The sequence below is a fragment of the Cryptomeria japonica genome, chromosome 3 (assembly GCF_030272615.1).
Source record: "Cryptomeria japonica chromosome 3, Sugi_1.0, whole genome shotgun sequence".
Lineage (NCBI taxonomy): Eukaryota > Viridiplantae > Streptophyta > Pinopsida > Cupressales > Cupressaceae > Cryptomeria > Cryptomeria japonica.
This window is the reverse complement of record NC_081407.1, coordinates 758,786,452-758,858,540: the sequence shown is the minus strand read 5'-3', so window position 1 is coordinate 758,858,540 and position 72,089 is coordinate 758,786,452. Positions and strand designations below refer to the sequence as shown.

Here is a 72,089-nt window from a genome sequence, read left to right as displayed (position 1 = left end):
GATATATAAAATTTTGGGGTGGTATAGGGGTTTGTCTCAATCAAAATCCTACTTTGGTGTTTACACCTCCATAGACAACCTGGTAGATAGATTAGGATAAAGGATAAATGATAGCATAATAGAAACAAACCTTGCTAAATGGAGGAAAAACCTATTATAAAAGATAATAGATAGAATAGAAACAAACCTCTCTTTATGGAGGAAAGCACCTATCCTTAAAGATAAATGATAAATGATACAAATTTACTTAGATAATATATACATTCAAAACTTAGAAATCCTGATCAGATAATGATATAATAGATAAGAAAGAGGAAGGAGTGTTACACAGCCAAGACCTCTCTCTTGAGATGAAAGCATGAGTATAATGAGAGAAGACCAAGTTGTTTCTACGATGAGTGTGTATTTTGATAGAGTTTTGTTTAGCGTGTGAGAGAAAGAGAGCCAAAGTAGAGAGATTTTTGTTTTTTTTTCAAATGAGGATGAATGGACAGCTTTTTTGGTTTGCATTGCTGGGAGTGACCACTTTGGACTCGCACAAGCCAAGGGACACGTGTTAGCAAAGGTCTGATGTGGAATATGTTGTTTTGAATCTAAGATATCCTTGGGATGTTAGTGTGTCATATAGATATATACGTTGATAGTTCCAATACTTAATGTTAAGTATAGATGCCAAGCTAACAAGATGAGAGGGGGGGGGGTGAATCATACAAACTTAATCTTCCATAAAAACAACAAATTCAACCTCGGTAACATATACTTCAGTAATATAACCAAAACTGTTAAACATGCAAACTCATAAGTATATAAACATCATAACACTCATAAAACTAGATTTAACGTGGAAACCCAAATAGGGAAAAGCCACTGTGGGATTTCGGACCCACTAAGAAATATACTCCTCTAGAGTATGCTCAGTTAAAAGAAAATCCTGTTAAAGATTACAAGCACATTGCTAGATGCGACCTGGTTAAGGGATTTCCCTCAGATCTATTAGGATCTTCACCTTGTTAGAAGTGACCTTGTTAAAGGATTTAAAACACTCAATTAGAATGTCACCTTGCTAGAGGGTTTTACAAATAAGACTGTTAAGTCCACTCAGTTAAGAGATTTTATGTTACTTTACAAAATAACAGTAATAAAAATCTATCTACAACTTCACATCTAAAATGCTAAAGAAGATTCTTATTTTCTCAATACAATTTAGTCATAGGACTTATCTTGTCCATCTGCTGGGCTCTATACTCTGTTAATCAAAATAGGTCTTCAAGCTTCTATGCTTGGTAATCACTATGTAGCATCCCTATGCATACACTTGCCCGCATACATTGTTTATCAACAGTTCCTTATTTATAAACAATTTGCCAACCACTTAATTTTCTTGATCACATTTCCCATGATCAATCATAGCCATTAGATCTTCAAACTTGACTAGGTTCAATGTATTCTTCGATCTGAAAATGTTTTACCCCACCTTGGAACTTGCATACATTTGTTGGAACTTGTGCTAGGGTATTGTTGTTCAATCTGAGTTGTAGATCTTCCTGCCGATTTTCCTTTGCCATAGATTCTTTAACAAACTTCATGCACGACATACCAATCATTTAATCATAACCAGCTCATCAGCTTCCTTCATTAAATAATGCTTTTATTCATTCAATGCATTCTGTTATTACTTGGTTGCAACTCGGTAAATACTAAACTTCACTTGGTAGACATTCCGCTTTCATTAACATATAGTGATAACCTTAGGGTTTACCGACTAGGTTCTTTTCTCGGTAACATAGTATAGTATTAACCTTACAATCAACAACATATGTAGGATATCAAAACAATCTAAACATCATGATCTCATCATTGTCTAACTCGGTAATAGTTGCCCATTGAATAACTTATTCCTCCCCTTATTCATCACATTCTTTCTGTGTCTTTTACCGACATCTTTATACTCACCAAATCATACTTCTTAAGATATGGCAACATCATACTGAATTAGAAAATCAATTTCTTGACATCAATGACAAAATAATAATATTAAGACAGTAAACATCCTTAATCTGTTATATCCATAATCATCAACAACCTTCTCAATATCCTTATTGAAATGCCAACAATCTCCCCCTTTGGAATTGATGGCAAAACCAATTGATATGACCTAATTGATTTAGATTGTTGTAAGATTCTGAAATGCTCTCCCCCTATCATCAATCTTCTCCCCCATACAATAGTCTTCTCCCCCTTTGACAACAATGCCAAAAAGTAAAGAACTAAAACATGATTTCTTCCGCTGAGAAGTGAATTCCTTGTTGTTATGTGTGTTTCCTTGGGATCTGCAGAGAATCTTGCAACTATGCCTATTGCATGTGCTATGTCTGGTCTACTATGAACAACATATTGCAACTTTCCAATCATGAATCAGTAAAGTGTCTCATCAACAGATGCGAATTCATCATTCTTTGATAGTTTACAATTGGTAGTCATAGGAGTACTTACTTGTTTTGAATCCTCCATTCCAAATTTCTTCAAGATTTCTTTTATGTACTTGGATTGATTAATGAAAATCTCATATTTCATTTGCAGTATTTGTAAACCTATAAAGTACTTTATCTCACCGATTAATGACATCTCAAATTCTTTGCTCATTTCATTTCCAAAGTTCTTGCATAAAGAGTCATTACCACAAAAGATAATATCATCAACAAATATGGCTGAGATCAATATTCCATTTTCATCATTCTTCATGTACATATTGTTGTTTTCACTTGTCCTTATAAAACCAATCTTGATGAGATAGGAGTGCAATCTTTCATACCATGCTCTAGGTGCTTGTTTCAAACCATATAAAGATTTGTTCAATTTACATACCTGATCTTTATTCTTGTCTTCAACAAATCCTTCAAGTTGCTCAATAAAAACTTCTTCTTCTAATATACCATTTAGAAATGCAGATTTGACATCCATTTGATATACCTTGAAATTCTTGTAAGCAGCATATGCCAACAATGTTCTTACTCCTTCAAGTCTTGCCATAGGTGCAAAAGTCTCACCATAATCAATTCCCTCTTCTTGGGCATAACCTTTGCAAACTAATCTTGCTTTATTTCGAATGACCTCACCTATTTCATTCAGCTTGTTTCTGAAAATCCACTTTGTACCGATTACATTTTTGTCCTTTGCTCTTGGGACCAGTGTCCATTTGTCATTCTTCTTTATTTGATCAATCTCTTTTGGCATAGAATTTATCCAATCTTCACTATTAAATGCCTCTTTCACTATCCTCGGTTCAAATTCAGATATCAGACATGTGTTCTATCTCAGTTTGTTCCTTGTCATCACTAGATCATTCTTATCTCCTATAATTTGACTTGATGCATGATGTCTTCTGACATAATTGGCTAATATAGGGTCGGTAGGCTTTGTATGATCTTCTTCATCACTTGGTAACTGGACATTCTCTTCATTTTCTCCAGTAACTCTCTCGGTAGGACTTGTCGGTTGAACATAGACAAAATCATCATAATCTTCTGGTTCCTTGGAATTTCCTTCATCATTTCTTTCTGCAAATTCATCAATTTTCACATTTGCACTTTCTACTATTTTGTTAGATGATTTGATCAGACATTTAAATGCTTTGCTTCTAGAAGAATAACCTAGAAATGTTCCTTCTTCACTTTTCTGATCAAACTTGCCATTTATATCATCTTTGTGAACATAGCATCTACTTCCAAAGATTTTGAGGTAACTTAAATTAGGTTTCTTGTCATACCAGATTTCATAAGGTGTCTTCAAAGTTCCTTTCTTCAATTGTACTCGATTCAAGGTGTAAACTGTTGTGCTTATTGCTTCTCTCTAAAATGTTTGTGGCACTTTCTTTTCAATCATCAGGGTTCTGGCACAATCCACAATAGATCTGTTTCTTCTCTCAACAATTCCATTTTGTTGTGGAGTTCTTGGTGCAGAGACTTGTCTTTTTATACCATGATCATTGCAGAATAAGTTGAACTCATCAGATGTGAACTCTCCTCCTCTATCTAATCTAAGACATTTCAGTTGTCTTCTTGTTTCATTTTAAACTCTTGCCTTGTACCATTTAAACATTTGAAAAGCTTCTGATTTTTCTTTTAAAAACATTACTGACATCATCCTTGAGTAATCATCCACAAATAATAGGAAATATTTATCACCATAATAACTTTGAACTTTCATAGGACCACAAAGATCAGTGTGCACAAGATCTAAAATTCCCTTAGAAGTGTAGGACTTACTTGTAAAGCTTGATCTTGTCATCTTACCCATCTGGCATCCTCGGCACATAGCATTCTCAGGTTTTTCAAGACTCGGTAGACCTCTTACTCGGTGCTTCTTGCTTATTTTGATCAGATTATCAAAATTTACATGACAAAACCTTTTACGCCATAACCAGGTATCATCTATCTTTGCATATAGACACTTATTCCGAGTTGAGTCAAGGTGAAATGTGTTACCTTTTGTTTGTGTCCCGGTAGCAGCTAACTTTCCATGCTTGTCATGAACTTTGACAATTCCTTTCTAAAATTCTATTCGGTAAACTATATTGTTTAGTTGTGCTACACTCAACAAATTGTATTTCAAACCTTCAACCCAATAAACATCATTACATTTAGCATTGTCAAGAAGTGTTATGGATCCTTTACCTTTTATCGGACATGGTGCATCATTACCAAATTTTACATAGCCTCCATCATAATCTTCTAACATAACAAACTTGTGTTTATCACCTATCATGTGATGTGAGCATCCACTATCTATGATCCACGAATCATTAGTATTTATGTGAGATATTAGGTCTTTTTCTTCATACCTTTCTTCATCTGATCCATCTTTGATAGCCACATAAACTACTTCCTCTGTATCAGTTTCATCTAATTTATCATCATTGGATTCATCATCAGCTATTAAGCATGACTTTTTGTCTCTTCTTCTAAAGTCTCGATGTCCTCTGTAATGATTATCTTTCTGTCTGTCATCCCGGTAATCTCTCTTTTCAATAGAATCTTTGTCAGGACAGTTAGAAGCCATATGTCATATCTTATCACAATTGAAACATTTCAAAGGTAGTTTTCCTTTATACTTACCTTTGCCTCTCGGTAACCTTTTGGCTAATAGTGCTTCAAACTCTTCTTGCTTTCTGATTTCGTCATATAGTTTGTGCACTTTTTCCATGTTCTTCCAAAATCTCTCACTTTCTCCACTGTGATCCCCTTCAGTGTACTTACTCATTCTATCATTGTAATCATTAGATTCACCAATATGAAAAGAACTAAATGCAGACTCAACTTTATTTACCGATGACCCACTATTATCAAAGTTACTTAACTCAAATGCATGTAGCTTACCAATAGTAGCATCTAAAGAAACTAACATATTGGGTACATACCTCAATTCATTGATTGCATAGACTCGGATTGCATAAGCTGGTAGAAGGGTTCTTAACAGCTTACTTGTTATATCCTTTTCTTCAATAGTTCCACTTGCTCCTTTGATTTGATTGACAATCTCTTTTAGTCTTGTACTATACTGGGTTATGTTCTCACCTCATTCATCCTCATAGATTCAAGTTGTCCTCTTAGACTATCCACTTTTCCTCTTTGAACATGTTCATCTCCACCATACAAAGCTATGAGCTTGTCCCACATTGCTTTTGCATCATTGTAGCTTTCTAGATCATTAAACTCTAAGTCGGTCAATGCAGATGTTATTTAAATCATTGCTTGAATATGTTCTTGCTTTGCCTTTATCTCTTCCATTGTCAATGGATAGGTTCTAGGTGTAATGAAATCATTCTCCAGATAATATACAGCATATTCTCTAACTCCTAATAGGTGCAGCTTCATCCTTTTCTGCCATGTAGAGAAACTTGACTTGTTCAGCTTCGGTGCATCCCTCTTATACATCTTTGGATCTTTGCCTCAAGTACCTTTAAACTTTTCTTCCAGAGTCCAAAGCTCTGATACCAATTGATAGTTCTAATACTTAATGTTAAGTAAAGATGCCAAGCTAACAAGATGAGAGGGGGGGGTGAATCATACAAACTTAATCTTCCATAAAAACAACAGATTCAACCTCGGTAACATACTTCAGTAATATAACCAAAACTGCTAAACATGCAAACTCATAAGCATATAAACATCATAACACTCATAACACCCAATTTAACGTGGAAACCCAAATAGGGAAAAACTACTGTGGGATTTCGGACCCACTAAGAACTATACTCTTCTAGAGTATGCTAGGTTAAAAGCAAATCCTGTTAAAGATTACAAGTACATTGCTAGATGTGACCCGGTTAAGGGATTTCCCTCATATCTATTAGGATCTTCACCTTGTTAGAAGTGACCTTGTTAAAGGATTTCAAACACTCAATCAGAATGTCACCTTGCTAAAGGGTTTTACAAATAAAACTGTTAAGGCCACTCGGTTAAAAGAATTTCTGTTACTTTACAAAATAACAGTAATAAAAATCTATCTTCAACTTCACATCTAAAATGCTAAAGAAGATTCTTATTTTCTCAATACAATTTAGTCATAGGACTTATCTTGTCCATCTGTTGGGCTCTATACTCTGTTATTCAAAACAGGTCTTCAAGCTTCTGTGCTCGGTAATCACTATGTAGCATCCCTGTGCATACACTTGCCCACATACATTATTTATCAACATTTCCTTATTTATAAACAATTTTCCAACCGCTTAATTTCCTTGGTCACATTTCCCATGATCAATCATAGCCATCATATCTTCAAACTTGAGCAGGTTCAATGTATCCTTCGATCTGAAAATGTTTTACCCCACCTTGGAACTTGCATACATTTCTTGGAACTTGTGCTAGGGTATTGCAGTTCAATCTGAGTTGTAGATCTTCCTGTCGATTTTCCTTTGCCATAGATTCTTTAACAAATTTCATGCACGACATACCAATCATTTAATCATAACCATCTCATCAGTTTCCTTCATTAAATAATGCTTTTATTCATTCAATGCATTCTGTTATTACTCGGTTGCAACTCGATAAATACTAAACTTCACTCGTAGACATTCTGCCTTCATTAACCGATAGCGATAACCTTAGGGATTACCGACTAGGTTCCTTAGGGTTTACCGACTAGGTTCTTTGCTCGATAACATAGTATAGTATTAACCTTACAATCAACAACATATGTAGGATATCAAAACAATCTAAACATCATGATCTCATCATTGTCTAACTCGATAATAGTTGCCCATTGAATAACTTATTCCTCCCCTTATTCATCACATTCTTTCTGTGTATTTTACCGACGTCTTTATACTCACCAAATCATACTGAATTAGAAAATCAATTTCTTGACATCAATGACAAAATAATAATAATATTAAGACAGTAAACATCATTAATCAGTTATATCCATAATCATCAACAACCTTCTCAATATCCTTATTGAAATGCCAACAGTATCTCATTGTAATTGGAATGCAAACAATCTCCCTTTGTCTGTTATAATGCCAACATACGTGCCATTCTTTTGTCCAACCAAGATAACCTTTAATCAAGCTCAAGGTTGGCTAGCATTGTTCCATTTTTAAAATCCATAATATCATAATGGTGAAATCCTAATCATAGATCATCATCATAAATACATTGGGTGTAATACAAAAGTGTAATAAATGCACTAGGTCCAATTTGTGACACTACAAAATGACTATCCCACTCTTTATTGTATCATCTAATGAATCCTCGTCCTCTTGGTCTTCAAATTTAGTCCTCCACTCAGGATATTTTTATTTATCTCTTGGCCTAATTAAATGAGATCTCATCTTATTCACTATAAAATCTAAAGTCTCAAATACTTGCTCAACATAGATACCAAGGGAAATTTTCAAGGCCTTGTATCCTCCACCATTGTAAGCATAAAAAATGAGCAATTTTTTTGAATATTAGCAGTTCTATGATACTTTAATTAGCCTTATATTATAATATCAAAATATTCTCATGTAAATCTACCCAATATCTACTATATGTGTTGAGGAAATTGAATGGTCTTATACTAGGTATTTGTAGATCCCTATTTACATAAAATTTTTCCTTCCTTTCACATAATGGTTGAGATCTCTTGGTGAGAAAAATCAAAACACCAAAGTGTAATGACCTATTTTAAGATATTATCTATCAAATTAGTCATGAAACACAAGATATAAGGTTACATTATATTTCGGTCCCCCTCACAAATAAAAAAACTTTATTGAATCTAGGAAAAATCTATCATATCTCTCAAAATTTATATTAGAGTTATTATATCATCTATTATATAACACTGCCAAAGTGTCACTACTAGGGCCCCTCCATGAGCACTTGAAATGTGAAAAAAGTAGAGGTGCCACTTCAATTCCTGAAAAACTTATATCAAATACCAAGTAAAACTACCACTCAACATCACACCTTTCTCACATTGATCTACATTATATCATTGTATCTGCATAGGCACAAAAATTTATATCATGCACTTATACCAATATAAGGAGAAAGGTGAATACATTATTTTATTTGATGAACAACAAAACACTTATAAAGGCATAAATAGATGATGACATTTAATAATTATATAATCACATGTAACACATAAGTATATGATAACTAAATAATGTAATACAATAACTTGCACTAACATCTTCATTAGTTGATTATGTGTTCTCATTGAGTTGTGATGTAGATGCATAGGTCATGCTACTAAGGATGATAAGTAATGTAGAAGCGGGAGAAATTTTATGTTCCTTTTTCTCCAAGAAAGTGAAAGTTATGAAATAACCCTTTAAGTTATAAGTAAGGTAGAAAAAATAGAGGATATTGTGATCCTTTGGTTAAAATGGATATTAAAAAAGAATATTTATATAAATTCTTTAAAATGTGAGGAATAATTATCTATTAAATAATTATATAAAATTAAAAGGAAACTCTTGTGAAAGGTTGTGATGGTTTAGAAAACACCCTTTAAAAGGTTATATAAAGCACTAATGTAAGAATGAAAATAGGGCATCAAGATCACTCAATAAATAATTAGGTGGTTTGGTAGGCTATGGGCATGGGAGAAGGGGCACATATAGTTTATGAAACTTAAGGTAAAAAGTACACCCAATATTATCTTTGCTAGGGATAATGCTTGAGAATCATATGTCATATTTATTTGGGCCAAGGCCATTTAATTATTCCTAGGGTGAGAATGACCACTCCAAGTGCATTTTTTCAAATAAGTTTTGTAGACCATGAATATTAAAGATATTGAAAAAATTATTTTGATGCATTTAGGAGCTAGATCTATAGACCAAACCTCTACGAGAATAGTGTGAAGCAATACAAGGAGTTATTTCACTAGTCAATGTAATAATTGTACAGTTGTGAATGAGATATAAAACTATACAAATAACCTTGTATATAAAGCAAAAATGAATGCAAGAGAAGAGACCATATTAACCTAACAAACATGGAAGTGGTGACTGAAAAAAAAAACATAAATGCAAGAGATGTAATTTTATAATTGAAAATGTAATATAAAATATGAGATGCATTATGAGTTCTCGAAACAACACCATAATAGGTACCCATGTACAACTACAATGCAATGAAATACAATCTCTCACAACTGGAGAAATGGAGAAAAACCTCATGGGAAAAAAATCCCCTACAAAAGAGATAAATATGAAAGGAAGGAACACTCCTCAACACACCCAAGGCCAAATTCCTTCACCCCTAAAATCAATCATAACTAAAGGTATTGAGGAGATGCAAAATGTGTAGTGAAGATGTCTACAACTTGTTGCTTGATAGGAAATTACACCAATTAAAGAAAACCATCCTGAATGAGCTATCAAATGAAGTTCATGTGGATCTCAATATGCTTATTAAATTGATGGTCTACTAGGCTACAAGAAATATATATGGCACTTTGATTATCACACCAAAGAGTAGTGGGATTATTAGTAGGAAAGCCAAACTTAGTCATCAATTGTTGAAGCCAAAGAACCTCTTGACTAACCAGGACTACTTCTCAATAATCAACCTCAGTTGATGATAATGCAATAGAAGTTTGCTTCTTGCACTTGACAAAGAAACTAGACCAAAACCAAGACAAAAGATAAAGCCAAAAGTGGACTTCCAATCATCAACATCACTAGCCTAATCTAATTGAGTGAAGCCCACAATCTCAATAGCCCCTGATGTGTAGTGAATACCAAACTATGTAGCTCCATGAATGTACCACAAGATATAATTGGCTACCTTCCAATGACTCATGAGGATATTGATATAATCATGAGACAAGACCAATTGTAAAGGAAATATTAGGATGACTATGTGTCAAGTACAAAAGGCTACAAACCCATTTTTGGTACAAGGTACCATCAACTAATGGAGTAGTGAAACTAGTAGAAACAAAACATCTAATTAAAAAGGAGTAGGGGTTGGGTTACAATTATCTATCATAAATATATGAAGAAAATTAAAAGAATACTTCTATTAAAATATATAAATACAAACAAAAGATTGATGAACCTAAATACCAAGAAAGAGATACAACAAACCAAGATCTATCATATCAAAATGCTTCATCAAATCTCATTGAGTATCCTCAATCATGGTAGGATAAATCCCTAGATATGAATAAAATTAAGAGCATACTTCTACTAAAAGATATAAATAAATAAAAAAGATTGATGAATCTAAAGACCAAGGAAGTAATGGAACAAACCAAGATCTGTCATATCAAAATGTTCCATCAAATCTCATTGAGTATTTTCAATCATGGTAGGAGAAATATCTATGAGAATAATATCATCCATATGGAGAACAATAATGAGAAGATCTCCCCATACCTCTAAATGTAAATTGTAGGATTAGAGTGACATCTAGTAAATTGAGAAGAAAGAAAAAACTATCCATCTTCTCATATGAATCTCTAGCAGCTTATTTGAGACCATACAATGAACGTCAAATCCTACAAACTAGTAGGGGGTCTTACACAAAGCCTAGTAGTTGCTCCATATATATGTCCTTCTAAAGATCACCCTGCAAGAAATAAATCTTCACATTCATCTGATACACTAACCAAACCTAAGATGTAGCCATAGAAATTACAAGATGAATGGAATCCATCTTGGCTACATGAGAAAAGGTCTCAAAATAGTCAATATCATCAACCTAAGAGAAGCACTTATCCACTAGATGATCCTTATACGTACAATAGAACCATGAATTGAAAACTTGGTATGATACACTCACTTTCACTAAACCAACTTTATGCTCTTAGAAAGAGAAACAATATCCCAAGTATGATTATACATCAAAGAATAATACTCCTCAAATATAACACTATCCCACTCTGGAATACCTAAAGTATTTGAAAACTTCTAAGGTTTAGTAGAAACTCCATGGCTCAAAGACTAATACCTAAAGTCTAAAAATGAGTGCATTGAGTAGCTGTGAGATCATCTACAAGAGAACCAGAATCCCCAAGAAGTGTGTGAGCCCATAAAGGTTGATTGGGTGCAGTTGGAGGAAAAGATGCAATAATTTCAACAACTAGATCAATAGCATCATTAGAAAGATCATTATCGGGAGAATCATCATTATCATCTTGTCAAAGAAAAACATTCTCTGAGGAAGGGTTAGAATCCTTCAAATTGAAAGACTCATCAACATAAAAATCACAACTAATATGTACCTCTCAAGTGATAGGATCAGACAACCAATAACCCTTCACATCCTCACAATAGCTAACAAATATGAGTTACTAACTTTTATTGTCCATTTCTTTGCACCTACCATCTAGAATGAATATCCATGTATCACTACCAAATAATTTGAAAAAGAAAACCTTGGGCTTGATATATGAGACCAAGTTTCCTTAAAAACTTAATATCATACACTATCTTATGATGCATATGGTTTTGAATATAGTTGCACATATGATAGCCTCTGCCCAAAATGTTAGAGTCATGGACCTAGATTGAATCATACAATTGGTCATCTCCTATAAGTTTCTATTCTTTTGCTCTGCCACACCATTGCGTTGAGGAGCATATGGTATTTTGTGTTGATGAAGAATACCTCTAGCATGATAAAAGACCCAAAATGCCTGATTGATGTATTCCCCTCATTATTTATGTGAATATGATTGACTATCCTTAATGCTTCTCTATAAATGTAAGGAAGCTCATAAAATGTCAAAAAAACTTGAATCCTTATACTTTAAAAAGTACACCCATGTGTGCCTAGAAAAGTCATCAATAAATTTGAGCACATACTTGGCCCCTAAAAATGAAGGAGTGGGGAATGACATGACTTCACTATGTACCAAATCAAGAGGAGTTGAAACTCATGTGGTCGAACCCTTGGGAACTAGATCCCTATGATGTTTTCCAAGAACAAATCCCTAAAAAAGTTTAATCTAAACAAGACATTTGAGGGAGAACAATCACAAAATTCTATGTACTCACCTAGTGAATATATTTATAATATAAGTGCCCAAACTATTTGTGCCAAGAAAGGGGTTAAGTTTGACAATTACCTTTTAGCTAAGAAATTTACAAGAAACAATGGCAGAGGAAGAAAATTGGAATGTGCAGCAGGTGGGAAAGTACAGTGAGGGTGGAAGTGGCAGAGGAAGCATAGGGAATGTCTTGGGGGAAGAGCATGTGGATGAAAAAGATGATGGGGGTGGCAGTGAGTCCTGGGATGGCGGTACTCTACACTTTGCAATGTGTCACAATGATGCTTCGTCTGGGAGTATCAATAGCTCATGTGTTTCTTAGGGTCCCAATGTTTCTTCCAGTTGTATGGACTCTTCTTCTGTAGTTGACTGTAATAAGAAATGGTCAACTTTGTTTGGTTCTTGTCCAAAAGGTAAGTCAATTTCTCTTGTTTCTCATAGTGTAGATCCTATTTTTGGTTTGTGTTCCATTTCCATTTTGGACTATATTGTGGACAAAAACTTGGCCAATATGGTATCTATCTTGGTTGGTAAATTTGTGGGGCCGAAGCCTAATAGAGAAACTATTCATGTCTAGGTTGCTCAAAAATAGAAAGGAAAGGGCCGAATAGAAGTTATTGCGATGGGAAATGGTTATGTTTTTTTTCCCTTTAACCTATGATGAGGATTTAAAATCTGTCTTAGCAGGAGGTCCTTGGATGTTGGGTAAATCCTCTTTGGCCCTCAAGAAGTGAGAACTCGGTTTCAATCCAAAGGACTAGCAATGCAATGAAGCCCCCATTTGGGTTCGCTTGTCAGGTTTTCCTTTGGAATATTGGGATGAGGAAATCTTTTGTGAGTTGGCTGCTTATTTTGGTGAGTTTCTATCTCTGGACCTAATGATGGCAACCAAATGAAGACTGGTATATGCTCGCATTTCTATGAATATTTAACAATTGGTAGACCTTCCCTAGGAAATCACTTTCAACTTGAAGCTTGGGAAATGGGTTCAAAAAGTGGAATATGAATTAGTTCCTTTTGCTTGCTTCCATTGTAAGAAGGTTGTTCATTGGGCCAAGGACTTCCCTATCAAGCTACAAAATAAAAAATATTGGAGGAAAAAATCCTTTGATTCAACTCCTTAAGTGGATACGCCCCCTGCACTTGAGATGTTGAGTTCACAGCCTCAATCGACGATCGCTCATGGTATTCAAAGCCAAGAATGTCATATTTCACAAGGAGAAATGATGGTTAAAGATTTGAAGGTTGTTCCTTCTAAGGTCCCTCCCCCAGAATGTCATGTCCTAGAGGAGATTTCCTACCCTTTGGAGGAGAATAACATGACTATGGCATCCCCTGCTCCCATTATATCTACAAAGAAAAGTTTGAATTTGATTGTGGACATGGGGTCATCTCAAGAAAAGATGGGTCAGTTGAATTCTTCCTCTTCTAAAGCTTCACACCCAAATTCCCCTTTGGATATTGGCCCAGTGGCTGAGGATCCTAATCCTTTTATTGAAGCTAGATCCAAGAATTGGCATTGTATCTCTCCCCCTTCAAATGCTAGGGTCGCATTGGGGTTTGTAGGTGTTAAGACCAGGAATAGATATAGAGTAGATTGTGGCTCAAGAACCAATAGGGGTAGGAAGACCCCCAAACCTCTTCAGTATAGATAAACAAAGTAAGGCAGATATTGTTGATGGATCGCAGAGGACTCTTAAGGACATGGGGATTGGCTCCCCTAATCATTCTAAATGAAGATTGTTTCGTGGAATATAAGGGGGCTGAACTGCCCCCATAAGCATGATCTCCAATCAAAATTCATTTGAGATTATAGACCGGGCATGTGAACCTTATTCAAGAAACAAAAAATGCTTTCTAAAAAAAATTTAAAGATGAAACTTGTTGTCTTGAAGGATTGCAGTATTCATTGTGTTGATGTGGATGGTGCATCTGGAGGAATTGCTACTTTTTATAATCCAAGGGTTATTCAAGGGTCAACAGTTGTTTCCAATCCGAATCATATTGCTACTAGGATCACTAACCTTCTGGATGAGTCATCGTGTATCATCTCCAATATCTATGCTCCTAATAGTAGGAATGCCAGGAAGATTCTTTGGAACTCTTTGGTTAGCTCAAGACAAATTTTGTGTAATTAAAAATGGATTTTGATGGGTGACTTTAATTGCCCTATTTCAAATCTGGAAGAAAAAGGTGGGGTTCTGATTTTTGAAGACAATGAGCAAGACCTTTTAGATCTTATTAATGCTTTGGGGTTGTAGGATTTGAAGCTAAGTGTATCTAAGTTCACATGGTCCAATAGGTGTAGTGGGTCAAATCTTATTCAAGTTATACTTGACAGGGGTCTCATTTCACCTGATTGGCTAATGAAATTCTCTTGTAATTTATCCTCATTGTCTAGAATTGGATTTGATCACTTCCCAATTGTGTTCAATATCTCTTCTCTTAGTAGGAGAAAGGATTTTTTGTTTATATTTGAAAAAATATGGACCCACAATCCTGATTTTGTTGATAGGATTGCGGAAAGGTGGGATATTGAGGTCCATGGAACTGCTACGTATAGAGTGGCCAAGAAATTGTCTAATGTTAAAGATAATATCCAGAAATGGAATAAGTCCTCATTTGGCAACATATTCTAGCTGAAAGATTCTTTGAAAATGGAGCTTGATGATATTGAACTTCAAATTTAATCCCAAGGGTATTTTCCTAATATTATGGACAAATAAGTGGAGCTCCTTTCCAAATCGCATAATATCATTTCTAAAGAGGAGTTTGGAAACAAAGATCCAAAGCCATTTGGCAGAAAAATGGTGATAAAAATACTATTTTTTTTCACATGACAACTCTTAACCATAGAGCTACAAATAGAATAAAGAGGATTTGTGTTAATAACCATTGAATTGACAAAGAAGAGGAGATGAGATCTGAAGTTGTTTGATGCTTTTATGATCTTTTGTCTATTGATGGTCCTCTTGACTTGGCGGCTCAGGAAGAGATCCTTAAAGAAATCCAAGTCTATATCTACCAAGATATGAATTGTGAGTTTTCTAGAATCCCCTCTATTGATGAGGTTAGGAAAATGTTTTTTTCCTTTGAGGGGAATAAAGTTTCAGGTCTTGATGGGTTTCCTATGTTTTTCTTCTATGTTTTTTGGTCTATTATGGGGGAAGATGTTGTGAATGCTGCTCAAGAATTATTTGGGTCATAGTCCCTTCTTAAAGAGCTAAATGCTACTTATTCCTAATAAAATTGCTGCTTGTTGTTTTCAGGAATTCAGGCCTATGAGTTTGAGCAATTCTATTTATAAGATCTTTTCTAAAATTTTGGTTCTTAGACAAAAAAAGTTTCTTTCCCTTTTCATCTCAAAGCAACATAATGGTTTTGTTTTGGGGTGACAAATTTTGGATTCCATTATTTCGGTTCATGAGAATATCCATTCCCTTTCAGTGAATAAAAAACCATGTTTTTTTCTTAAATTGGACCTACTAAAGGCATATGACAGGGTGGATTAGAGTTTTCTAATTAGGGTGCTTTGTGCATTTGGTTTTGGTGGTCGTGTGATTCAACTGATTAATCAATGCATCTCTACTCCTAAATTTTTGTTGATGAGATCTCCTTCTGGTTTATTTTCAGCCTCCAAAGGTCTCAGAAAGGGGGATCCCATCTCACCATTTTTGTTCATCATTATGGGAAAATCTCTCAACAAGATCATTCATAGGGAAGTCTTGACTGGTAGGCTTAAAGGTCTTTGACCTTCTTCAGAATCTCAAATATGTTCTCACCAACAGTTTGTGGATGATACTTTGCTAATGGGGGAAAGCTTCATCTCGAAGGCTAAATCGTTGAAGCGACTTCTTTTTCTTTATGAAAAAGGCTCTAGTCAGAGGATTAATCTCCCCAAAATTTCTAGTTTCTTTGTTGAATACCCCTAATCACAAATAGATTAAGATTTCTAAGACGTTGGGTTGTAAGATGGCCTCCTTCCCATATACTTATTTGGGGCTCCCTCTCTACTCAAGTCCTACTCTGGATGTTTTTTGGTCTAATCTGATTGATCGTTTCTAGAACAAACTTGTGGGCTAGAAGGGTTCTTTAGTGAGCCAAGCTGGTAAGATACAATTGATTAAAGCCTCTTTGCAGAATCTCTTGATTTATGCCACAAGTCTTTTTAAAATCCCTACCAAGTTTGTTGACCGAATGGAGAAAATCTAGAAGAATTTCTTATGGATAGATATTGAATCTAAAAATGGGATTAAGTCTACCTTCTGAAGAAACTTGGCAGTCTTGCCATCAGATATATATGTGATTGTAATGTGTCTTTGTTGGACAAAAAATTGTGGAGAGCACTTAAGGATTCTAATGAATGGACTTCAATTATCCACAAGAAGTACCTTCATCATGCCCTCTCTCCTCAAGATATTCTTGAAGGTCTTTGCCTGCCCCAGAATTCATCTAGCCTCTGGTCGAACATTCTCAATACAAGATCCCTAATCTCTAAAGGATCGATGTGTTCCCTTAGCAATGGTCAAAATATTTGATTTTGGGAAGATTGGTGGGTTGGAGACTATCCTTTAAAAGATTGTAGTTGGGCAGCCCTTGTGATGGAGAAGTGTAAAGATCAAATTAGCCACTGGGTTGCTGATTATATTTGGAATGGTAGATGGATTGACTTCTCTAGTTTTGATCTATTGCTCCTCCCTCTACATAAATGGCTCTTGAATATTCACATTTCTTTCTTTCTTGTTGAGGATACTCTAGTTTGGATGGGCTCTTCCTCTATAGGATTCTCTATCTCATAGGCCTTTTCTTTTCTCTTTAGATCCTTTGCGCTGGCCCCTTTCTGGTCTTGTCTCTAGAATAAATTCTTAATCCCTAAATTTAACATTTTCTTTTGGCTTTTTATGCAGAATAAAGTTCTCTCCTTTGATAATTTGTGCAGAAGAGGGATGTCTTTGCCTAACTAATGCTTTCTTTGTAAGGAAGTAGTTGAAGATGTTGCTCACTTGTTACTTCATTGCTCCTTTGTCCAGGAGATTTGGGCTCACTTGTTTGAACTCTAGGGTGTTAGTTGGTGTTTCCCCTTCATCTTGATGGATTGTTGATCTCAAAGGTCCTGCCCCTCGGATAACCAATCTCTTATGGTTTTATGGAATTTTATGCTTCCTCATATTGCCTTGAGCATTTGGACGAAAAAGAATTATCGTATCTTTAGAGACAAAGATTCTCTAGCTGTAGTGGTTGCTCAACGTCTTCAAACATCTATTAAGGAGAATTTAATCACTTCTTGCCCTTTCCGTAAGCTTGATCATGCCATTCATTCCTCCAAATTGGACTGCGACATTATCAATAGATGGCATATTGATTGGGATATTTCAAGACCTACTATTAAAACAAAGCACATCAGACCCAACATTTCTTGGATTGCTCCTCCGAGAGGATGGATCAAAATTAATATTGACAGGGCGGCCAAAGGAAATCCTAGGTCGGTAGGTTTTGGGGGAGTTGCTCATGATAACAATGGTAGGCTTGTCTTGGTAGTGGCACTCCCATTAGGCACCTAGACAAACCATTATGCTAAGGAAAATGCAACCTACATTGGGCTTAAAATGGCTATCTGTGGTGAATTCAAGAAACTCTGGTTGGAAAGTGATTTTCTAAATATAATCAACTGTTTGATTAAAAAGACTACCCCCAACTGGATGATTAATTATTTAATGCAGGAATGTTTTGATATGATTGCCAAATTTGAGGCAATTCAAATTTTGCACGTTTTGAGAGAGGGGAATAGGCCTTCAGACCACGTCGGAAATCTCAGTGTAGCTAGAGATGATGAAAAGTGGTGGTGGGAAGGTAAATCCTTTCTACTTCTTTTGTGTGAACTGGTGACGGAGGATCCAGAAAATCTCTCTTTGATTGAGCATTAATTATGGTAACTTTTCACATGTGTAAAGTTGTTCATAGAAAACTATGATGGCAACCTTCCAGGTTTTTCCTATGGGTCTAGTTTGTTTTCATCTATCTTAAGGTTGATTTTAGTGTTACCGATAAAAGTTACAGAGGCATCAATCTTATGGGGGGAGACAAGAACAAATTGGAGTTGTCTTCATGCGAGCTTTGGAAGAAAAATGAAGAGGTCTGGAGGGAAGTAGTGGATGGAGGTATGGAACCATTTGTCAGAAAACTCCATGGTCGGGACCACCAACTCGTGGATTTATTTGTTAGAAATTGGAATAATAGGGTTCTAAGCCTGTATGAGGCAGAGTTCAGGATTGATGAACCCTTCATTGCAGATATTACTAGGCTTAGCATGGAGGGTAGAAAATTCTACAAGGAGAGGAAAAAATCAGAAGAAGCCCTCTCGATCAATTTTCTACAACAAAAAGAGTGAAAGAAGTAGAGTCAAGAAGAACCTGGATGGAGGCTACAATCGAAATGACCTTCTAAAGCTCTGGGAAGAAATGGCAGAGTTTATTACGAGGTACATAACACTCGATGGCCGCTATGCTTGTATCTTTTCCTATCATTTTACTATTCTGAACCACTTTAGGCATGATAAAAGAATTTCAATCCCGTTTTATTTGTTGTATTCTCTTGAGAATTTCATTCAATAGTTTTTTGAGAATGAGGAAAACTCGATTCTGCATGAGGGGTTAATCCTTCTGGTTATAGAGTTTGCTAAGGCCCATGAGGTTAAACCCTCCCCTTCTCTGAGAAACCCTAAATCCTTAGCTAGCTAGGAGGTACATGATGTTTTAGATACCAAGTTTGGTGAGGTGGAAGGAAAAACTTCTATGTACTGGAATGACATCCATGTTTCGGATGATTCAGAATATAATCCCTCAAAGGATGAGGGTCCCCTGTAGAAGCCCACACCTGGCATAAATAGTAGCAAGAAAAATCCACCTAGATGGGTAGTGAAAAAGTTGAAATCCCCTGTGTCTCATCCCCAATATTTGGGCCCGCAAAATCCTAAAAAGAAGAAGACTAGAAAAAAGGTGGAGATTCAAGGAAAAGGGGAAAAAGAAATTAAACTTGATATTCCCCTTAATGTTGACCCCAATGAGATTAAATGTGATGAAATGGATGTTGACAAGATCATGGGCAATTCGTTTACTAATTAGGAGAAATGTTTTCGATGGGTTTTTGGTGAAATTAATTTCTTGAAACAAGGGATCAAGGATATTGTGGACCCTTTCATTGAGAACCCGACACCTAATAAAATTGATAAACTCCTGAAGTTGTCCCAAAAAATTATGGAAGATATTAAGGTCATGAAGATAGAACATGAAGCTAGGATTGACAAGTTGGAGGATGAAATCCAGGTATTAAATGGAAAACTTAAGGAATTGGTGGAGGTTAGTAAGGAGGCAATGTATAACAGTGTCGAAGGCCTTAAAAGAGTCAATGAGGAAATTGCCTTTCAAAAAGCTCAAATGACAAGATCCAAACTATCCTTAGACATGAACCTGGAAAAGAAAATCTAGGATATGTAGGCATCTACGAGGCCCTCTACTAGAACCAGGAGAAAAAACAAGAAAGAGGCAGTTCAAGGTTCATCATGGAAAAACTCCAGGAGATCAATAACAGTGGGATCCAGAAGAATGCTGAGCTTTTGAAAGCTCTTACTTAGTTGTTTTTGGCTAGTGTTTCTTGTTTTCATTGTTTTTTTTGTTGTTTGACTTGTTGGGGTGAGTCCCCTTTTTTTTGTTGTTGTTTAGTAGATGGTTAGTTTCTGGTTAACTCTATTTATTTTTTGGATGGATTTGGGTTTCGAGTCCCTATAAAACCTGTTTATCTTAATCAAAAACTATTTGTTCCAAATTTTGCTCATAGAACTTGTAGGAGTAATAATGTATGATCCTTTTAAAGACTTAAATCCATCAAAGCTATACAAATGAACTACATGATCAATTATTCCTACAGCAATGACCTTTTTAGGATCCTGCATCTCTTGAATAGTTACATTAGTACCTGAGAGAACTCACTGGGGCTTCACTGGCTAGGCAATATTATATCATGTGCATTCATATTGGGGGTTTAGTATCCCAAAAATTGACAACAATATATTGCCTATCTGGTGAAAATAGGGGGTTTGTAATTTGGGTTATGAAAAAATACAATATTTGGTGAAAATAGGGGGGTTTTAATTTGGGCTCTATATTGGGAGAGGGTGCAAAAAAAGCAGTTTAGAGCAATATTTTTTAAAAATAAGGGGAATCTTTAGTATGCCATGAATGCTTGTGCTATAACCTAGGTTCACTAAGTGAATCCCCCATGAGAGAACTCAACAATCCTTCCATCACCATGATTACAAATTTGATAGACAAAAAGCATATTTTGAGAAATATCAAGAACAAGAAGAACATCATTGATTCTACCATCCTACATATAAACTAAGATTGTCCCTAAAATTGGAATCTAATAAGAGTTCCCAACAACAATATGTGAATTAGGAGTATTAAAAAGAGAATCAAGAAGATCCACAGTATGAGTCATGTTATGTGACCCTCCATAATCAAGAGTCTAACTAAAAATTATATAGGATAAAACCATAGTTGAGAAGGATTTTCCTCTACCCAAGGAAGAAGACTTAGGCATGGTAAGATTATGTTTCCTTGTAGCTTCCTCCAATGTTGTTTGCCTTGCAAAACAATGTGCATCACTATGCCTAGATTTTCCACTAAAGGAACAATTTTTATTTTTCTTCTTAGACTTGAATATGACTCTCCTGAGTTAGAAGTATGAGGAGGAGGAGGATTGGCCTTTTGATAATTCCTCGCCTTAGGCTTGGAGGGAGGCTCACCACCTAAAGATGGATTTTTCTTGTTCTTCTTCTTATTCTTACCTTTCCCCTTGGAAGATTGAGTCATCAAATCATGAATCATAGGAAGATCATCTAAATAAATCCACTAGGCTTGCTCCCTAGTCAATCAATCAAATAAATACTCAAAAGAAGGCATCTAATGGTCTTCTCCCATATCATCCATAGTAGAATACAAGGTAGAGGCAAACACTTGGAAAGAAACTCTAAGCTTAGAAAGGATCAACAAAATACACTTCTTATCTTCTTTGGCATGACCACATCCTTTAAACTATGATAAAATCAACTTGAACTGTGTATGGAAATCTTGAATAGTAGGAAATACATCGAGAAAGAGAGAAGTGAGGTTGGCAAATGATTCCCTTTTGGACTATTTAATTATATTATATTATTGTGTAATATTCCATGTGACTTTTCCACATGATTCTTTCCTTCTCATATTTTAGAGAGCATTATTTAAATTTTTCTCTTTTGGAGAGGATTTTTTCCTATGGTTTTTCTCTTTTTCTTGATTTTCATTAGATCCACTTTTACATAGGTACGTCATTATGTCTTGTATCTAGTACCTATATTTGCATGTTTGATATTTTTTCCATAAGTTACACCTAAGGGGGATGTTTGTGTGAACAAGGTTATTTACCTAACTAGTTTCACTTCTAGGACATGTCCATACCTTATCATTAAAGTTTACTTAGGGCACATTTAGGTTATTTGCACTTTAAGTTTCATATCATGAGACTAAGACACTTTTCATTATCTTATGGTACCTAATGTCTTGTGTTGGCATGTATAACCAAGGGCTTCATACACATTATTTATATTAGGTTTTTACTCTCTAATAGAATTATAATTTATTCTTGTCATATTGATCTTTTGAGTTCTTTGTTCTTTCTATTTGCCTTCTATATTTTGAAATAAACAAATGAAATTGAAACAAATAAGATAATAAATAGATGCAAAGTCGGATGTCCTCTTTGATGAAAGCTTAATGTAAGGAACTATCATTCACATTCACATTTTTATGTATGCATTCACATTATTCTTAGTGCATGTGAATCACCTATATATTGTTCTATAATTTATCTAAATGTTTGAAGCTTGTTGTCTATCCAAGTAATTTAAAATAGAACCAACTTGACAGAAAAAGAAACTTGATAATGTGACAGCAACCATTATTGGCCATAAATGTATTTTATGAGATAGAATCCAATCATTATTAGAGATTGATTTCATAGATATGGATCAAGTTTACAAATGTGAACTATACCCAAAACAATGAGATCAACTCGAAATAGAGTATAAAGAAATATTCTAATATGGATCCACACACATGATTAATATCTAGGGTATCTCTAGATGCCCATGTGTAAAGATATTATTATCTTCATCAATTCACATGCATTCCTTAACCACAAAGTTAAACAAATTCTCTCTTCATTAATATCAATTTATAACATAATTACACTTTCTATTTTATTCTACTTAATATTACTGATTAGACTTCAACAACACATTTTAATCTAAAGTCGTCTGATTAATTTATTTTTAAAAATCAATTAATTCACCTGCATTAACCACTAAAGAAAGCCTTATTTTTCCTTTTCCAAGCTTTGGGGCTCATTGTATGTTTTTCTTAATGATGTCTATTGGCTTTTAGTTTTAATGTTATTGCTCATGATGGATGTTATTTCATAAATAATAATGATATTAGTTAAGGCATATCCCACTTCATATTCAAAATGGCTATCTAGTTGATAGGATGACTATTTTACTAGTGTTAAAAGTATTTGACTATTAAACAAAAGAGTCGTTGTGTCGATTGGATAGACACCGTCTATCTATTAATAAAAATATTAAATGAGGAGTCAAAATCCAAAGATCAATATAAGTAACGGTGAAGGGAAATATATTTGGAGATGTCGTGTGCAATTATAGTTTATATTTTCAAAATATATTGTTGTGTTGGTTTTATGGAATAGATCTCTATTATAACTTATTATTGAGTGGCAAGCAAGATAATAAACACCATTTTGATATGATCTCCACTACGCTTGTACTTTAATAGAAAGAAGACATATATATTCCAATATAATAGAAGACCGTAGTCTCAACAAACATAACTAAAATAACTAATAATTATAACCTTTAGTTATATATGATCATGCTGTCGGAGAAAGACAGATTCATCATTCAGCACGCTCATGCTCGCCAAGCACAGAATCGAGGGAATCCTAACAGTTTGTCTATAATGCAAGTATTTCGATCTAACAGCGGGAACCTTTTCTGCAGGTGAGAACACCTGAAGTTGCAGTGATAGAGCCCACAATAGAGGAAGGCCTTGCCGCCATACTCGAAGCTTTGGTATAGCTTGAGGATGCTCCAGCTCCTCATGCTCTGAAGAACGTCCCGTTTAACATCAGATCTCCCTCCGATCTCCAAATCCAGTTCCTCCACGTACTTTCTGGTGCATCTTCATGCTTTGTCACCTGCACGTCATCCATACCATAATTATTCTACATCCATTATATACTAAAGATATAAGACACATGATTTGTATGGGTCTTTTACGTCCTTGTGGGAGTCGGAGGCAAGGAATCTATTGCCTTGGCTGTTAATAGTGGGGTTCGCACTCCCACCGATTGCGTACATTTCCCAGTGGGTGTAATCATTGTTCACCACATGGAAGTATCCATGTCGGCATCTGCATCACAACATTAAACTTTTTTAAGGTTTATATAGCAAACAGAGGGATAAACGTTAGCTTTTGAGTAAGTAATACAGAGTTTTTTTTAATACCTAGGCATACGCTGAACAAGCCCTTCTCCAAAGTGGTTGAATGCAACTGTTACTTGCATTTTAACGTCTTGGGTATAGTCATCGCTGTGTCCCAGGAGCATCACCTTCAAAACACAAATAAATATTTAACTCGAGCAATAGCTTTTTTATTCATAACTTAATAGTTACCAACATCATTTCATAATTTGTCTGATAATAGGCTTTGAGTACCCTACTCTAAGATCGTGTCGTTGAAAAACAACATTCAATTTTAAAGAAAAATCAATTTATTACAGAGCAAATAAGCTGTTGAGCACCTTGTCATGGTGAGTGAAAAAACTGTTTGAAATAGTGATAGCAGTGGACCCTCTGGTGGCGTCGATCAGTCCATCTGTACAGCTTGACAATGAACAGTGGTCTACCCAAATTGCGCTTGATCCATGGATGGTAATCCCATCTCCATCACTTCTGGTTCTGTACCCATAATGGGTGGGTGAGCTCCTCACATTTGTATTTCCCGCAGGTTTACAGTCATGGATATGAATCCCATGAATGATGATGTTGTTCACATACTGTATTGTAATGCAAGCTCCATTTGCTATATGAACGTTGGCTCCTCTACCATCAATAGTCTTATAACTATTCATAATGAGCTCCTCCTTGAGCTGAATAACCATATCTCTTTGGAAAATAATCCAGAGAGGCTCGGTTTGAATAACAGCGTGGCGCAGAGTGCCGGGTCGAGGATTGACGGGGTCATCGTCATTGGGATCTGTAACTATATAAAATCTGCCATTCTGACCTCCAATGGCGTCTTTGCCAAATCCGATGGCACAGTCAGCCAGCCTCTTTCTGTTATTAACTCAGTTGGGATCACAACGCCAACAGTCGTCAACGGGGTTTCCTGTTCCGCAGGACATATAACTCAGCTGCCTTCTTGAAGTATTCAGACTCCTGCACAATACCTCTTGAAATTCTTTAATACTAGAACTACGAAGTTACATTAATTGAGCTGACTAACTTACGAAATCTTTTGCCAGTGCATTTTTCTTACATTGAATCTATCTCTAAAACAATTTATATAAACTTTCCAAGGGAATAACAATTGAATCTATCTCTATAACAACATATATAGACTATCCAAGGGAATGATAATATGGGCAAAAGAAATTTGGTCTACAACAGCTGATGGGCAAAAGAAATTTGGTCTACAGCAGCTGCGTATCAAGGACAGTTACAAGAATGATATTATAGAGAACACGATAAAGAAAGAAAAAAGCAACAGCACAAGAATAAGTAGAAGCATGTTTAACAAACCTTGCAATTTACCATCAGCCCACATTAGAACTAAGCCTTATTTTTCACACCATACTCCACGTTGTGATAAGATATTGGACTTCGTTTCTATCCTAAGTTCTTAAATGCTCTAAAATGTTTTAGGTACAAAGCCAGCATGCTTACCTTTCTACCATCTGAGCTACAAGCTCTGGCTTCTCAACATGATATTCAACCGCATTTTCTGCCTTCGTCATATTTACAGAAGTTCCAAATGACTTCGACATTACTAACTGGAAGACGAAGAAGAATATAGCAAGTAAATGAAGCAACGACTGTAAGGCTCCATTGCTGGCCATTTTGGATGAGGAAAGACCTGCAATGGTTATACGACGTGTTATGGCTCTAGCCCGCCTTATATAGAAATTCAGCCCTGGTAAAACCTGTACAAGACAACGAACTGTGAGCCCCACTGGTTGACAATATGGTTATATGCACGTTATTACATTGCTAATATTACGGTGGTAATCGACATGAATGGCATCTAGGATTATAGTATAGTGGTTGACCTTACCTATACTTAAAATTAATACCATAAATAATAGCCGATATTTGACTCGCCAAACGTGAAGTGATATAAAAATATCAATTCCTTTCCCATGAAAATTTAAGAGGTCAATCTCTAAACCATTACATTCCATTATAAAACATTCTGAAAAATTTCTTAGCTTGTTAGGCAAAAGTATTGCTGAAATAACATGAAAAAGGCTATATGAGCAACCATTTTTCAACTAATCTCTTTATAAAAAATATAGTATACAAAGTTTCAAGGATGTCTTGAGTGGACAGGGCATCTCTATTCTTGTCTACTTTCAATGGTGAGCTTATGTTTCGTGGTTCTGCACATGACCCGCATTTAGCAGACATATTCACAGATTGATATCTTAACTTCTGAGTGTTCGAAATTTCAACAAAAGTTTGAAAATGGCGCAGATTATTCCCTCCTCCTGAAAGAAGATTAGTTATTATCTCCGTTATTGAAGGAAGTTGGGTCGATTAATTTAGTCACTTAAAATCAGTTTTTGTTACGAACAGTCGGTTTCACATTATAACTGGGAAAATTTGACGCCCTAGGTGTTGGAGGTGGATGGAGCAGAATACAATAATTTACCAAATGCATACACACACAGAAAATTAACAATTGCATAAACAGAAAATAATATTTACACAGACAATTATGTGCTGCAGCACCAAATCATATTTTATTGATTGCCTTATATAAAACTCATTTTTCAAATGTTTTTAATAGAAGAATATAGAAAATTCTAGAAAGAACGAACTTAAGGAGATCTGGAAAAATCCTGCATGAAACGATTAGTTTTGCATGACCGATGAAAAGCAAACTCGGTGGTTGCATGGTGATGGTGACAGACTAAAGTTTATCGGTGCGACTGAGGCTGAAGGTGGCTAACTAACTGACTTTGCATATTAATCATTTTCATGCATACGCTACTGCATGGTCGGTGCATGATCTTTCTTGCATGGAGAGAAATTACCGATACTTCCAACACACTTCTTTAATTTCGATCACAAATGTTACTGCATGTACAATTCCCTGACTGCTCTTCTTGTGTCTCATTCCTTTTACTTGTCTCTAACGAAGTCTGCTGACTTCTTAAAATAGCTTCAAACCAACTTTAGATCTGTTGATCTTCATATCCAATTCTTAATAATAGTACCATACATTTCGCTTCTCCCACTGCTGCAGCAGTCTCTCAATATTCTGATTTTCAAATCTTCAAAACACCCATCTTGGTTTTTCTCCAACTTCACATTTTGTAGAAGCCTTGCTAGACATTCCTTTCTTTTGACTTGAAACATCGATTATGCCTTTAGAAAACTTTGCTTGATTTCTATCAACATATGAATATTTAAACTTGAACAACTTCTTGATCATACCTGTAAGAGTTTGCCAACTTGTCCCAGAGCTCCATCCACAATCTCATTTCATGCATTCATACTTTGACTCTTTCTTCCAATATGTCTTCTCACAATGATTTCTCAATCCACAAATATTGCATGGATGTAGATACCAAAATCTATCCTCTGTATGTCCTTTCCTGTTATAATACGAACACTACACACTCTTCATTCTTTCTATTGATTTATTTGAACCCGAAACTCCTGTATCATTACACACTCTTCATTCTTTCTATTGATTTACTTGAACCCGAAACACCTGTATCATTATTTTCTTTACCTACAACATACCTGAGACCTTCATATTTGGGCCTCATTATTGGTTCAATTGGATCCTTCATTCCTTGTTCATTCTTTCCCAATCCTTTACCTTTATAGCCCATTCTTTTCATAATTTTCAAACCAACATTCATTTGAATGCCAGTACATTTAATAACCTTATCATTTTCTTTTTCATATTCTTTATCACAAACTTCTTCAGCAAAAACACACTTATCATATGACAAACACAAATCTTCACATACTAATTTATTTGACTTCAAACTTTCATTTTCTTCTTTCAACTTTGATAGCTCATTTTTCACTAAACTTCTTTCCTCTTTCAATTTTGAAATTTCATTCATTTGTAAACTATTTGTTTCTTCTAGCCTTTCCAGCTTTTCTTCCAAATCATCAAACAATTTCATTCTTTGTTCCAGTTCTTCATTCATTTTCTTAATCACATCAAACAACTTTATCTTTTCTTCTAACTCTTTATTTTTCTAATCAACTTCCTTACTTTTCTTGAAAATTTCACTTTCTTTCTTCACTTTCATTAATTCTCCATTTAAAAAATCTACCTTAGAAATTAGACTTATATTTTCCTTCAACACTCTTTGCCTAATTTTCCTAGTGAAATTCACAATTTTTTTTTTTAAATCCTTAATGCCCTAGCCAATACCAAAACAGTAGTTACACTTCAATGAAATCTCTCCCTTTTATTCCAAACCCTAATAATAACAATTAATCAATTACCTCCAGTACCAAACTCTTATAGAATGTGGCGTCTTTCTTCAAAGACAGTGAAACTGGGGTCTTCAAACCCTCTGGTCTGATTTGCTACGATCTCCAAATGATCTCTTTCTCAATCTGGCTTTGCACAAATCCTTGATTTTTCTTAGCAACGATCTATCTTTCTTGAGTTTGGCAAATTCAACAATCTTCTTAAACATGCGTTCTCACATAGCCTCCTTATCTTATAGCCTCCTTCACAGCTACGGGTGTGTTCTTATGGAAATCTCACAATTTAACAGTGACTTTTTCCTTAATGTTTCCCTTGTTGATCTTATTCTGCAAACATTTTCAATTCACTTAGCAACAAATTTCTTGGAGTCTGTTTGACGTCAATGAATCTAGCAATTCTATTTCAGACTAGTATTACGGCATCCTCTTCAACAAATTGCTCTGGCTCTAATACCACTTGTTGGAGGTAGATGGAGCAGAATACAGTAATTTACCAAATGCATACACACACAGACAAAATTAACAATTGCATAAACAGAAATTATAGGTGCGACTAAGGCTGAAGGTGGCTAACTGACTGACTTTGCATATTAATCCTTTTCATGCATACGCTACTGCATGGTCGGTAATTACTGATACTTGCAACACTGGGGACTTGAAATCCTTATCAATGTTTCCAATTTGTTAGTTCGTTTGGACAAACTTCTAGTGCTGAATAGAAGACTAGAGAGGTGTGGCTATGTTTATAAATGTGAAAGAGAGACGACATAACATACCTACAACTTTTTCATCTGGCCATACATGACTTTCCACCATCAAAAGAAAACCTTTTAAATTTCTCATGGAATTGCCCATAAAATCTAGAATCCTACATCCATGTTCTTCCTAAATTTTCCTACCAATACCAAAGATATTTGAGGAGTCATTTTGCATTCACCTGCTTCCGTTAATGATATTTGTCACGAAATTTTAAGTTTCTTTCATGATAAAACTAGATTTAACAATATTTAAATTCAAAATTATGAAAAAAATTAGTCATGGAGTCCATTAAAAAACAAATATATTTTTTTTAGAGTATAAAAAAATAAAATAAGATCAAATTTAGTGAATGTAATAAATAATATGATTTATTTAATTTAGAATTGTGATATATCATGAAATAAATTAAATTATTTGTTCATTCATTAAAAATATAATTTTATATGTTGAGATAATATATTGGTGTTAAGATGGAATGGCTTAATATTTTTCATGTTCATGGGGTGATCAGATTAACGCACCACCAAAAGATTGAGGATGTTGGATTGCTCCATCAAAAGATTGAAGTAAACTCAATTTCAATGGTGCCTCAAGATGGAATCTTTGACACTCTAAAGCTAGATACATAAAAAGAAATCATGAAGAAATGGTGGTTGAAGCAACAACAAAGGGGATAATAGATGAAACAAATAATGAAGAAAAGGCTCAAGCATTGCTATCAAGAAGGTTGCATCTCTGAAATATTCAAGAAGCACATCATTTTTTGTAATATTATTCTTGTTGTTTGGACCATATTCATATGCTTTGATTTTGTATCTCCCTTATCTATTGGACTAATTTCTTTGATGTAGACCACCACCTATCTAATTAAATTCATATGTTGTGGTAGACTTCTCCATAGACTACAATTGATACTCATAATTTTATTAACTTTTTTATTATTCTTAATTCCTATGTGCACATAAGATAAGAGTGTACACATTTAATTTTATCACTTATACATCTTGGTTGTCTATAAAACTTCAAATACCATCATAGGGGATTGATCTAAAAAAAAGCTCTAAAATAGTGTGTAACAATTTTTCATAAATTGTATTTGTAGGTATTTTGATAGCACTCGATCGCATCTAGAGGTTTGCATGTTCTTTCATGTTCACTTTTTATATTTATTTTTTATTTAATATAATGTGCATATTATCATTTAGTAAATTTATTTATCAATTTCATTATTTAGTAGATTACCAGTGTGTTATCATGTCTAACGAAACAAATTGACTAAACTACTTCAGCTAAGTAACATATATTTTAGAAGTTATCTACCATTCAAAGACATACAAATGGGAATGTAAATGTGTTGGGATCTTACAAAATGAGATTTGGCATTTGCTTCTAGTTTCGTCTTCGCATTCTATTTTGTACATTCTTTAATTTATTTCTTTGAGTTTTATTTCTAATTTTAAATAAATAAGATTTTATGAATTTTTTATATGTCCACATAAAATGGATTCTCTTTATTTTTAAATTTAAATTAATTTTATAATTATCAATATTATTTGCTTTTACATTAAATAGTCACAAAATGTTTCTTTAAAAAACAATCTTAATCCTAGGATAAGTAAAGTTGGAATTATTTAGTTAGAAAGAAAATAAATTTTAGCTAAACTAAATTCTTGTTATTGCATTTTTGTGAATCCATTTGAATTTAGTTTAGCTAAAAATATAAATTTAAATAATAATAATAATAATCTACAAGAATATCTAAATATGTTACTTTGAAAATCAAAGTAGTAGATAGAGGAATTCTAAAGTGAGAGAATGATACAATGAAAATATATATTAGAAGGAAATAAGGGTGAATGTTTTCACCCTAAATTTTTTTCCTAATCTAGAGGAGGAAAAATAGGAAGGTTGATTCAAGATTATCATATTCAAAGAAAAAACACTCTCAAAAGGGTTATTTCAAAAAATAACATGACGAATAATATGTCACAATTAAGAGGGTAAATCTAGGTTATGCAAAGAGAAAATGGCACAAAAAATTGAGCTCACGAGGAGAAGTTATAAAGGATTTTGTATATTAGGTGCTTCAGAAATTTTTTTAAAAAAATTAATATTAAAAAAAAAAAATTGCTATTCATTTTAGTTGTTAATATATAGAAATTATGAGCACTCAAAGAGCCAAAATGTGATGTAGATGAGTCTTCTACTACCTTCAACTAGATGATCTTCAAAAGTGAGTGGAGTAATGATTCATCATATGAGAGGTGAGAAAAGGTTTTAATTTAGTATATATTTTATCATTTTTTATGTCTAGCAATGTGGCTCACACCACACATAGGAATCCTATGTAGGAATTAGCATCTAACTATCATACTATAATCTAAATATTAAACTATCCCATAAGGGTTTACTAGCATCTAGGGGTCACAATTATCATTACTGACCAACAATTTTTTTTTGAAATATAAAGAAATTTGGTATGATATGAGACTAATATGAAGCTTTTTAATGATTGTATCACCCATCAACCATGAAAGAGAACACCAAAGGGGGATGGTCTCTCATTACTATAGAGCTACCTTGGAGATCTATCCCATTAGGAGGTAACACTACTACATTGGGTGGGTATATATTACGTATGCAATTTCCCAATATGTGGTTTTGTGATCACATGTCTACTACACTAATAGAGAGATAAGATCTACACTCCTCCATCTATTATCCTCTATAGACATATGAGAGTGACACTTGAGGATACATACCAAATTCTTAGACAACCTATTAGCGTCATCATGTGTTAATTTCCAAGCAACAACTAGCATCGTATGTGCATGTAGGGAAGATGTACAATATAAATTGGACTCTAACCAAGGACACCTTGGGGCATATCTATATGAGGTTGTTAGATTATAAATTTATGCATGTCCCAATAATGAAAGAATTCATGTTAGTCACTATAAACACCATGCATTACACAAGATGGATAGGATATGCACAATCATGGTGACTTCTTCCATAGCATTCAAACAATGGAGGAAATTATGATTATCTCTACATGGGGATGAATCATGCTTTCCCACCCATACCATTAGGTATGCTACTACAAGTACCATGAGGGTATAGTCTTACGACTTTCCCTCTTCTTTAGGTATGGGACTTTAAGAACATTACCTACATGAAATTAGTTTCATATCCATCGATGACCATGTGGGATACACCTTAGTCTCATGAATGTCCATGATTATGTATAATTATGCACATCTTTAGAAAATCGATACTCTTGCGTTCTAAATTTTATCAAATATTAGTATCTTTAGAAAAGTGATATTAGTTTCTTCTTAATATATATTGGAAAATTATTAGCAAACTATTAGATGCTAATATTTTAGTATCAAGGTAAATATTGAGTAGTAAATGCCATGTCATTTTGTGTATATGGGTATATAAGATTTCTCTTAAACCCTTGCATCTCAAACTTTATTATTACTTAAGTATATATGACAAGAGACATATTCATAATAATGATGGTAAGTGCAAATGCCCAAATCTACTTGACTCATAAATTATGAAATTTAATCTCTTCTTTTATGATCTTTATGTTTAAATTAGTTCATTGTTTTTTTCTTTCGAAAAGTATAGGTATGCATAAGAAAATTGTTATGCATTCAATACTTCATTTCTTAATTTATTTACAATATTATTTTAATCAAGGAGCACACAGATTTGTAGTTGAGCATACTTTATTTAAGTCCCTAGTCTTAATATCTTTTTATCCGTTCTTAATATGAAGATTTCTTCTTTGTTTCATTCTCTTACACATGGAAAAACCAAGAGGTTGAAAAGTGAGGAAGAGAGAGTTCTCGAAAGAGTGTGTACTTACTTTTGAAAGTATGGGGCATATATAGGAACATATCCGCTCTTAATTAATTATTTATTTGTTTTTTTATTTATTTAATGACAAAATGATATTCCTCTAAAGATGTGATTTTCACATTTATCACCTAGGTTAATATGGTAAAGAAATTTATCTATTTATTTATTTAATATTTTTATCTCCTCTTTAAATTATTTCAATTTAGAACGTTGGTAAGTACAAACCTTACAATTGTTAGATAGAATCAAAATTAAGTATATATGTTAGTTTCCACAAATATCAATAATATTCTTAATAACACTATGATATCATTTCCATTAGTACAGTCTTAGATCTACATGTTTCCTATCATTGACAAGGGCACGAGTATCTTTCATAATAGATCATTTTCAAGTTAGAATATTGCCTTGGATTACATACCAATGTAAAATGACTTCTTCTAAAACAAACATGGCAGTTTACATAGCATTATCCTTTAGCACACAATGGTAATTTCAACCAAAATATGTGGAACAATTATCAACTACTATTCATAATATATTATATAAAATTTATTAGCATTTCTTAAAAGGGTAAAATAAATAATATTTATATTTCTCTTAACACAAAATGTATACTTTAAATAGCTTTCTCATAGCACAAAATGTAAATATTACACATTTCACTCTTTTATTACACAATATGCCAATGAGTAAAAACAAAATATAATACATTCTCTCCTCCCATCCATTATGGCATCATGAGGCCTCAAGAACCCTAACCATACACCCAAGAAATAAAATAAATTGTCCACCATTATGATTATTGGTGAGGACTTACTTTCCATATCACATTCACTCATATTACAACAATATTCCTAGCATTCTCTCTACACAAAATTCTTTGAGGAACAATACATGAACAAGAAATCTATGCAAAACTAAGTATAATAATGAAGGAATGAATTATATATCTACAAACTCTATCTTGACCTCCATCTCCATATGCAAGATCTCCCTTTTCTTAACTTCTCACTATCCCATCTACATCCACAAGAAAAATTTCAACAAAAGGGAGAAGTGGGTAATGGTCTTATCTTCCATCTGTACTAGACATATAGAAGGATCTTAACCCTACACACTTTCTCCAAAATCCATCTCGTCACAATTAAAAAAAGTGGAATTTGAAGGGTCTTGTCAAGCCTGAAGGACAAAATCACATGTGCTAGAGGTCCCAACCCCAATGTATTGACCCTAAGGACTTATTTTTGCACTCGAACCCATAGAATTGACCAAAAAAGACTTTTTTTGGACCCATACAAAGATCCATATGAGCTTTGACCCAACCCAAGGGTTTCCAAACCTTAGGCCCTCTTTCACCACATGGCTTAAAATTATATACCTTATTTTTTCCTTGTCTTTTATGAACCATCATACAATATAAGAAATGTTTATGATTATAATCTTGAAATAAACTTAATTATTATTTATACCTTGTTATCCTTTTTATAACATATTGTATTCCATTTTTGTTGGGAGAAACTATCTTGAGAGTTAGGGAGACACTACAATGCATGCACCCTATGGCCTACCAACCCAAATTTTAAGTGTCTACACTAGGCTCTTTGTACACAAATGCACCCTTGTAACAAAGTAGCCTTGTGTATCTTTCATATGCATATAATCCATGAATATTTTACATTTTCATACTATTATCAAATGTTACTTGACAAGTGTATTTTTTTGGGTAGCTGTTATAATTATTTCAACTTTCTTTTGTTCTTTGTTTACATTAGGATTTGAGATGCCCCATTTATGCCCCTTTCTCTAAGGAAATTGTTTGAACCATGTTAAGCAATATCTAGGTTGATAAAAATAGGTCATTATTAGAATCTTGTTATTTTTTTAATTTAAGTCTTCGGGTTAGTTCTTTGAACTATACAACTGCAAGACCCCTTGAGTTTCAAAAATTTGAGGTGAATCCAATTGTCAAAGAGTCGCTTTCAAACATAACAAAATTTTGGCTAATTTAGTTGCCACTAACTCAAGTATTTGTTCTTTGTAAACATGCTATTGCAAAAATGAGGCCTCATGTCCCCATTAGTTAATTTTTTGCATCACTACCCATTAATAAGAACAAGCATATCCAAACTTAGAATGATGGCCATCCCTACATTTGAATTCCTTGACCATTCTATTCTCTTTATAAAATTTAAATTCAAATAAATATAAGAAAATTATAGTTTCATTACAATACTTTTACCCCAATTTCATTCTTCTAAAAATATCTAACAAAAGTTTCCAGATTAATTTAATCCTCCTTTTGCACAAAATTCATATTCATGCCAACAAGAAAATTAATAAATAAAATTATGTTTTTGGTATTTTATTATTATTAGTAGTATATTACTATTCTCAAATGCCAAAATTTTATCTTTAGCATCACAAATAGTTTTCGTTAACTAGTAATTGTTAACCATAAAGCTTTATTTTTATAATTCCTTTTAACACCTTATTAACAATTTTTTATTCAAAATCTTTAAGGGTTAAGTCTTACAACAATTGCATTTTATATCTTTTTTCTTCACTTCAGCCTAAGATTTATGTTGGTTCTCTTACTCTCTTCCTCATGTATGATAGCATATCTAGATATTCCCAGGGAAAATTAATCATGGAGCAATATACTTAAAATTATTGGTAATTCAAAATTATTTTCAATTTCAAATTTTGACCAACTTGAAAAGAAATTACAAACTTAATAAATACTATTCAAAGTAATAACCACACACTTTCAATCAACTATAAAAGTAATTAGTCCACAACACAGCCATTAGCTTTATAAAAATGCAAATCATGTCTAAATAAAATCGACAATGGGAATAGCATCACTCACTTCTTATTTCATACAACTAGAATATCACACATACCTTTACCAAAGCCCGATGAATATTCTTGATCATAGTAAAAGTATTAAGTGCAAAAATTTTACATTGAACAACAAAATAGTGAAATATGAAAGTACAATTATTTTCACAACATCAATGAAACACTTGGATCCTATAAGGGAAGTAATTAAACTATGTTTTTCCAAAAAAAGAGGTAGCAATCTATAATAAGATAAATGATGTCCTAGTAAGTTTGATAATGGAAATAGATTTTACATCACTCACTTATTATTTTATTCATACAATAGTAGAATATTTCGCATCCTTGTAACAAGCTACTAAAATGATTCTTAAATATGAATATAATAATATGGAAGTTAATAATTATGAAGTACAATACACCTTCATCTCCTCAAGTCATGGACTCCATTCACCAATATTATTCTTCATACATTTAAAAAAATTTCATTTCACCCTCATACTAAAACCTTTTCACTTTACCATCATACAATTATGGTGAAGGTTAGAATTATCTTTTGTTTTTTAAATTACTAAAAAATACTATATTTAATATATTTAAGAGTTATTTTACTTTGAACAACTATAATTACACTAACCTCAAATTATCACTAACATATCTCTACATCACTATGTCATGCCAACTCATCTATCAAATATTTTGATTGCAATACTATGATAGCAAGTACTCGCCGTTACATGTCACTTGTTCTCTATTAAATAAAAATATTAAATGAAGAATCAAAATCTAAAAATCAAATATAAATACTAAAGAAGGGAAATATATTTAAGAGTGTCGTGCAATTTAATAATTTCAAATTTTCCAAATATATTAATTTTATTAAATATTTCTATTAAAAATTATTATTGAATGGCAAGCAAGATAATAAACACCATGGTGACATGGCGTCCAACTACGCTTGCAATTTAATAAAGAGAAGACTCATATATTCCAATTTAGTAGAAGACTGTAGTTTCCACAAAAACAACTAAAATAGCTAACTAATAACTAATAAACCTTAGTTATATTTGATCATACTGTCTGGAGAGAGACAGATTCATCATTCAGTACGCTAATGCTCACCAAGTACATATTCGAAGGATTCCTCACAGTTTTCTATAATGCACGTATTTTGTCTAACAGCTGGAACCTTTTCTGCAGGTGAGGACACCTGACGTCGCAGTGATAGAGCCCACAATAGAGGAAGGCCTTGCCGCCATACTCGAAGCTTTGGCATACGTTGACGATGCTCCAGCTCCTGATGCTCTGAAGAACGCCCCGTTTAACATCAGATCTCCCTCTGATCTCCAATTCCAGTTGCTCCACGTACTTTCTGGTGCATCTTCATGCTTTGTCACCTGTACATCAGCCATACCATAATTATTCTACAACCATTCTATACTAAAGATATAAGAGAAATTATTTGTATAAGTTTTTCACCTCCTTGGTTGAGTCAGAAGCAAGGAATCTGTTGCCTTGGCTGTTAATGGTGGGGTTTGCACTTCCCCCGATTGCGTACATTTCCCAGTGGGTGTAATCATTGTTCACTACATGGAAGTATCCATGTCGGCATCTGCATCACAACAATAATTTTTTTAAAGGTTTAGATTGTGAAAAGACGGATAAGCATTAGCTTTTTAGTAAGTAATACAGAGTTCTATCTAGATTTTATTCATACCTAGGCATACGCTGAACAAGCCCTTCTCCAAAGTGGTTGAATGCAACTGTTACTTGCATTTTAACGTCTTGGGTGTAGTCATCGCTATGTCCCAGGAGCATCACCTGCAAAACACCACTAAATATTTAACTCGAGCAATAGCTTTTTCATTAACTTAAATAGTCACCAATATTATTTCAAAAACAAATTCTGATAATGAGCTTTTACTACCCTACTTTAAGATCCTGTCGTTCAGATACAACACTGAATTCTTTGTAAAGAAAAATGAATTGATTGCAGAGTAAGCAAGTAGCTGAGTACCTTGTCATGGTGAGTGAAAAAGCTGTTTGAAATAGTGATAGCTGTGGACCCTCTGATGGCGTCGATCAGTCCATCTGTACAGCTTGACAATGAACAGTGGTCTACCCAAATCGCACTTGATCCAAAGATGGAAATCCCATCTCCATCACTTCTGGTTCTATACCCATAATGGGTGGGTGAGCTCCTCACATTTGTATTTCCAGCAGGTTTACAGTCGTGGATATGAATTCCATGAATGATGATGTTGTTCACATACTGAATTGTGATGCAAGCTCCATTTGCTATATGAACATTGGCGCCTCTACCATCAATGGTCTTGTAACTGTTCATGATAAGCTCCTCCTTGAGCTGAATAACCATATCTCTTTGGAAAATAATCCAGAGAGGCTCGGTTTGAATAACAGCGTGGCGCAGAGTGCCAGGTCGAGGATTGACAGGGTCATCGTCACTGGGATCTGTAACTATATAAAATCTGCCATTCTGGCCTCCAATGGCGTTTTTGCCAAAGCCAATGGCACAATCAGCCAGCCTCTTTCTGTTATTAACCCAGTTAGGATCACAACGCCAACAGTCGTCGATGGGGTTCCCCGTTCCGCACGAGCTCAGCTTTCTTTTCGAAATATTTAAGCTCCTGCACAGTAACTCTTGAAATTCTCAAATAATCTCAAACACTAGAACATATCTTAGATGTAAAACAATAGATTGAGCTGACTAAATTACAAAATCACTTTTCTTATATTGAATCTATTTCTACAACAACATTTATAAACTATCGAAGCGTATGACAATACGGGTAATAAAAAATTGATCTATAATAGCTGCGTGCCAACAACAGTTACAAGAATAATACCATAGAAAACGCAGTAAATAAAGAATAGAGCAACAACATAAGGATAAGTAGATGTAAGTTTAATAAGAATTGCAATTTAGCATCAACCCACATTAGAAGTAAGCCTCATTTTTCAAATCATAGTCCAAAATGTGATAAGATATTGAATTTCGTTCTCATACAATGTTTCTTAAATGCTTTAAAATGTTTTAGACTCAACGCGAGAATGCTTACCTTTCTACCATTTGAGCCACAAGCTCCGGCTTCTCAACATGATATTCAACCGCATTTTCTGTCTTCGTCAAATTTACAGAAGTTCCAAATATCGACTGGAAGAAGAAGATAGCAACTAAAAGAAGCAACAACTGTAAGGATCCATTGCTGGCCATTTTGGATGAGTAAAGACCTGCAATGGGTTATACGACATGTTATGGCTCTAGCACCCCTTATATAGAAATTCAGCCTTGCTAAAAGCTGTAGAACACAACTAACCGTGAGCCCCACTGGTTGACAATATGGTTATATGCACGTTATTACGTTGCTAATCTTACGGTGGTAATGGACATGAATGGCATCTAGGATTATACTATAGTTGTTGACCTTACCTATACTTGAAAAACAATACCCATAAATTATAGCCGATATTTGACTTGCCAGTCGTGAGGTGACATAACAGTATCAATTCTTTCCCCTGAAAATTTAAGATGTCAATCTCTAAACTATTTCATTCAATTATTAAACGTTTTGAAACATCTCTTAGCATGTTAGGAAAAAAGCATTTCTGAAATGACAGGAAAAAGGCTATATGAGCAACCATATTTCAACGAATCTCTTGGACAAAAGTGTAATATACAAAGCTTGAGGGATGTCTTGAGTTGAAGGGGCATCTTTATTCTTGTCTACTTTCAATGGTGAGCTTATGTTTCGTCGATCTGCACATGACCCGCATTTCGCAGAAATATTCACAGATTGATATCTTATCTTCAATTTGTTGAAATTTCAACAGAAGTTTGAAAATGGCGCACATTATTCCCTCCCTCTGAAAGAAGATCAGCTTTTATCTCCGTTATCGAAGGAATCTGGGTCGATTAATTTAGTCACACTTAAAATCAGTTCAGTTTTTATTTCGAACACTCGGTTTCACATTATAACTGGGAATTTTGACGCCCTGGGGACTTGAAATCCTTGTCAATCTTTCCAATTTGTATGTTAATTTAGACAAACTTCTAAGCTGAATAGAAGACTCGAGAAGCGTGACTATGTTTATACATATAAACGTGAAAGTTAGACAGCGTAACGTACAACTTTGTCATCTGGTCATACATTACTTTCCGCCATCAAAAGTAACCAATCCTAGATCCATGTTCTTCCTAAATTTTCCCACCGATACTCGAGATATTCGAGGAGTCATTTTGCATTCACGTGCTTCCCTTTATGATATTTGTCAGGAAATTTTAATTTCCTTTCGTAATAAAACTAGATTTAACAATATAAAAAAATTTAATGATGGAGACCATAGTAAAAAGAAAACATATTTTTTTAAATTAGAAATAAATAAAAATAAGATCAAATTTAATCACTGTAATAAATAATATATTTTATTTTATTTAGAATTGTGATATATCATTAAATAAATTAAATTATTTGTTTATTCATTAAAAATACATATTTTATATATTGAGATAATGTATTGGTGAAAGGATGGAACGGCTCAATATTTCTCATGTTCATGGGGTTGATCAGATTAACCCACCACCAAAAAAATAAGGATTGGAGATGTTGGATTTCTCCTTCAAAAGATTGGAGTAAACTCAATTTCAATGGTGCCTCAAGATGGAATCTTCAATAATTTGGAGCTACATACATAGAAAGAGATCATGAAGAATTGGTGGTTGGAGTAACATCAAAGGAGATAACAGATGGAAGAAATAATGAGGAAAAGGCTAAAGAATTGCTTTGGCATCAAGAAGGTTGCATCTCTCGAATATTCAAAAAGCACATCAATTTTTGTAATATTATTCTTGTTCTTCGAACCATATTTATATGCTTTGATTTTGTATATCCCTTACCTATGGGACTAATTTCTTTGATGTAGACCACCGCCTATTTGATTAAATTCATAAACAATGGTAGACTTCCCCATATACTAGGGTTGATACTCATAATTTTATTAACATTTTCATTATTCTTAATTTCTATATGCGCATAAGATAAAACGATACAAATTTAGTTTTATCACTTATACATCTTGGTTGCCTATAAAACTTCAAAGACCATAATAGGGGGTTGATCTAAAGAAATGCTTTTAAATAGTGCCAACACTTTTTTTAGAACTTGTATTTGTAGGTATTTTGATAGCACTCAATTGCATAGAGGTTTGCAAGTGCTTTCATCTTCATTATTTATCTTTTTTTTTTATTTAATATAATATGCATATTATTATTTAGTATTTTTATTTATCAATTTCACTATCCGGTAGATTACTAGTGTGTTATAATGTCTAATAGAAAAAATTGTGTGAACTACTTGACCTAAGTAATATATTTTTTATAAGTTATCTCGCATTCAAGGTCATACAAATGACAAGATAAATGTGTTGCGATCCTAGGAAATGGGCTTTAGCATTTGGTTCTACGTTCCTCTTTTCATTTTATTTTGCATTCTTTAATTTGATTCTTTGAATTTTATTTCTAGTTTTGATTAAACAAGATTTTAATAATTTTTTATATGTTGTTGTAAAATCAACTCCCTTTATTTTTAATTTTAAAGGACCTATAATTATCTATATTCTTTTATTACATTAAATAGTAACAAAATGTTTCATTAAAAAGACTATCTTAATCCTAGGATAAGTTAAGTAGGAATTATTTAGTTAGAAAAAAAAAATCTAATCTAAATTAAATTCTTGTTATTACATTTCGGTGAATTCAATTGAATTCAGTTTAGGTAAAAATATAATTTAAAAATGTATAATATTACAAGAATAAAAACATATTAGTTTGAAAACCAAAGTAGTAGATAGAGGGATTCTAAAGCAAGAGAATGCCATAATGAAAAAATATATGAGAAGGAAATAAGGGTGAATGTTTTCTTCCTAACAAATTTTCCTAACTCATAGGAGGAAAAATAGGAAGGTTGGTTCATCATTATCATAATCACAAAAAAATTATCAAAACACTCTCAAAAGGGTTATTTTAAAAAATAGCATGATGAAAAATATATCACAATTGAGAGGGTGACAAAGAGAAAATGGCACAAAAAATTGATCTCATAGGAAAAAGTTATAAAGTATTTTGTATATTAAGTTGTTTGGAAATTTTGGGAAAAAAATCTATAAATAAAAAAGTTAAATTTACTATTCATTTTAATATAAATTCTTTTGCCAAAGGATTGTTCAAGCAATAATGATGCTACATTTTTTTAGTCTTTTTCTAGATGCAATTAACTTTTTTAGTATTATGAAGTACAATTCATCATTTTCCAATACAGGCAATGTTCCATCTACTATGTTAAAACACCCTCCACAAGTATAAACAAAATAATGTGATTACAAACTTTTGGTGCTCTCACTTGTTGCTATGCAGTGGTAGAATAACCATTATAACTATCTTATGGAGCTCGTCAAGCATGTTGTATTTAATGGAAAATAATAACCAAAGTATGGATGTATATGGCCCATGCATAGTAAATCCTCACTTTTGGGGGGTTTCAAGGTATATCAATTGAGATATTTCAAAAAGACAGATGCAAATGCAAAAAAAAGAAAACACATTAAATATATTTTTTCAATGATATTAAAATTTATGAATATAAGGAAATAGATTTAATTCCAGTCATTCTAGAAGCATTTTCTCCTCTCCATTTGCAATTTATAGAAATTTGTTAGTATTAATCCTTTAAAAAATAATATATTCTAAGTTGTATGGAACGAAGCTAGTTATAGACCACACGTAGGCAAGATTATCAATGACTATATTTGTCCTAGACATTTTCCTCTTAAAAGATCCATTCGAGTGTAACCACAAAGGATTCTGACAGGATCCACAAATCACATTTTTTTGAAGCCGACACAAAATTTAGGGTTGTAAGATAAATTCATCACAACACATATAGCATTCTTCTCTAAGTCTATGACCTAGATCTTTTTGACCCTAGTGCTTATCATTCCCTATATAAAACCCTAATTATACCCAAATGTTGTTGGAATGTGTCGCTAACAAGCCATTGAATATTTTTTAAGTCAGGAAATAAGGCCCTTAGACTTGTATATGTTGTAACCATATATCTTGTGTGAATTTTAGAGCATGATGTAGGTTGTATGCATCTCAGATTTGCTATTTGTAACCAATGTATCAAACCATCCTAAAAAAAACATCTTAAGAGACAAATTCCAAATTTAGTTCTCTCACATAACCTTTATTTCTCGTCTACATATTTTATTTTCACTATTTTTAATCATATTTTGACATTTCTTATTAATAATTACATTTTTAATGAATTTCATATATTTTTACACATATATTTCTAATTTTCAAAAACTTGGGATAAAATATTGTATCCATAACTATGCATAGTTGATGTCAAATATATATCCTTAGCAAAAATTATGGATAATTAGTGATAAACATAATTTGGTTTTGCAAAAACAACTTGTGCAACATTTAGGTGAATTCAAACGAGCTAAACTCGGATGAAATATTTCTAGAATACAATCTTGAAATGAACATACCTATTTTGTATACCTTGTAATCCATTTTATAAAATTCCCTTTTTGTTGAGAGTCATTGTCTTAAGAGTTGGGGAGACACTACAATGCATGCACCCTATGGCTTGCCCACCCAAATTTTAAGTGTTTGCACTAGGTGCTTTGCACACTATTGCACCCCTATAACAATGTAGCCTTGTGTATCTTTCATATCCATATACTTCATGAATATTTTGCATCTTCATACTATTATCAAATGTTAAGTACTTGACAAATGTTTTTTTGTTTTTTTTTTGTAGTTTTTTAACTATTTCAACTTTATTTTCTTCTTTGTTACATTGGGATTTTTGATGCCCCATTCATCCCCCCTGTTCTAGGAAAGTTGGTTGAACCTTGTTAAGAAATATCTAGGTTGAAAAAATAGGTCGCTATTAGTATCTTGTAATTTTTTCAATTCAAGTCTTCAAATTAGTTCTTTAACTATACAAATACAAGACCCCTTAAGTTTTGAAAAGTTGCGGTGAACCCATTTGTCAAAAAGTCACTTTCAGACATAACAAAATTTTGGCTTATTTAGTTGGGCCACTAACTCAAGTATTTGTTCTTTGTAAACATTCTATTAAATAAATGAAGCCTTGTTTCTCCATATTTAATATTTTGCATCACTACCCATTAATAAGTACAAGCATATACAACCTTAAAATGATGGCCATCACCATATTTTAATTCCTTGGCCTTCTATTTATTGGTTAAATGACATTTCAATTCAAATAAATATAAGAAAATTTTAGTGTAATTACAATAATTTTACCCCAAATACATTCTTCTTAAAATATATAACAAAAGTTTCCAAATTAATTTAATTCTCCTTTTGCACAAAATTCAGATTCACACTAACTAGATAATTATTAAAACAATTTTTTTATTTTTAGTATTTTCTTATTATTATTACATTACTATTCTGAAATGCCAACCTTTTATCTTTAGCATCACAAATAGTTTTCATTAACTAGTATTTGTTAACCGTAAAGCATCGTTTGTCTAATTCCTTTTAAAAGCTTATTTACAGTTGTAATTCAAAATCTTGAAAGGTTGTCTTGCAACAATTGCATTTTTTTCTTCATTTTGGCCTAAGATTTATATTGGTTGTCTTAATCTCTTCCTCATGAATGATAGTATATCTAGATTTTACTAGTGCTTAGAAACTTAATTGTGGAACAATTATATAATTAAAAATCTTGGTAATTCAAAATTATTTTCAAGTTCAAATTTTAACCAACTTGACAAGAAATTAAAAACTCCAAACTATTCAAATTAATAACGACAAACTTTTAATCAATTATAAAAATAATTAGTCCACATGACAGCCATTAGCTTGATAAAATTCCAAATCATGTCTAAATAAAATCAACAATGGGAATAACAACATTCACTTCTTATTTCATTGAACTGCAATATTAGACATACTTTTAGCAAAGCAAAAAGAATATTCTTGATTGTAGAAAAAGTATTAAGGGAAAAATTCTTACATTGAACAACAAAATAGTGAAATATGAAAGCATAAATACTTCTCACAAAATCAATGAAACACTTACTTCCTATAGGAAGCAATAAAATTATGGTTTTTGTCCAAAAAAAAAAGAGTTAGCAATCTATAATAAGATAAATGATGGTTATGTAAGTTTGATAATAGAGTACAATCACACCTTCATCTCCTCAAGTTGTGGACTCCATTTAACAATATTATTCAACATATATTTAAAACTATTTAATTTCACCCTCATACCAAAAATCCTTTCACTTTACAATCATATAATATAATTAAAGTTAGAATTAGAGCTGTGGTTACAATTACAACTTGGTAAGGTAAGAATTATCTTTTCTTTAATTATTAAAAAAATAGTATATATTTAAAAGTTATTTTATTTTGAACAACTATAATACCACTAACTTCAAATTATCATTAACTTATCTCTACATCATTATATCATGCCAACTCATCTATCAAACACTTTGATTACAATACTACAACGACAAGTACTCACCACTATATGACACTTATTTTATATTAAATAAAAATATTAAATGAAGAATCAAAATCCAAAGATCAATATAAATATTGGGGAAGGGAAATATATTTAAAGGTGACATGATGTGCAATTATACTGACAAGTTAATAATTTCACATTTTTCAAATATATTAGTTTTATAGAATATTTATATTATAAATTATTATTGAGCGGAAACCAAGATAATAAACACTGTGGTGACATAACATCCAACTAAGCTTGTAATTTAATAAAAAGAAGACTCATATATTCCAATTTAGTAGAAGGTTGTAGTTTCCACAAAAACAACTAAAATAACTAACTAATAACACTTAGTTATATATGATTGTACCATCCACAGAGAGAGAGAGAGAGAGAGAGAGAGAGAGATTTATCATTCAGTGTGCTCATGCTCAGTTACTCACCAAGTACATAATCTAAGTATTCTTAACAATCTAGAATGCACGTATTATCTTCTAGTAGCGGGAACCTTTTTTGCAGGTGAGAACACCTGACATTACAGTGATAGAGCCCATAATAGAAGAAGGTCTTGCTACCATACTCGAAGCTTTGGCATAGTTTGAGGATGCTCCAGCTCCCGATGCTCTAGAGAATGCCCCATTTAGCATCAGATCCCCCTCTGATCTCCAATTCCAGTTCCTCCATGTACTTTCGGGTGCATCTTCTTACTTTGTCACCTACACATCACCCATTGTTGGAATGTGTAATTTCTCCCTCAAATAAAATGTAAAAATTAAATATTGATAAGAATATTCTAGAAAGAATGAAGATAAGCATTAACATTTGGCATAATATATAGAAAGGCCTAAGATATTTCCAAAATTATCCAAAGACCTATATATAGAGGCATCATGTAATGGTTTTTTATCAAACAATCATGTAATCAAATGATGGAATGAATGTCAAAGTAGTTGTATGTATTTGCAATTGATGGATAAATGTAAATAGCATTATTTGAGAAGTAAAAAATAAAAAATCAATTTTTTTAGAAAAATCTGGTTTTTTTTCTATGTCGTAGCACATTGAAGTTTTGTTTTTCTTTGCATGTCCCTGCCCACCTTCATGTGGTATCAGAGCTGAAAGGTTATGGATTGCTAGAGAAATCAAGAATTTTAAGATTGCGGATTTGTTGAAGTCTTGTAGGTGCCAAAGAAAAGAGGTAGAGAAGCTTAAACTATCGGCAAAGTCTACAGGTTTCTCAGAAGCCACAAAAGAAGATTGTGTGAAGACATATTTTGGAGTTGTAAATATTAGCCAAGATAAAATAATAACTAAAGGCAAGGTTGTGAAGTCTAAAGACATTGGAGAAAAGAAAGAAAGAGAGTAGTTCTGAAGAATCTAATAGTGAAGATATTGAAGAGTGGAGGTACACAAAGATGGTAAGTTTAATCAATTGTTTCAATAGGAAAGATAGGGAAAAAGGTGAAGAAAGAAAATGAAATTTTAATTTTTGAAGTAGATTTTTTAAAAGAAGAATTAATAGAAGTTAAGAAAAGTAAAGTACAGTTACAAGCAAAAATATATAAACTTTCAAAAGAAATTTGTGATTATAAAGAGAAAATTGAAGAGCTAGAGGAAAAGTTAAAGTGGTTGAAAGAAGAACATATTTTGCATTTGAAGTAATTGATTAAATTTGATGAGAAGAATAAAGAGTTAGAAGAAAACCTAAAATTGTTTGATGAGATTAACAGAAGGAATGAGGAATTAGAACAAAGAGTAAAGTTGTTAGAAGCGGAGAATAGTTTATAGGAGAAAGAAATGTCAAAATTAAATGAGGAAAATGAAAGTTTGAAGTCAAAGAAATTGGTGTGTGATGTTTCATGTAGTACAAAGGATTTGAATTCGTCATTTGATAAGTGTGTTTTTGTTGAAGAAGTTTGTGATAAATATTGCCAAAAAGAATGATAATGTTATACAATATAATGGCAATAAAATGAATGTTGGTTTTCAAATCATGAAGAGAATCGGTTATAAAGGTCAAGGATTCAGTAAGCATGAACAAGGTATGAATAAGATGATTGAGACAATAATGAGGCCCAAATGTGAAGGTCTTGGATATGCTACAGGTAAAGGAAAGATGAATAAATGTGTTACAGGTTCAAGTGAATCAGTTCAAGGTGTGAAGACTATGTAGTGTTCACATTGTAATAGGAAAGGACATATGAAGGATAGATGTTGCGATCTACATCCATACAGTATTTGTGGTTTAAACAATCATTGTGAAAAGACATGTTGGAATAGAGATTGTACGAAAGATTCTATGGCAGGTTGTGTGAAAATGGATTGTGGATGGGCTTATGGATCCAGTTGGCAGAAAATTACAGGTATGATCAAGAATTCGTTCAAGTATCAAACTTCGCATGTGAAAGTTGATTGCAATAAAGCATGGTTTTCAAAAGGCATAATAGATGTTTCAAGTCAAAGGAAGTATTTAGCAAGATGTCTATAGATGACAAGTTTCTAGGAAGTTGCAAATTGGAGTTTTGAAGAACTGTCGCAATAGTTGGACAAAGACATGAGAGAAAGGCATCATCAAGATTGTTTGAAAATATCAAGTAAAGAAAATATTTGAAGTTTGAAGACTTGGTTATGGACATTAGAAAGAGATAAAAGAAGACAGCAATCAACAACAAAGGAATTTGAATGCTACAGCATTGGTGGTCGAAATTAAGGGGGGGTGTTGGAATGTGTAATTTCTCCTTCCAATAAAATGTAAAAATTAAATATTCATAAGCATATTCTAGAAAGTTAAAGATAAACATTACCATTTGGCATGATATCTAGAAATACCTAAGATGTATCCAAAATTATCAAAAGACCTCTATATATAGAGGCATCATGTAATGGTTTTTTATCAGGCAATCATGTAATCAAATGATGGAATAAATTCCAAAGAAATTGTATGTGTTTGCAATTGATGGATGGATATAAATAGCATTATATGGAAAATAAAAAACAAAAATCATTTTTTCTAGAAAAAAATAGTATTTTTTCTAGAAAAAAATAGTATTTTTTCTATGTCATAGCACATTGAAGTTTTTTTATTTTGCATGCCTAGGCCCACCTTCACCCATGACATAATTATTCTTCATCCATTGTTTACTAAAGATATAGGTGACATTATTTGTATAGGTTTTTTACCTACTTGTGGGAGTCAGGGGCAAGGACTCGGTTGCCTTGCCTGTTAATGGTGGGGTTCGCACTTCTCCCGATTGCGTAAATTTCCCAGTGGGTGTAATCATTGTTCACCACATGGAAGTATCCATGTCGGCATCTACATCACAACATTAATTATTTTTAGGTTTACTTTGCAAACAGACGGATAAAATTTAGGTATACAGAAATCTACCAAAAAATTATTCAAACCTGGGCATATGTTGACCAAGTCCTTCTCCAAAGTGGTTGAATGCAACTATTATTTGCATTTTAACATCTCAGGTATATTCATCGCTGTGTCCCAGGAGCATCACATGCAAAAAACAACTTATATTAAACTCAAGCAATAGTTTTTGAATTGATAGCTTAATAGTAACCAACATTATTTCATTTTTTTTTCTAATAATGGGTTTATAGTACCCTACTCTTAAGATCCTTTCGTTGAGACACAACACTGAACTCCTTGTAAAGAAAAATAAATTTATTACGAGAAATTGAGCACCTTGTCATGGTGAGTGAAAAAGTTGTTTGAAATAGTGATAGCAGTGGACCCTCCGGTGGCGTCGATCAGTCCATCTATACAGCTTGACAATGAACAGTGGTCTACCCAGATTGCGCTTGATCCATGGATGGAAATCCCATCTCCATCACTTCTATTTTTGTACCCATAATGGGTGGGTGAGCTCCTCACATTTGTATTTCCCGCAAGTTTATAGTCATGGATATGAATCCCATGAATGATGATGTTGTTCACATACTGAATTGTAATGCAAGAACGTCGACTCCTCTACCATCAATAGTCTTATAACTATTCATGATGAGCTCCTCCTTGAGCTGAATAAGGTCATATCCGATCAGAAAAAAATTTGAATTATCAAAAAAATATTTTCATATTTTTTCTAGTTTTTTTCTACATGTTAGTAATTGGGTTTTTTGAAGGCCTTTGAGGCATTTTCAGGCCTTGAAAGGCCTTGAAACTTTGGCCAGTCCTTTAGAACATTGTCATAGAAAATTTCTTTCAGGAATTTTCCTTCAACTCTTGGAGACCTTTCCAACGAGTTAAACAACTCGCAATTTCAAGTCCTGAGTAGAAAGTTATGTCTACTCAAAGTTAGGACAAAATTTGATATAGTTTTTTTTAAAATTTTGTAGTTTTTTAATTTTATTATGTAATAAACAAATATGACTGTTGAGTTTCGGTTCTCAAGGAGTTTTGGTGACCCTTGAAATCTCATGAATTGTTATATGTTGGATTTTTGAATAGAATGGATTACTTTTTGGCTTGCTTCAATTCTGTGTTTACCTTGTTTGTGTAAGCAAATCCACAATACTGTAGGTTCTCACTCAGGTGTTGTCATCTAAATCCATAATTCAAATCAGTGGTATCAGAGCAAGTTTTCTCCTATATGTCATATCGCACCCGGTCAACATATCAAAGATTGGGGTCGGAAATAATAAATCCTTCAGACTACTTTCCTTTGAGATGCACACAATCGCAGATGGCTAAGTTGTAGACCGACAATGACATTAAAGCATTGGTTGCAGATGCATTAGCAAAACAACCTGAAGAAATGATGGAGCAGTTCAAGAAAATGCTGGAAAGTCATGGGTCACAAGCAAACCCACCATTTATAGGGTATACACCATTCAAGGTGCAAGTGAATTTCAATATACCCACGTTTCAAGGAAAGATTGATGCGGATGATGTTGATGATTGGGTTTCAAAATTGGAAAGGTATTTCTCTGTCAACCAGTTCTCAAATGAAGAGAAAATTACTTTCACTCTTCTCAAAGCTGAAAATCATATGAAAGATTTGTGGGAAGAAAAGTTAGCATCCAAGGCAGAAGAAACTAGCAATACTTTTATTTTTTATCAAAAACCCACATGGGGAGAACTCATGGAGTATGTAAAGGAAGAATATTTTTTTGTAGATACATATGAACAGAAATATATGCAGTGGCAATTGCTTTGACAGAAAAAAGGACCAAACTGTTCAGGAATATACTAATATGTTTCATGCCTTAGCAATAAAGTTTGGCATCAAAGATTGTGAGAAGCACCGAGTTCTGAAATATCAAAGTGGGCTCCATAGGTATATCCAAACCGAAATGGAATTCCTGAACATGGAGACTTTACCTAGTGCATATAAATTTGCTACAAAAATTGAGGAGAAATTCAAACAGAAAGGAAGGAGGGAAAACTTTGCAAACAACAAATGGAAGTGTGAAGGTGGAAAAACTGCATGGAAACAAACCTCCAAGGAATCCTCTCCTAATTCACCACTGAAAAAGGCATGGGGTATGAAGAAGGCACAAGAGAATGATATGTGGTGTGAATTCCATAAAAGTCCCTCTCATAACACAAAAGATTGCATAACTATAAAAAGTTTAATGATGGAGATGCATGAGGACAAGGCGGAACCTAAGGCGGCAGAATCTTGCATGGAAGAAAGTCATGAACAGGTCATTGAGACTGATCCATATGCAACAATAGCTACTACAAAGATATTGCCTTGGGAGGATGAGGAAAGATTGTTCCATTCACAAATGTGGGTCAGAGGAAAAGCCCTGCACTTTATTATTGATAGTGGAAGTCAAAAGAACCTAATATCAGCAAAGACTGTGAAGAGATTGAATCTAAAAACAACAATACACCCATAGCCCAGCTCAATGGGATGGGTAAGTCAAGGGAGAGATATCCAAGTGCACCAGCAGTGTCGCCTTTCATACTCTATAAATCCTTTCAAAGATGATGTAATCTGTGATGTAGCTCCTCTAGATGTTTGAGATGTTCTGTTGGAACAGCCATATATGTACCAATGCCATGGTGTTTATGAGTCTAGACCTCACAGTGTGACAATAAGATTAGGTGAGTAGAAATATGGAATACCAGAGGTAAGCCTTGCATACTCTACATCTTTGATTAGTGCTAAGAAATGTAGGAGGTTGGTTGCTAGAATAGGAACATTCATATTATTGATGATTCATTCTGAAGAAGAAAGGAAATCAATATATAATTCCCACGCCATCACAAACACCACAACACTACAAAAAATATCAATGGATCAGATTTTGATAAAATATGAGAATCTGTTTAAGTTACCAACTAGGGTACCTTCACACTACCAAGTGAGACACACTATTGACTTTATAGCGGGAACTTCATTGCCTAATGAACCAGTCTACCATAGATCAGTATTAGAAAATAATGAAATTAAGAGGCAAATACAAGAATTGATTGAGAAGGGACATATTCGTCCAAGTGCATCACCTTGTGGCAATCCCATTGTTCTGGCAAAGAAAAAGGATGGAACTTGGAGACTTTGTATTGACTATAGGGCCTTGAACAAAATTTAAATCAAAAATAGGTATCCACTTCCCCAGATAGATGACCTTTTGGACCAGCTTAGAGGGGCCCGATTCTTCACAAAAATTGATTTGAAATCTGGATACTATCAAGTACCAATTGACTCAGCTGATGTATGGAAGACAACTTTCAAATCTAAAGGATTGTTTGAATGGCTAGTGATGCCTTTCGGTCTAATGAATGCCTCGGTGACATTCATGAGAATGATGAATGATGTACTCAGACCATTCATTGATTCCTTTGTGGTCGTATATCTGGATGACATACTCATCTTCAATGAAACTTGGGAGGAACATTTGCAACATGTGGAAAAAATTCTCTCAACTTTACAAGATCATGGGCTTTATGCAAACAAAGAAAAGTGCTCCTTTGGTATGCAAAGTATTAGATACTTAGGGTATGTTATTCACATTGAGGGTGTCCATGTTGATCCTGAGAAGATACAAGTGATTAAGGACTGACCATCTCCTAGAAATCTCACAGAGTTACAAAGTTTCCTCGGGTTGGCAAACTTTTATCGTAGATTTGTGTTGGGGTTTTTCCATTTGTCTTGGCCTTTACATCAGTCATTGCAGGGGGAAACACAAGAAAAGTTCAAATGGATAGGTGCTCAGCAAGAAGAATTTGAGGAGTTAAAATGAAGATTATGTTTTACACTAGTTTTATCTCTTCCTGACCTCCAACAATCATTTGAAATACAAACTGATGCATCAGAATATGCCCTAGGAGCGGTCCTCATGCAGCATGGTCACCCAGTTGCATATCATAGTGAGACTTTTTCTGATACAGTGTGTTGGTATGCCACTTACGACAAGGAATTGCATGCTATCGTTCAAGCTTGTAATCAGTGGAAACATTATATTTTGGGTAAGGAGACTGTCATCCACATAAACCACAAACCTCTTCAATTTTTGCAAACATAAGGGAAGTTGCAGAATGATCGACATCAAAGACGGTCAGCCTATCTTCAACAATTTCATCTCAATATTTACCATAAGAAGGGAAGCACTAACAAAGTAGCTGACTATTTGAGTAGGCCTCCAATTGCAGCTATAAGTATGGTACTGGACTCATGTGGTCATCAAATTGAAGCGTGGGCTCGCTTATATGAGAATGATGTTGAGTTTGTAGATGTTTATAATCAATTGGTGAAGGGAAATCAAGTGAATGACTTCTATTTGCTGGATGGAATGCTTTGTCACCTTGACCAATTCTGTGTGCCCAATGCAGAATGCAGAAAGCTGATATGGGAAGCTCACTATAGTAAGGTTGTTGGTCATTTTGGCATAGGTAAGACTACTGCTATACTTCAGAGGTATTTTAATTGGCCAAAGTTGAGAAATGATATATCTGTACAAAGTGGTTCGAGCAGGGTAGATTGCTCAATAAGGAAAGTGGTTTAATCGAGAGCAGCCTCAGCTCCATTTTCCTCATCTCATCTAGAGTGTTGATGCAGTGGGGCCCATTTCTTTTCAAGGGGGAAGTAATAATCAAAAATAAATTTGAAATATCGAAAAAAAAAATCATATTTTTCTACATGTTAGTAATTGGGTTTTTTGAAGGCCTTCGGGGCATGTTTAGGCCTTGAAACTTTGGCCATATGCTTTCAAAACTTCGCCTTTAACTCTTGGAGACCTTTCCAACGAGTTAAATGACTCGCAATTTCGAGTCCTGAATAGAAAGTCATGTATAGTCAAAGTTAGGACAAAATTTGATAGAGTTTTTTGAGAATTTCATAGTTTTTTATTTTATTATGCAATAAACAAATATGACTGTTGAGTTTGATTCTCAAGGGGTTTTGGTGACCTTTTGAATCTCATGAATTGTTATATGTTGGATTTTCGAATAGAATGGATTACTTTTTTGGCTTGCTTCAATTCTGTGTTTACCTTGTTTGTGTAAGCAAATCCACAATACTGCAGGTTCTCACTCAGGTGTTATTATCCGAATCCATAATTCAGATCAATATCTCTTTGGAAAATAATCCAGAGAGGCTCGGTTTGAATAACAGCGTGCCGCAGAGTGCCGGGTCAAGGATTGACGGGGTCATCGTCATTGGGATCTGTAACTATATAAAATCTGCCATTCTGACCTCCAATGGCGTTTTTGCCAAAACCAATGGCATAGTCAGCCAGCCTCTTTCTGTTATTAACCCAGTTAGGATCACAACGCCAACAATAGTCAATGGGGTTTCCCTTTCCACACGACATATAGCTCAGCCGCCTTCTCGAAGCATTCAGACTCCTGCACAATACCTCTTCAAATTCCTTAATAATCTCAACGACCTACAACATATCTTAGATATAAAACAATACTAGAATTACGGTGTTAAATAACTGGAGCTGGCTAACTTACACAAGCATTTTTCTTACATTTAATCTATCTCTACAACAACATATATAAAATATAAGCGTATGGCAATATGGGGGATACAAATTTGATCTATAGCAACTGCGTACCAGCGACAATTTACAATAATATTACTATAGAGAACGCAGTAAAGAAAGAATAGAACAACAACATAAGGATAAGTAGAAGCATGATTAATAAGCATTGCAATTTCCGATCAACCCACATCAGAAGTAAGCCTTATTTTTCACATCATAGTCCAAAATGTGATAAGATGTTTAATTTCATTTTCATACTATGTTTCTTGAATGCTCTAAAATGTTTTAGATTCAAAGCCAACATTCTTACTTTTCTACCATTTGAGCCACAAGCTCTGGCTTCTCAACATGATATTCAATAGCATTTTCTGTCTTTGTCATATTAACAGAACTTCCAAACGACTGGAAGAAGAAGACCTGTAAGGCTGCATTGCTTAGCAACGATTGTAAGGCTGCATTGCTGGCCATTTTGGATGAGGAAAGACCTGCGATGGTTATACGACGTGTTATGGTTCGTGTTCTGCACATGACCCGCTTTTCGCAGACATATTCACAGATTGATATCAGTATTAGAAATTTCAACCGAAGTTTGAAAATGGTGCAGATTATTCCCCCCTCGTGAAAGAAGATCAGTTTTTATCTCCGTCATCAAAGGAAATTGTGTCGATTAATTTAGTCACACTCAAAATCACTTTCTATTTCGACCACTCTCGGTTTCAAATAATAACTGGGAAATTTTGACGCCTTGGGGACTTGAAAGGGTTGTCATTCTTAGCAATTTGTATGTTGGTTTAGACAAACTTGTAGTGCTGAATAGAAGTCTGGAGAGGCGTGACTATGTTTATACGTCATGTAAACGTGAAAGTGAGACGGCATAACTTTATTATCTGGTCATACATGACTTTCCACCATCAAAAGTAAACTTTTATAATTTCTCGTGCAATTGCAAATAGAGTTTAGAATCCTAGGCCCATGTTCTTGCTTAATTTTCTCACCAATACATGAGACAATTGAGGAGTCATTTCGCATTCACATGCTTCCCACGCTCTTCCTATTTTTTCCTTAATGATATTTGTCACGAAATTTTCAAAGGATTAAACTAGACTTAGTAATATTTAAATTCGAAATCATCAACAAATTCTTTTTTTCAAATGATAGAGCCAATGTAAATAAAGGCATGCATTTTATAGTTATGAATAAAAATTAAAAAAAAAATATTAAGATCAAATTTAATAAATGTAATAAATAATATAATTTATTTAATTTGATGTAGAATTGTGATATATCATGAAATAAATTAAATTATTTGTTTATTCATTAAAATTGGGATAATGTATTAATGAAAAGATGGAACAAATTTAATGTTTTTCATATTTGTGGGCTGATCAAATTAACCCAACACCAAATATAAGGATTGGGGATGTTGGATTGCTCCACCAAAACACTCAAGTAAACTCAATTTCAATGGTGCCTCAAGATGGAATTTCGGATACTCAAGAACTAGACACATACTAATACATCATGAAGAATTGGTGGTTGGAGCAACATCAAAGGGGATAAGAGATGGAACAAATAATGAAACAAAGGCTCAAGAATTGTTTTGGCACTCCAAGTATGCAACAACTTTAGCATCATGAAGGTTGTATATCTCTCAAATATTTCAAGAAGCTCTTCAATTTTTAAAATAGTATTTTTGTTCATTTGAACCATATTCCTATACTTTGATTTTGTATCTCCCTTATCTTCCTTGATATAGACCACCACCTATTTGATTGAATTCATGTACTATGGTAGTTTTCCCCATAGACTATGTTTGATACTCATAATTTTAGTTAATTTGTTATTATTCCTAATTCATGTATGCACAATGGATAAGAGCATACACATTTACTTCTATCACTTATATATCTTGGTTGTCTATGAGAATTCAAAGACCGTACACTTTTCTTTTAACCTGTATTTGTAAGTACTTTGATAGCACTCAATTGCATAGAGGTTTGCAAGTGCTTTCATGATCACTATTTATCTCTACTTTTTATTTTTAATGTAATGTGGATATTGTGATTTATAATATTTATTTATCGATTTCATTGTATGATAGTTTACAAATGTGTTATTGTATCTAATAGAACAAATAGAATGAAGTAATTGACCTAAATAGGACATTTTATAGAAGCGTAAGTGCACAAAGATGGAGGTCAAAAAGGGGGGTATAAGTGAACACTTTTTTTCTGGAATCGGGTGAACTTGAACTTGGAGACAAAATTTGAAAGTCATCCACTCAAGATATGAAGATAATCAAAGAACAAATATTGTATTACTCTGAATCTAGTTTCCAAACTACTAAACTTTTTCAAAATTGGATAAGATTAAGGGGGTCAAATCCTTCACGCACAAAAAACTGACCCTGATTTTTTCTGAAAAATATAACATAGTGTCTGACTTGCGCATCAAAAAAGTCATAGTTAGATTTAGTATTTTGACAAATCCTTTGGCAGAAAGATAGTTAAAAGTGAGCACTAGAAGATGTGTATTTTTTTGTAATTTTTTGTTGAGTATTTTTTTTTTATGATTTTTCCAATTGAGCACATCCTGAAAATTAGGTACATGTTCGTGCGCAAAGCATAAGTTGCACTAAACAAATTGAAAATACAATTTTTTTTTAAAAAAATTGTAAAAAATCAAGTGCACTACAATAATTTATAAAGTTTTTAAAATTTGGATAAGTATATCAAAAGTTATTCAAAAACTGGTGCACCTATGTCTGTGAGAACTATGGAGACGCTGGTAAAAGAAATTCAATAATAATATGTTATTGTTGTTCAAATTGAAAAAAAATTATATGGTTAGAAAGCTCAGAAGATGGGTGAAAATATGGTGGCAATTTTAGAAATACCCACTTGATGAAGTGTAAACCTGATGATGACAATGTCGATAAACCAAGTTGATAAAATAAAACACGTCAAAATGAGAGAAATGGAGGGAAATCAAACTTCCAAATCGTAGCTTTGTCATCCAGGTCTATTTCCAAGCCTAAACAGTCAATAGCGTGTACGGGGCACTTATGGTTTAAAAAGCGTGTATGGGGTACTTATGGTGTAAGCAACGCGTACGTGCTATTGTATAATATGATATTCTATATATAATATGTGTATAATATGATATTGTATATATAATATGTGTATATACATATAATATATATATATGTATGTATATATAATATATTAAGTATATATATACACATGTAAGTGTATTGTCTCCCCCTCTCAAATGCATACAAGCTCTCTCTCTCTCTCTCTCTCTCTCTCTCTCTCTCTCTCTCTCTCTCTCTCTCTCTCTCCATACCCCATCCCTCTCTCTCTCCCTCCCTCTCTCCCCTTCTCCCTTCCTCCATACCCCATCCCTCCCTCTCTCCCCTTATCCCTTCCTCCATACCCCATCCCTCTCTCTCTCGCTCTCTCCCCTTCTCCTTTCCTCCATACCCCATCCCTCTTTCTCTTCTTCTCTCCCTCCCTCCCTCCATACCCCACTGCAACTGTGTCTACATTTCTATAGAAGTAAGTGAATTTATTTCTTGTCTGCAACTTCCTCTTTGATTTTTATCATGTGCTCTCCTAAGAAAATTGACTAATGGATTTGTGTGTGTATATTGAATAGGAGGAATAGGGTTTGAAATTGAACAACGGGTGTATTACCATGACAAACAAGGAAACCTGCAAGAATATTCTTCTCGAATGTGTTTTTAATGGGCTGAGGAGATGTGGAAAATAGTGTCAACAAAGCAACATGATGAGTCAAAGTACCTGCAATATGTTTTTCAGAAGGAAACAACAGGTAGGAAGAGAAAGAGGAAGAGTAACACAGATGATGTCCTACAGAATGATAGTGGTGGCTATGCGAGAGTTCCCATGTTGTTACACAACGCCTATCACCTAAAGAAATTAAAGTTTGTTGTATGCATGGCAGTGGTAGTATATGATGATCATCACTTGTCAAACTGATTGGAACACTATACCCATGAAATAAATCAAGTGTGTAATTCCTATAGTCACAATCGAGATCAATCTTATAGCCTTGCAAATTTAATAGCATCATATGTTTTAGAACTTAGGCAATACTCTTAGGGTTAGGTCAAGCTCTTACACTTGCTTTTTAGCAAAGCCTCGTTGTTTGTTCTCTTGGAGTCTCATTGACTGATGGATTTGTGTGTATATTGAATAGGAGGAATAGGGTTTTAAATTGAACCACGGGTGTATTACCATGACAAACAAGGAAACCTATAGCAATATTCTTCTCGAATGTGTTTTTAATGAGCAGAGCATATGTGGAAAATAGTGTCAACAAAGCAACATGATGAGTCAGAGTACCTGCAATATGTTTTTCAGAAGGAAACAATAGGTAGGAAGAGAAAGAGGGAGAGTAACATAGATGATGTCCTCGAGAATGATATTGGTGGGTATGCGAGAGTTCCCATGTTGTTACACAACCTCTGTCACCTAAAGAATTAGAGTTTGTTGTATGCATGGCAGTGGTAGTATATGATGATCGTCACTTGTCAAACAGCTTGGAACAGTACATACCCATGAAAAAAATCAAGTGTGTAATTCCTATAGTCACAATCGAGATCAGTCTTATAACCTTGCAAATTTAAAAGCATCATATGTTTAAGAACTTAGGTAGTACTCTTAGGGTTAGGTCAAGCTCTTACACTTTCTTTTTAGTGAAGCCTCGTTGTTTGTTCGCTTGGAGTCTCGTTGACTGGTGGATTTGTGTGTGTATATTGAATAGGAAGAATAGGGTTTGAAATTGAACCGCGGGTGTATTACTGTGACAAACAAGGAAACCTGTAGCAATATTCTTCTCAAATATGTTTTTAATGAGCTGAGCAGATGTGGAAAATAGTGTCAACAAAGCAACATGATGAGTCAGAGTACCTACAATATGTTTTCAAAAGGAAACAACGGGTAGGAAGAGAAAGAGGGAGAGTAGCACAAATGATGTCTTGGAGAATGATAGTGGTGGGTATGCGAGAGTTCCCATGTTGTTACACAACGCTTGTCACCTAAAGAAATTAAAGTTTGTTGTATGCATGGTAATGGTAGTATATGATGATCATCACTTGTCAAACAGCTTGGAACGGTACATACTCATGAAAGAAATCAAGTGTGTAAATCCTATAGTCACAATCGAGATCAGTTTTATAACCTTGCAAATTTAATAGCATCATATGTTTTAGAACTTAGGCAGTACTCTTAGGGTTAGGTCAAGCTCTTACACTTGCTTTTTAGTGAAGCCTCATTGTTTGTTCGCTTGGAGTCTCATTGTATGATGTTCTATTCATAACTTTAAATTTAATATATCATTTTATTAGCCCATCATATGACCCCTTAGGTGTCATTAGAGGTTGTATTGTTTCTTAAGAGGTCATATGGTGTCCTGTGACCCCTTAAGACACCATATGACCCATTAAGACACCATACAACCCATAACAACACCATATGGTTTCCTAAGGGATCATAGGATGTCATGACCCCTCGAGACACCAATGACCCACAATAACACCATATGGTGTTCTAAAAGGTCATATGGTGTTCTATGACCCCTTAGATGTTGTTAGGGGTCATATTGTGTTCTAAGGGTCATGTTGTGTCCTGGATTCGATATCTCTTCCTCTCCCTCCCCCCTCCTTCTTCTCTCCCTCTCTCCCTCTCCCTCTCTCTCTCTCCACTTCTCCCTTCCTCCATACCCCATCCCTCTCTCTTTCGCTCCCTCCCCTTCTCCCTTCCTCCATACCCCAACCCTCTTTCTCTTCTTCTCTCCCTCCCTCTTTCTCTTCTTCTCTCCCTCCCTCTTTCTCTTCTTTTGTAATTCATATAGTCACAATCGAGATCATTCATATGGTGTCTTGTGACCCCTTAAGACACCATATGACCCCTTAAGACACCATACGACCCATAACAACATCATATGGTGTCTTAGGGGTCATAGGATGCCACATGACCCCTCGGGACACCAATGACCCATAACAACACCATATAGTGTTCTAAAGGGTCCTATGGTGTTCTATGACCCCTTAGGACACTATTTTGTTTTTTTTATAGGTCCTATGGTGTGCTAAGGGATAATACAGTGCCATATGACCCCTTAGGACACCCTATGACCCCTTAGATGTTGTTAGGGGTCATATTGTGTTCTAAGGGTCATATTGTGTCCTAGATTCAATATCTCTTCCTCTCCCTCCCCCTCCTTCTTCTTCTTCTTCTTCTTCTTCTTCTCTCTCTCTCTCTCTCTCTCTCTCTCTCTCTCTCTCTCTCTCTCTCTCTCTCTCCTTCTCCCTTCCTCCATACCCCATCCCTCTTTCTCTTCTTCTCTCCCTCCCTCTTTCTCTTCTTCTGTAATTCCTACAATCACAATCAAGATCAGTCATATGGTGTCCTCTCTCTCTCTCTCTCTCTCTCTCTCTCTCTCTCTCTCTCTCTCTCTCTCTCTCTCTCTCTCTCTCTCTCTCTCTCTCTCTCTCTCTCTCTCTCTCTCTCTCTCTCCACCTTACTCTCCCTCTCCCTTCCTCAATAGCCCTTCTTCTCTCCCACCCTCTTCTCTCCCTCTCTCCCTCCCTCTCTCTACCTTCCCTCCCCCCTCTCTCTCTCTTCCTCTCTCTCCCTCTCCCTGCTTCCCTCTCTCTCCCTCTCCCCCTCTCCCTCCTTCCCTCCTCTCTCCCTCCACCCTACTCTCCCTCTCCCTTCCTCCATACCCCTTCTTCTCTCCCTCCCTCCCTCCCTCTACCTCTCTCTCTCTCTCTACCTTCCCTCCCCCTCTCTCTCTCCCTCTCTCTACCTTCCCTCCCCCTCTCTCTCTCCCTCTCTCTCCCTCTCCCTCCTTCCCTCTCTCTCTTCCTCTCCCTCCCCCTCTCTCTCTCCCTCTCCCTCCTTCCCTCTCTCTCTCTCTCATCCTCCCCCTCTCCCTCCCTCCCCCCCTCTCCTCTTCCTCGCTCCCTCCCACTTCTCTCCCTCTCCCTTCCTCCATACTCCTTCTCTCCCACCCTCCCCCCTCTTCTCTCCCTCTCTCCCTCCCTCCTTCCCTTCTGCCCCCGTCCTCTCTCCCTCCCCCTACTCTCCTCTCTCTCTCTCTCTCTCTCTCTCTCTCTCTCTCTCTCTCTCTCTCTCTCTCTCTCTCTCTCTCTCTCTCTCTCTCTCCCTCCCTTTTCATTCACATCTTTTCTACTACCAATAGCGCGTACGGGGTACTAAAACTATTAGTTCACTGCCCTGCCATAAATTTTTTAAGGTAAAGGAGCGCATACGCGGTACTTATTACTTGTAAGCACATACGAGGTACTGAGCCCATTATTCGCTACCCTGTGATAACATTTTTTAGGCTTAGGAGCGCGTATGCACTACTTATTAGTCCAGAATGGGAAAAAAGAATACCGTTGGGCTTGCCAACATTTTATGGACTAACAGTGTGTACGTGGTACATAGACATATTTTTAGTTGCCCAAGAGCCTCAACGGCCTCAAAAGAAGTTTTTGAGGTTGTTGAAGGCCCCATTGGAACTGTGTCTGCACTTCTATCATTGTTTTATACATAGAAGTAAGTGATTTTTTGTTTTTGAATGATTTCAAATGATTGAATTGTTGTTCTTATTAGTTTTTGTCAATAGTATTGTGATTGTTTAATAGTTTGATCCCAAAAAATAGTGATAAGATGCATATTTATGGTTATTTGTTTTTTTATGAACTTTTGTTTTTACATATATATGTAATATGATTCTATTTAGGACAACCAACATTAACCATGGGAAAGAACAAGCAAGGAACGATGGAACAACGAGAGGATCAAAAGGAAAGACAAAGGCAATGAACACGAAGAAATTGTGTGACATAAGAACAATGGGAGAAGAAGGTATGTCATCCTCAACATCTCAATTCGATTTACCAAATGAATATAATGCACCTAATGCAATTGAAGAAGAGACATTTGATTTACTGTATGAACCTAATACAATTGAAGAAGATGCTGCATTGAATAATCAATTAAATGATGAACATATTACACCTTCTCTACTTGATGAATTGAATGTACATAATGCACCGATATTAACACCTTCTAGAATCATTCGTAGGAAACCAAAGTATCTAATTAACATTGATGAGAATATATTGAAGCCAATGCCCAATAAAATGAATGAACAAACTTGTAGGAGAATGGTTAAAAGAATATGGAAAAACTATTTTGAAAACTTAAATCAAACCGCAAGATGTCAATTAATTGTTCAAATGATTAAAATTTTGAATTTTAGAGAGACAATGAAAATTCTAGGCCTAAGATTATCTGAAAGTAACAGTGAAAGAACTATTGTGAGAAATCTATTTGATGCATATCAAGCTAATGGTTCAAAATCACGTACTAAAGATTCTAATGCTACTCGACGTGTCATTACATCAACCATAATGAGCAAGAAAATAAAAAAAGATCGTTTGATAAGAAAAACAAGTAAGTCATTAAATGTTAGTAGAACAACATTAAGTAAAGCATTAAAGAGGCGGGAAAAAATAGAGGAACCTAACAATAATTCTCTTTGGGCATTCTCGGGTAGACTACCATGCAAAGACAAGGTTGTTGTTGACGCAATAAAAACATTAATTGAAAACAATTGGCATGACAACACAAGAGTTTTGCCCAACCAAAGAGATGTTGTTAGAAGGTGAATTGGGTCTACAAATCATGAGCCACATGCCAAACACTATTTGGATGACTCAAACTAAATTTTATGAAAGATTCCTTCAAAAGTTTCCTCAAATAAGAATTTCTCAAAGATTTTTTGAAATGGCAAACTTTTTTATAATAAGATTAATCATGTATGCACCACGCATTGTTGTAGGATGCATATTGAATTTTCCATTCATTATGATATTTTTCGTCATATTTGTTCTACTTTGCACACTAACGATGTTTTGTAGGAATGTAATATACAAGCACCTCCTAAGTCGGTAAGAGAATTTATTTCAAGTGTGCTATGTAATAGACATGATGGTTGCATTTATTATAAGATGCCCTATTTGGAAGGTTCTTGTGCTATATGTGGTGGTTTGCAACGTTTACCAAGATGCGTACATTTGGAGAGCACACATGAAATTGGTGCAAAATTAGTTTCTTTCAGAAAATACAAGACAGTCACATATGGAGTTAAAGATGGAAAATATTTGAAGAGATGTGAGCTAGTGAAAAATGATATATGTGTAGCTCAATTTATGAAAATGTTTCAAGAGAAACTAGTTTATGAGTACATAATGAATACACATAGAGCTCGATGGTTAGATGAGAAATTCAAGTTATGTAAGGACACATTTCCTCTTGGCACCATTATCTCTATCATTGATTTCGCTTAAAATTATACACTAAAACCTCAAAATAAAGTGCAATCCATGTATTATAACTCTACACAAGTTTCTATTTTTGTACACATAGCATTCATGCATGTAGATGATAGCACAGAGGAGGATAGAAAGGTTGTAAGAGAGTATCACTTCCACATAAGTGATGATCGTACTCATTCATCAGAGTTTGTACAAGGATGCTTTAAAGTTTTCTATGATAGTTTAAGGGAAAGGAACATATGATACAACTGACATTTAATATGGTCATATAATTGCACCGCATAATTCAAGAATGCAAGGATGTTTTATTGGTTGAAAAGGATGCAAATGACAAGCGGTGTACAACATTTTTGGAATTTCACTGAGGCTAGACATGGTAGGAGAGCACGATGATGCAAGAGTATGTGTGAAAAGAGCCCTAGCTAGGGAAGAATTGAAGTACGAAGGTGGTGCTGAGTTGATAGATGTAGAAACAATTGTGCGATGGTGTAAGTCTACGATGGGTCCAGGTAATCCAGTTACGTCAATGGCTCATAGATATTTTTGGTTGCTCACTAAATCTAACATTGAAAACTATCTAGATTGTTGTACAGTTGCAGGATCGAGTGACATGCACTCATTTATGAGTTCAAATTCAAGTTCACTGGTAATTTATACGAGACAGATGGTATGTTTTTGCTCTTCATGCATGTATTGTTTGTGGGAAGAATGTGAATCACAAGAGTGGGTTGACAAATGGTCTTGTAGACCGTTGGTTCCCATTGATTCATATCAAATTCCTAAAGCACTACAATTGAGCCAGATGGAGACATCAGTGGATTTTGACCATGTATCCGACCTAGTGGATTCAAGTGATTTTTTGAGTTAGTTTCTTTGCAAGTATTATTTTTGGTTCATTTTGTTGTACATCATACTTTATTTTTGTTATTAATTAACACTTTATAAAATGCAGGTCATGTGTATGCAGTTGTTGCAGAAGAGAACAATGAAGAAGGAACATATTAATATTTGTGTCATTGTGTTGAGCCAAAAAGAAAATTGACAACCATAATGATTGACGGAGAGGGTATTGAGTACCCAATAGGGTCTGTTGTCATGATAGGAACATGGCTTTGGAGATACCCTATCAAGAATTTTGATGTTTGGTTGTTCGAAGACTTTGAAACACATAGACATATTCTTCATTTCTCTAACCTTGTTGTTGCAACAAATATTCATTTGATTAAGTATCGTGGTAGACCTCATAACAAGATTTTATGGAAAGTTCATGAATCTGACCACAAGGCAATACTTGACACAATACGGGTTAGAGTCAATCCCAAAGGCTCACTTGATTGATTCTATGGTTCAGAGCAGAATGATTTTGAGAATTTTGTATAAATCATCGACAAATTGTTCTATATTCATTTTTTGTATATATAAATGCTCATGAGCTGATTTTTACATGTTTAGGGGCATAATTTTGTATATTTAAATGGTAATGAGCTGATTTGTACATATGTACATGCCAAATTTTGTATATTAAAATGGCGATGAGCTGAATCACACATATTGTAATGCCAAATTTTGTATAAAAACCCATGAGATGATTTGTATATTAAAATGGGGATGAGTTGAATTGCACATATTGTAATGCCAAATTTTGTTTAAAAGCCCATGAGATGATTTGTAAGACATTTTTTGTATAATCAAATAGCCAAGAGTTGATTTAAACATATTTAGAGGCAAATTTTTTAATAATATCTGGCAATGTTTTGTGACTATTTTGTGTGTCAATGTTTTGTGACTATGTTTTGAGTATATGTGATGTGTCCCTGGTCAATCATGAGCATTCTTGATTCTTGTATAATCATGGAGAATTATGTGTCATTATCGGGTCATAGGGGTCATAGATTGAGACTAGATACAATTTGAGCAAAAATTATCATTGTTGTCAAAAAAATTGTCAAAAAAGTTGTCAAGCAACTTCTACATTGCGTCGGTAGGGTATGACTCTCAACATTCTGATGATTTGGGATGCACAAAAGGGGCATTCCTAGCATAATAATGCCCACCTGGGTGCGCTCGTGATGTCGGTTTGTGCACACAACGAATCGAATCAATTCTAGCTAATCTTGCAACTTTTCATTGCATGCAACTGACAGTTTTTGCAACAGGCGAAAAAATGCTACCAATTGAAAATGGCTTGGAGTCATCGAAAACTGAGATAGGCCATTGTAGAGGAGTCTCACGTGACCCCACAGGTTCAAATAGATCGACTATATATGTCCTGGATTTGAAGAAATAGTCTGTCAAATTTTGATAATTTTTTGGACTCAGGGCACTTGAGAGATCGCACCGGTATGGTATGACTCTCGACGTTCCGGTGCTTTGGGATGCACAACAGGGGCATTTCTAGCATAAACCTACCCACCTGGATGTTCTCGTGATGTCAGTTTGTGCACACGACGAACCGAATCAATTCTAGCCAATCTTGCAACTTTTCATTGCATGCAACTTACGGTTTTTGCAGTAGGTAAAAAATGCTACCAATTAAAAATGGCTCAGAGTCATCAAAAACTGAGATAGGTCATTGTAGAGGATCATCATGTGACCCCACGGTTTCAAACAGATCAACCATATGTTTCTTGGATTTGAAGAAACAGTCCATCAAATTTTGACAATTTTTTGGACAAATGGCAATTGAGAGATCGCACCGGTATGGTATGACTCTCGACGTTCCAGCGCTTTGGGATGTACAATAGGGGAATTCATAGCGTAAACCTTCCCAATCAGATACACTTGTGACATCAGTTTGTGCACATGACGAAGCGAATCAATTCTAGCCAATCTTGCAACTTTTCATTGCATGCAACTGATGGTTTTTGCAGCAAGCGAAAAAATACTACCTATTGAAAATCGCTTAGAGTCATCAAAAACCAAGATAAGACATTGTAGAGGAGACTCACATGACCCCATGGGTTCAACGGATTGACCATATGTGTCCTGGATTTGAAGAAACAGTCTCTCAAATTTTGATTATTTTTTGGACTCATGGCACTTGAGAGATCGCATTGGTATGGTATGATTGTCGATGTTTCGGCACTTTGAGATGCATGACAGGGGCATGCCTAGCATAAAACTTCCCACTTAGACACTCTCGTGACATCGGTTTGTGCACACGATGAACCGAATCATTTCTAGCCAATCTGGAAACTTTGCAATGCATGCAACTAACGGTTTTTGCAGTAGGTGAAAATGCTACCAATTGAAAATGGCTCCGACTCGTCAAAAACCAAGATAGGCCATTGTAGAGGAGCCTCACGCAACCCCACGGGCTCAAATGGATTGACCATATGTGTCTTGGATTTGAAGAAATAGTCCGTCAAATTTTGACAACTTTTTGGACTCTAGGTACTTGAGAGATCGCACTGGTATGGTATGACTCTCGATGTTCTGGTGCTTTGGGATGCACAATAATGGTTTGTGCAAAGAGATTACTCATCTAGCATAAACCTGCCCACCCGGACGTGCTCGTGATGTCGGTTTGTGCACACGATGAACCAAATCAATTCTAGCCAATCTGGCAACTTTGCATTGCATGCAACTGATGGTTTTTGCAGCAGGTGAAAAAATGCTACCAATTGAAAATGGCTCTAACTCATCAAAAACTAAGTTACACCATTGTAGAGGAGCCTCACATGACCCCACAGGTTCAAACAGATTGACCATATGTATCCTGGATTTGAAGAAACAGTCTGTCCAATTTTGACAATTTTTTGGACTCAGGGCACTTGAGAGATCGCACTGGTATAGTATGACTCTCAACATTCCCGTACTTTGGGATGCATGAAAGGGGAATTCCTAGCATAAAACTTCCCACTCGAATGTTCTCGTGACATGGTTTGTGCACATGACGAACCGAATCAATTCTAGCCAATCTGGCAACTTTGCATTGCATGCAACTGACAGTTTTTGCAGCAGGAAAATAAATGCTACCAATTGAAAATGGCTTTGACTCATCAAAAATTGAGATAGGACATTATAGAGGAGCCTCATGCGACCGCATGGGTTCAAACAGATCGACCATATGTGTCCTAGATTTGAAGAAATAGTCCGTCAAATTTTGACATTTTTTTGGACTCAAGGCACTTGAGAGATCTCACCGGTATGGTATGACTCTTGACGTTCCGGCGCTTTGGGATGCACGATAGGGGCATTCCTAGCATAAACCTGCCCACTTGAATGCTCTCGCGAGTTTGGTTTGTGCACACGACGGACAAAATTTGACCATTGCGAGCATGAGGGTGCTCTCAAACCAAACACATATTGTTGTTTATATTCCTATTGTCAATTTTTGTTGTTTATATTCATATTGTTGATTACATATGCAAATATTTATTTAAATTTATAAAAGGGCAACCACCAAATACAGCGAATACACAATAATGAACTTAATACAAGGACTTTTGTAGGGTTAATTCAACATTTTAGAAATTTTATCAAATCATATTCCACGATTGCAATTTTCATATCATATATTTTTGTTGTTTATATTCATATTGTTGATTACATATGCAAATATTCATTTAAATTTATAAAAGGACAACCACAAAATACAACGAATACAAAATAATGAACTCAGTACACATTTATTGGATTGAATATTGATATTTATATATATATATTTAAAAAGGCATGTCTGCCAAGTCAATACAAGTATTACAAAAATGTTGCATATGCCATCTCCAAATTGATATATAATAAAATTGTAGAATATATCTACATGTATTGGTCATTGTATGACCAAAACTAACACTATATGATCCTAAACTTGTGGTGGATCATCAAAATCAAGCCTCTTCGATGCAGTATGCGGCTCTGTAGATGGCTGCAAAACCACAATTCAAAAGCCAAGTTAGAATTCTTTTGTAGAAAATAGTTCACAATTAACAACATAACTATGCATTTAACTTTAATTCATTTGCAATTGAAATGTAGATTACCTCATCGACTGATCTAGGAGCTAATGTCTTTGCTCTCCTCTCCTTGTCACTCTTAGGAGTTTTCTTGAAGACACACTTAAATGGATCCACATTATGGCTGTACCGCAAAAGAGTCTATTGTAGATTAAATGTACAATTAATACAATGTACTAACATAAATATATCAAAAACACTTAAAAGCTATAATATAGAGAATAATGACGTACCTGTGCCTGAGATGCTTCTCCAATGGACTGAGGATGGCTCACCATCGATGTAGAAACTATCGCTATTACCTATACAAAAAATGTTCAAAGATTAAATACAATTAATATAATGATAAGCATTGAAGGTTAAAAACAATTAATTTTACATATCAAACAAAAGTGTATCAGATCCTGAGATGCTTCTCCAGTGCACGGAGGAGGGTTTGCCATTGATGAAATAGGTATGGATATTTCCTGTATGAAAAAATTATAAGATTATAATATATCATAAGTTCACATGTACGCGTGCATCTAATCATGAAATCAAGAAAATAAAGTAGAGATACATACCTCCACCCTCTCTTGATCCACAGACGAATCAGGTGCATTCAACAAATCCACATAGCTTAATGGCCAATGTACATGTAAAATAGACAAAAAAACACTAATCAATCTATAAACCCCAACTAATACTTGATTTCAACATTTTCAAACAATTGTACAACTAAAAATGTGTTCAATTACCTTCTTCCCATGTTTTGGCATCTTCGAGGAATTATTTTTCTTAGGACGAGCCCTAGACGTAGAGGGGGTACCCTAAAAAAACAAAATTAACATGAGATATTAGTACAGATAATAAATTAAAAATAATTTTAAAAATCTAAAATGAAATGACTTGCATATTCCATCAAAACAATACATAAAAAGGGTTGTACAAAATATGATACCGTATAGCCTTGTAGGCCAAAATCGATCGTTGAGAGCATGATGTCATCAATCTGGGACATTTCATCCCCTATCAACACCTACAAACCCAAAAGTTGGACCAAACATTAAAGATAGTTAGTATATCTTGTATTTTTTTGAATTCAAAGTGTACTATTCTATTTTAACATGTTACAAAATTTATACCTCAGGCATCGAAGTTGCAGTTATAGTAACTGGGGGAGGAGTATGGGATACCACTGCTACATCTTGAAATGCATATTATTTGTCTCAATTTAAATTGATGTATAAATGAAAATTCATTTATGTAATTAAAAATTTAAAGTGACTGATAAATAAAATGCTATGAATTCAAATCAACACACTTGTGTCTCTTGCTCATGGGCAAACACCATGTCCATCACCTCATCTATCAGTGTGAAATCCTCAGTCGTGCGGGCCTAACATCTACTCCCGCAAATCATGTACAGATGAGATGAGGATCCATCTGCATCGGCTGCATCATCTATCCCCGAGCATATCCTCGAGCAACTGACACACATATGTTGGATGGTCTCTTTGTTGCCACCTAATGGCTCATCATCCAATATAATAGGGTGTGCTAATGACGTCCTATGCTGGATGATGGCACCAGTCAATGTTGTGGCTGCCTGAAGAGTTTGTAGCTCCATCAACTCTTTCAGCTCTACTTAGACAGCCTGATGTACCTTGGGTTTGGGTGCTAGGGGCGGCGACTCTCTGTGGGTAATCGCCTACGGGCTCCAAGTCTATCTTGGGAAGAGCCACCACCTCTACCATGGAACTTTCTCATGTCAAAATAGTTTGGGCGCACATTGAGCACAAACTCACAATATACTTTTCTCAAAAAATATAATGGCACCTCATAATTATTACAAGGTGGATCATCAAAGACCATCCACCACCTCTGCCAAAAAATATTCTTCATCTGCAAAAAAATATTCTTCATCTGCACATTGGTACACCAATGTATGGGAATCCTCTTTGCATTAAGAGGTAATGACTAACTAGTTTTGGGATCAACGAAAAGGGCACATATTTGTTGTTTAGTAATATTTTTATTTTTTACTCCATCATATGATAGCCCATCGGCATAGAATTGACAACACCTATCCCTAAAGCTTCCCCATTTGGTAATTTGTGTGGAAACAACTATGGCACCACTAGCTAATGTTTCCAGGCTAGTGGTGAGGGATTGATGATGCTCAAGTTCAAAAATTTTCAATTTAACAATCAGTCTATTGATTTTAGACGTATTTTGTCCTAACTAATTAATTAAATGCTCCTATGTTTTGGGTGTGCGGTCAAAAGGAGGAATTGGGGGTTGTTCTTGTGTGTTTTCAAGAGGTGCATTTGGTTGTTCTTGTGGGTTTTCAGGAGATGCATTTGGTTGTTCTTGTTGTGGATTAGAAGAATCTCATTTTTGAAACAAAAAATGAAAAAACCTAATCAAAATTAATGAAATTAAATTCAAAATGTAAAACAAATTGAACAAATGAGAAAGAAAGACAAAAATAAACAAAAACTAACCTTGATCCATAGCTTGGAGGACAATCTAGTACCCCGTTCATGGTTTAGGAGAGGAAATGGAAAAAAATGAAGTAAAAACGTGCTATTCACGGGTAAATGAGACCCAATTTTTTTTTTTTAACTTTTTGAAGAGGCACTATGTACACGGTTATATTTGGATTATTAGCAGGTACGTTCTCATTTTCCTAGGCATAGTGTGTACGTGCTTATTTTCCTAAAAGCAGCATGTACGTGCTACCTTCTCTAGGCTCGGGAAGAACAAACCTAGGCGCGTATGCGGGAATTTCAAATTTTAAAACCTTGTAGGGCTCCTTTTTTTCCATGTTTTTTTTGGGTGGTGTCAACTTTTCTGACCACCATCTTTGTACACATACCTAGAAGTTATCTAGCATTCGAGGTCATAAAAATGACAAGATAAACAAGTTGGGAACCTAGGCAATGAGCTTTCTAGCATTTTTTTAATGGAGAGTTTTAGCATTTGATGCTAATGTCCTCTCTTCAATCTATTTTTGGTTCTTTATTTTCTTCTTTGAGTTTTCTTTCTAATTTCCAATAAACAACATTTTAATCATTTTTTATATGCTTTTGTCAAATGAATTCTCTGTATTTTTAATTGTAAAGTACTTTTAGAATTATCGAGACCTATTTTCTACACTAAATAGAACTAAAATATTTTATTAAAAGGTATCTTAATCCTACAATAAGTAAAGTAGGAATTGTATATGGTGAAAATGGATAACAATAATAACAATATTGAAAGGCTAAATGAATCCAACCACAAAACCCTAGCCTAACAATCAACAAAGATCCACCATAACATATGAAGATTACCTAAGACAATGCAAATCACATGAAATCATAAAGATTATACCATCACATGTCCAATAGGGTTTTGATCTCCATTCTTCCTATCTC

General features: G+C 34.4%; 1 protein-coding gene and 2 pseudogenes across 1 annotated transcript; all 3 read right to left on the bottom strand.

Annotated features, from left to right (window-relative positions):
- Window positions 1–23,530: 23,530 nt before the first annotated feature.
- On the bottom strand, window positions 23,531–28,056 carry LOC131049430 (probable pectate lyase 5; annotated as a pseudogene).
- Window positions 28,057–36,677: 8,621 nt separating this feature from the next.
- On the bottom strand, window positions 36,678–39,070 carry LOC131049427 (probable pectate lyase 22). Its single transcript, XM_057983484.1, has 5 exons — window positions 38,905–39,070; window positions 37,842–38,472; window positions 37,542–37,645; window positions 37,304–37,436; window positions 36,678–37,221 (listed from the first exon to the last, which is right to left on the bottom strand). Exons 1-5 carry the CDS (start codon window positions 39,057–39,059, stop codon window positions 37,000–37,002), a joined length of 1,245 nt encoding a protein of 414 aa, XP_057839467.1. The 5' UTR covers window positions 39,060–39,070; the 3' UTR covers window positions 36,678–36,999.
- A 6,829-nt stretch (window positions 39,071–45,899) lies between these two features.
- LOC131049426 (pectate lyase-like) lies at window positions 45,900–54,822 on the bottom strand (annotated as a pseudogene).
- Window positions 54,823–72,089: the final 17,267 nt, after the last annotated feature.

What these genes read in the sequence shown, in the direction of transcription:
- LOC131049427 (XM_057983484.1), bottom strand. Translation starts at nt 39,059, where the DNA reads ATGGCCAGCAATGGATCCTTACAGTTGTTGCTTCTTTTAGTTGCTATC. An exon ending in CTTGTTCAGCGTATGCCTAG is followed by an intron (nt 37,437 to 37,541) that starts GTATGAATAAAA and finishes GTTGTGATGCAG; the next exon opens with ATGCCGACATGGATACTTCC. An exon ending in CTTCTGACTCAACCAAGGAG is followed by an intron (nt 37,222 to 37,303) that starts GTGAAAAACTTA and finishes GCTGATGTACAG; the next exon opens with GTGACAAAGCATGAAGATGC.